The sequence below is a fragment of the Ceratotherium simum genome, chromosome 11, assembly GCF_057802395.1.
Source record: "Ceratotherium simum simum isolate JZ-2026a chromosome 11, ASM5780239v1, whole genome shotgun sequence".
Classification (NCBI taxonomy): domain Eukaryota; kingdom Metazoa; phylum Chordata; class Mammalia; order Perissodactyla; family Rhinocerotidae; genus Ceratotherium; species Ceratotherium simum.
Window position 1 is genome coordinate 2,229,718 of NC_141910.1, and position 71,274 is coordinate 2,300,991.

The 71,274-nt window shown below is 44.0% G+C and overlaps 3 protein-coding genes across 5 annotated transcripts in view; 1 reads left to right on the forward strand and 2 right to left on the reverse strand.

The window, feature by feature from the left end:
- The window catches only part of VAMP8 (vesicle associated membrane protein 8), a 3,965-nt gene extending 3,935 nt beyond the window's left edge, over positions 1-30 (reverse strand). Inside the window, 1 exon segment of the mRNA XM_004437215.3 lies at positions 1-30. This exon segment is cut by the window's left edge and continues 100 nt beyond it. The gene's annotated coding sequence lies outside the window, so the exon portion shown is untranslated.
- An 11,742-nt stretch (positions 31-11,772) lies between these two features.
- Positions 11,773-24,915, forward strand: GGCX (gamma-glutamyl carboxylase). Of its 3 annotated transcripts, none has more exons than XM_004437213.3 (15): positions 11,773-11,901; positions 12,301-12,471; positions 13,599-13,757; positions 14,081-14,246; positions 15,895-15,973; positions 16,438-16,544; positions 17,416-17,579; positions 17,927-18,192; positions 18,331-18,462; positions 18,839-18,990; positions 19,413-19,582; positions 19,800-19,930; positions 20,215-20,362; positions 20,522-20,717; positions 21,146-24,915. In XM_004437213.3, the coding sequence occupies exons 1-15, from the start codon at positions 11,859-11,861 to the stop codon at positions 21,330-21,332; spliced, it is 2,271 nt and encodes a 756-aa protein (XP_004437270.1). In that variant the 5' UTR covers positions 11,773-11,858; the 3' UTR covers positions 21,333-24,915. The 3 variants fall into 3 exon arrangements, with proteins under 3 accessions (XP_004437270.1, XP_087292607.1, XP_014648219.1); XM_087436481.1 differs by having other exon boundaries at positions 20,528-20,717; XM_014792733.2 differs by lacking the exon at positions 11,773-11,901 and adding an exon at positions 12,056-12,078.
- A 349-nt stretch (positions 24,916-25,264) lies between these two features.
- Positions 25,265-31,989, reverse strand: MAT2A (methionine adenosyltransferase 2A). The gene is made up of 9 exons (XM_004437212.3): positions 31,779-31,989; positions 29,511-29,588; positions 29,290-29,412; positions 28,911-29,023; positions 28,681-28,824; positions 28,266-28,484; positions 27,858-28,040; positions 27,576-27,709; positions 25,265-26,898 (listed from the first exon to the last, which is right to left on the reverse strand). The coding sequence occupies exons 1-9, from the start codon at positions 31,867-31,869 to the stop codon at positions 26,796-26,798; spliced, it is 1,188 nt and encodes a 395-aa protein (XP_004437269.1). The 5' UTR covers positions 31,870-31,989; the 3' UTR covers positions 25,265-26,795.
- Between the last annotated feature and the right edge of the window lie 39,285 nt (positions 31,990-71,274).

Consider the following 71,274-nt stretch of genomic DNA (forward strand, 5'->3'; position numbering starts at 1 on the left):
GCCCGCCCCCGTCCACCTCTCATCCTGAGCCTGCTCCAGCCACACCTCACACAGGTTCCCCTAGGTAGGCGGACACCCTCCACTGCCCTTCTAGTCTCCTCCCAAACCAGGGCTTAGGCTTAAAGCAACAGGGCTCCCCGGCAACAAAGGTCTTTTAACTCGTCAGGAACAAGAGAAATCAAGCAGCCCTCCTAGGTTTCCTGAGGCTGGGCCTCCTGATATAGAAAGGGCAGCCATCTCCTTTTTTTATGTCCTGAATATCTGAGTCCAATTCTTAGAGACGGAAATCAACCATAAGCACCCTGCCAGGCCTAGTTCACATGGAAACAGAATGCAGATATGAACATTTTTTGCTGGACAACCCTTGTTCCCATGTCCATGGGTGGACAGAAAGCACTAAAACCCCCAAATGGAATGCTGTGATCCTGGGCTCTGGCATCAGAAAGCTCTGGGTTACTAGCTGCGTGACCCCAGTGAATCTCTTCACCTCTCTGGGGTTTTGCAGGTGCTGATGCTGACCTCAGAGGGTGGTGATGAGCAGTAAAAGGATAGCACATGTAATGTGCCTAGCACAGTGCCTGGACCGAAGGACTGTCCACTGTGCAAATTGGGAAATAATGGCTCCTTTCCTTCCAGAATTCAACAATCCTGCATTTCCCTTCAGGGGCCACCATGGGAGTTGGTGAGCCCAGTCAGAAATGGTCAGAGGACTGCCCTATAAACCAGAGAGGAGGCCCAGGGCAAAGGATTTTTCCACCAACCGGGCTCCAGGCCAGAGAAAATCCACTCTTCCTGGATGGTGTTTATCAAGACAGAAGAACAGTAACAGAGACATGCAGAAGGGAACAAACATTCCTGTCCCATCCCAGTTCCAAGGGGAAGATGTCAGCTTCCCTCACAAATTAGACATTTTTTAAAAGGTCTAATAAAATTAGATGATCATATTTTGCAGACCTGAATTTTGGTGGACAGTACCAGCCTGCTTTCACAGAGAATGTGGCTGCCCCAATCCTCACCATCCTTAGAAAGGCTACAACATGGCCAAGTGGCGGTAGGTCTGAATCCTTGATCTATCCTTGCACCGTCCAATACAGCAGCCACTGACCACATGTGGCTGTTGAGCACTTGAAATGTGGCTAGTCTGAATTGAGATGTGACGTAAGAGTAAAATACACAACCGTATTTCAAAGATTTATTATGTAAAAAAGAATGTAAATATCCCATTCATAATTTTACATGACTTGGTGAAATAATGTTTTGGATATATTGGGTTAAATTTAAAAAGTTGATAAAATTAATTTCACCTGTTTCTTTTCTCTTTTAATTTGGGTAGTAGAAAAATTTAAATTACAAATGTGACTCAAATTATATTTCTTTTCTTTTCTTTTTTTTTTTTTTTGTTGAGGAAGACTGGCCCTGAGCTAACATCTGTTGCCAATCTTCCTCGTTTTGCTAAGGAAGATTGGCCCTGAGCTAACATCCACGCCTATCTTGCTCTTTTCGTATGTGAGACGCCGCCACAGCACAGCTTGATGTGTGGTGCGTCGGTCTGCACCCAGGACTCGAACCTGTGAACCCTGGGCCACTGAAGCGGAGCATGCCAACTTAACCCCTATGCCACCTCGCCAGCCCCTCAAATTATATTTCTATACTTCTTTAGACACGCTGATCTGCCTTAATATTTCTGTGACCTTGGATGGACTTACGTAACACTCTAAGCCTCAGTTACCTCCCTGTCTGTGCCTGGCACTTAAAACACCCTCAGTAAATGGTGGCTGTTGTGATTACTATTATTAAGAATTCCAGATGCTAAGTGAGGTGGTGGATAGGGGAACATGAGAGGTACCAAGAACAAAGGACCAGAGTAGGAGGACTGAGGGGAACAGGAAGAAATGGAAGAGGAACCCCAGGGTGGGAATCTGGTTGAGGAGTTACTATGGTCTGACATGCAACTGCCAGCCTTGGACATACATTGGTGTCCCTGAGGGAGCTGACCCTTGGCCTAGACCCAGCAACCATCAGGGAGATTCCCAAGTGCCCACAGTTGGGCCTGCGACTTCTTCACCTTCATCTTCACCATGCAGAATCCCTGCAGGCTTGGCCTCACCTGCGCAAACATTATAATGTTACCCTTTGTCAGAAGACCATCTTGCTAACACCCTCACAAGGTAAGACATTCAGTGAGACACCGAACAACATTTCTGCTATGAGCAGAAACAGTCCTGTGGGCAGAGTACAAGAAGAGAAATGAAAGTCATTGATTCCTCTACAGTCAACGAAGGCTCTATCTCAGGAGAAATGGAGTGTCAGTAGTTGTAACGAAAAGATGCTAGGTGGTAGGAGTTGCAGCCAAAGAAGCCACCATAGCGTGATGGAGAGTGTTCTCAGTCCCTGTGTGATCAGAAGATCTGCTTATCAGCTCTATTACTCCCTGGCTGTGTGGTCTTGGGCAAGCCACTTCCCTCTGGGAGCTTCAGTTTCCCCATCTGCAAAATGGGAATAAGAATGAAAGAGGAGCAGGGGCTGGCCCGGTGGCATAGCGGTTAAGTGCACATGCTCTGCTGCGGCGGCCCGGGGTTCGGATCCCGGGCGCGCACCGACGCACCGCTTGTCTAAGCCATGCTGTGGCAGTGTCCTATGTAAAGTGGAGGAAGATGGGCACAGATGTTAGCTCAGGGCCAGTCTTCCTCAGGAAAAAAGAGGAGGATTGGCAGATGTTAGCTCAGGGCTGATCTTCCTCACAAAAAAAAAAAAAAAAGAATGAAAGGGGCTGGTGGCGTAGTGGTTAAGTTTGTGCACTCCACTTTGGCGGCCCGGGGTTTGCAGGTTCGAATCCCAGACATGGACCGATGCACCACTCATCAGGCCACGCTGTGGTGGCGTCCCACATACAAAATAGAGGAAGACGGGCACAGATGTTAGCTCAGAGCCAATCTTCCTCACCAAAAAAAAAAAAGAATGAAAGATGCTTTGCAAGGTTATTATTAGGATTAAATGATATAGGTGTATATTTCTATATTTCTGCTAAATCACTTTACAGATGAAAAAGGAGACTAATAGAGAAAATGGAATGAGAAAATAAGGGAAGAAGAAAATTAACAGCCTGCAAAGCAACCAGGCAAACTTTGGGGTACAGTGGTATACATCCCAGTCTTCTTATTTATGGCCCAAGTGGGCAGTTTACTCCTGTACCTCTCAGGGAAAAGGCTATAGAACAAGGAAAAGGCACATTCAGGAGGCTCAACTGGAATTGCTTCCTGAAGAATCATAACGCTCTCACCACTGCCAAGGCCTCTTTTATCTCCAAATCCCTCTTTGTAGACTGTCACACAACTGGCCACCCCATCTGTGACACAGTCACCCCGCATCTCTCCCAATGCGTTCTCTTCCTTTCTGACTGTGTTCTTAGAACCCAAAGGTTCTGCCCTTGGCCATCTTCTCTGCTGACTCCATACTCTCTCCTAGAGCAACTGTTCTCTACCAGGTTGATTTTGCCCTCAAGGGAACATTTGACAACGTCTGGAGACATTTTTGGTTGTCACAACTAGAGGAGTGTGCTACTGGCATCTAGTGGGTAGATGCCAAGGATGCTAAACTTCCTACAATGCAAAGGACAGCCCTCTCCACAACAGAGAATTATATAGACCAAAATTTCAATAGTGCCGAGGTTGAGAAACTCTGTCTCCATAGGGAAGTGCAACGCCTTTATGTTTGTAACACCTTTTTACGGACAATCCCCCAATCTGTTATCTCCAACCCTAACCTCTCAATTGCCATTGCTTCCTTTCCAATGCCCTGCACAGTCCATAGACACCTCCAACAGTCATCTTACACACGCAATGGGACATCACTAAGTCTTGATTCCATCTTGGTCATGTCACTCATATTCACCCCCTCCTTTCTACACCAGCTCCTGCTTCCTAGGTAATGCCAGCAGGATCTCTTCTCTGGACAATTCCATCCACCTCCAAACTGACCTTTCTGTTCCCATCCATTCCTCCTGGGGCTGCTTATTATCTTCCCAAAACACAGATTTGCATATGCTCCACCTTGCCCCCAGGGTAAAGCCCAAATTCCTTACCTTGGCATTCCAAGACTGTTCTTAACCTGCTTTTCAAAGCTTACCTACCATGAGACTCGCCTCCCAGCCCCTCAATCATATCAAATTACATGCCCTTCCCCAAACACACTATCCCTTTTTATATCTTTGCTCAAGTGGACCTTTCTCATGATGAGCGAATATCCTGTTTCACTCATCACAGCCTATGGAAAGTCTATTTATATTTAAGACATTGCTTCCTTGAAGGCTTTCAGATTTCCCCACTGAAGTTAACTTCCTCTTCTGATCTCCCTCACGTTTTATCTTTTATAGAATTCATAATATGCTTTGTCATTAACTGCACGCACATGTGACTCCTCTGAGACTCTACGTTCTGTGAAGGCAGGGGCTGTGTCTTTACTTTGGTACTCCTCATAGGAAATAACATATACCCTGCCCACAGTAGGCACTCACTAAATGTTTGGAGTATTGAATTGAGAGATCTGAAAGAGGGCTTCTTACTCCACAGTGCAGACAGAAAGATAATTTTTATTAGAAAAGACTCATGAAGAAATTTCCTAAGTTTTGGGTATTTTATTAATATTTTATCCATATTAAATTTTATGGATAAATGAATGCTAAATGCCACGAGTCTTTGTATATTGGTCCTGAAAGGATAAACTGGAGATCAACCCTTTGAACAAAAACAAGTTAAAATTATGGGATGGAGAGGTGCTGAGTTAGCACAGCTCACATATTAGCTGCATTTCTCTTACCCAGAATGCTCTCAGTTCACCCAACTTTTAAGAACTTTTGATTTCCCTCTCTCCTCTCAAAATCGTACTCATCCTTCAAAGCCCAGCTCACGTTATCAAAAAAATTTCCTGATTTCTCCAGTCCTAATTTATTTCTTCCTCAGTGCTCCCATAGCATTTTTTTTTTTTTAAAGATTTTATTTATTTATTTTTTCCCCCCAAAGCCCCAGTAGATAGTTGTGTGTCACAGCTGCACATCCTTCTAGTTGCTGTATGTGGGACGCGGCCTCAGCATGGCCGGAGAAGCAGCGCGTCGGTGCGAGCCCGGGATCCGAACCCGGGTCGCCAGCAGTGGAGCACGCTCACTTAACCACTAAGCCACGGGGCCGGCCCTCCCATAGCATTTTGAACCTTATTTAATACTTATGACTTTCTACATTCTATTATTATTATTATATTATTTCTCTATTCTTTTATTATTATGTTTCCTTATCCTTAAACTCCTGTAAGACAGGGGCCACAACTTAATCATTTCTGTTTCCTCCTCTGTAACTTGTCCAGTTCTTGGCATATAACAGACCACAAATGCTGGACTTAATGGAACCATCTAATTTTGAGTGGTCCCTAGAAGAACTAGCCCAAACTTCCCAACCTACAATGAGTTCATTTGGACTGGGGTTTGACAGTGGATTAAGAGAGCCATCCTCTAAATGGATCTATGGCTTCCAAAGTGACTTGTCCTGCCTCACCTCTTAGGATGACCTAGAAGTGGGCCAGACCTTCAACAGCAGTAGCACTGTTAGCCCAGTGATTCTACCTGCCAAATACATCTGTCCCCAACAATCCCTACTTTTCCATCTACCCCTGCCATTCTTTTTTTTTTTTTTTTTTTTGTGAGGAGGACCAGCCCTGAGCTAACATCCAATGCCAATCCTCCCCTTTTTTGCTGAGGAAGACTGGCCCTGGGCTAACATCCATGCCCATCTTCCTCTACTTTATATGGGACGCCGCCACAGCATGGCTTAACAAGCGGTGCGTCAGTGCGCACCCAGGATCCGAACTGGCGAACCCTGGGCCGCCGCAGCGGAACGTGCGCGCTTAACTGCTTGCGCCACCCGGCTGGCCCCTACCCCTGCCATTCTTTTACTTTCAGGATAGTGGTTCACGGTCCATGAACTCCCGGAGTCTTCAAAGACAAAATTACTTCTATAATAATACTGAGATTTTTTGCCTTTTTAATTGTGTTGACATTTGCACTGATGATGCAAAAGCAATGGTAGGTAAATCTGCTGGCAACTTACCAGGAATGAGACAGTGGCACCAAATCGTAGTAGTCGTCATTGCATCCTGCCCTGCCGCACATTTGCAATTTTTTAAAAGGCCATTTTCAATTAAGAACACCCTTAAAGGGGGTGGCCCAGTGGCATAGTAGTTAAGTTTGCGAGCTCTGCTTCGGCGGCCCGGGGTTCGCAGGTTCGGAACCCCGGGCGTGGACCTACGCACTGCTCATCAAGCCATGCTGTGGTGGCATCTCACATACAAAATAGAGGAAGATGGGCACAGATGTTAACTCAGGGCTAATCTTCCTCAGCAAAAAGAGGAAGACTGGCAACAGATGTTAGCTCAGGGGCCAATCTTCTTCACCAAAAAAAGAAAAAAAAAGAACACCCTTAAAGAAGCAAAATAAACTTATTAATTTTATTAACACTGGAGTACAAATCTTTTTACTATTTTATGTGAAGAAATATGCACACAGCACTTCTGCATACCCAAGTACAATGGTTGTCTCACAGTTGTTCTAAGAAAAAGTACTGTGCAATTAAACTGTGAGCTGAACTAATCTTTGTTTTTAAATTAAGACTTTATTGGGCCGGCCCCGTGGCTTAGCGGTTAAGTGCGTGCGCTCTGCTGCTGGCGGCCCGGGTTCGGATCCCGGGCGCGCACTGACGCACCGCTTCTCCGGCCACACTGAGGCAGAGTCCCACATACAGCAACTAGAAGGATGTGCAGCTATGACATACAACTATCTACTGGGGCTTTGGGGGGGAAAAATAAATAAATAAAATCTTAAAAAAAAAAAATTAAAGACTTTATTTATTTATTTATTTATTTTCTTTTTGTGAGGAGATCAGCCCTGTGCTAACATCTGCCAATCCTCCTCTTTTTTTGCTGAGGAAGACTGGCCCTGGGCTAACATCCCTGCATCCTCCTCCACTTTATACAGGACGCCACCACAGCATGGCTTGCCAAGCGGTGCGTCGGTGCGCGCCCGGGGTTCCGAACCAGCGAACCACGGGCCGCCGTAGTAGAGCCCTTGCACCTAACCGCTTGCGCCACTGGGCCGGCCCCAAGACTTTATTTTTTTGAGTAGTACAGACAGTTCCCATACACCCCTTCACACTCTCCCAGTATTAACATTAATATCTCTCCTTTTATTATTATTATTATTTTTTGGTGAGGAAGATTGACCCTGAGCTATTGCCAATCTTCCTCTTTTTTGCTTGAGGAAGACTGTCCCTGAGCTAACATCCGTGCCAATCTTCCTCTATTTTGTATATGGGACACTGCCACAGCATGGCTTGATGAGCGGTGTATAGGTCCGTGCCCAGGATCCAAACCCATGAACCCCAAGCTGCCAAAGTGTGCCAACTTAACCACTACACCACTGGGCCCGCCCCTCTCCTACTATTGACATCTTGCATTAGTGTGGTATATTTGTTACAACTGATGAGCTAATATCTATTCATTATTATTAACAAAGTCCATAGTTCACATTAGGGTTCACTCTTTGTGTTGTACAGAGTTTTGACAAATGTATGACATGTATGCACCATGACACCATTACAGTATCATACAGAATAGTTTCACTTCTCTAAAAATCCTCTGTTCTCCTCATATTCAACCCTCCCTCCCCCCAATCTTCAGCAACTACTGATCTTTTTACTATCTCCACAGTTTTGCCTTTTCCAGGGTATCACATAGTTTGGATCGTACAGTATGTTGCCTTTTCAGATTGGTTTCTTTCACTTAGCAATACGCATTTAAGGTTCCTCCACGTCTTTCCATGGTTTGATAGCTCATTTCATTTAATCACGCAATACTGCATGTATGGATGTGCCCAATTTGTTTATCCATTCACCTACTAAAGGACATCTTGGTTGCTTCCAAGTTTGGGCAATTATAAATAATGCTGCTATACACTTGTGTGCAGGTTTTGTGAAGGCATAAGTTTTCAACTCATTTTGGTAAATACCAAGGAGCACAATCACTGCATCATATGGTAAGAGTATGTTTAGTTTTGTAAGAAACTGCCAAACTATCTTCCAAAGTGGCTGTACCATTTTGCATTCCCACCAGCAATGAAGGAGAGTTCCCGTTGCTCCACATCCTCGTCAGCACTTGTTGTCAGTGCCTTGGAATTCAACCATTCTAATAGGTATCCCATTGTTGTTTTAATTTGCAATTCTCTAATAAAATAAGATGTTGAGCATCTTTGTTTTTGTCTTTTGATTTAAACTAAGCACCATTTTACTTGAAAGGACATTGGACAAATTATGGATATTCAAACTGGCACATTTGGCAGATATTTTCTCAAAAATGAAAGAAGCGTGTTCCTTTAAGGAAAACAATACACAGTATTTGTTGCCAATGATAAAATTTGAGCTTCAAGTGAAAATTAGAATTTTGGAAAACTTGTATCTGCCACTGTAAGCTTGGCAGCTTCCCAACATTTAAGAGACTATGCAATTGGAAGAACTGCATAATTCAGCGAACGATTCTTTTCCAAATGATCATATGTATGATTTTACAAAATCATGCATGCATAAAAGGTCCATTCAAATTGCAAGATATACCAATGATTTTAATGTAATAGTGCATAAAGTTCATTAATATGGTTTCAGATTCCACATTCGACTAGCCTTTAAAAAACTACCACTTCTAAGTTTAGGTGTGGTATCAAAGAAAAATATCCCCAATTATCTAAAAAGGTTATTAAAATGCTTCTCCCTCTTCCAACTAAGTATCCGTGAGGCAAGATTTCCTTCATATCCTGCAATCAACACCACTTTACAACAGATTGAATGCAGAAGCAGATATGAGAATCCAACTGTTTTCAATTAAGCCAGACATTAAAGATATTTGCACATAAAACAATACTACTTTTCCCATGTAATTTTTTTTTGTGGAAAACATTTTTCTTCATAAAAATGTTTTTTATGCAAACATTTAATGGGTTTATTACTTTGTGTGAATCAATACATATGTTTTTTATTGATGCTTTAATAGTTTTTAACATTGTGAAATTTTGGGTTGTACATTTTTGTTTGTCCATCACCCTATGTATGTCTCCCATCACCCCTTGTGCCCACCCCCTACCCCCATTGCCCCTGGTAACCACAGTACAGTTTTCTCTGTCCATGTGTTGGTTTATATTCCACATATGAGTGAGATCATACAGTGTTTGTCTTTCTCTTTCTGGCTTACTTCACTTAACATAATACCCTCCAAGCCCATCCATGTTGTTGCAAATGGGACGATTTTGTCTTTTTTTTTTTTTTCCAAGCACTTCAATTATCCTTTTTATTTTGAGATAATTGTGGATTTACATACAGTTGTAGGAAATAATACAGACAGGTCACACATACCCTTCACCCAGTTTCCCCCAATGGGAATATTTAACTTTTTAGTTAAATATTCAGTTTCTTTAAAGGCTATATAATTATTCAGATTATTTTATCTGGGTTGAGGTTTGATGGTACGTGGTTATTGAAGAATTAGTTCATTTCTTCTAAGTTGTTGAATCCATGAGTCTAGATTTGTTGAGTGTTCCTTATTATACTTTCAATGGCTGTAGGATCTGTAATGATATTTCCTGTTTGATTCCTGATATTGATGATGTGTGCCTTCTCTCTTTTAATTTTTCCAAGTCTTACTAATGGTTTGTTAATTTTTTTTTATTGAGGTTTTAATGGTTTTTAACATTGTGAAATTTTGGGTTGTGCATTTTTGTTTGTCTATCACCATATATATGACTCCCTTCACCCCTTGTGCCCACCCCCCACCCCCACTCCCCCTGGTAACCACAGTACAGTTTTCTCTGTCCATGTGTTGGTTTATATTCCACATATGAGTGAGATCATACAGTGTTCGTCTTTCTCTTTCTGGCTTATTTCACTTAACATAATACGTTCCAGGCCCATCCATGTTGTCGCAAATGGGACGATTTTGTCTTTTTTTATGGCTGAGTCGTATTCCATTGTATATATATACCACATTTTCTTGATCCAGTCGTCAGTCGAGGGACACTTAGGTTGCTTCCACTTCTTGGCTATAGTGAATAATACTGCAATGAACATAGGGGTGCATAAGCCTCTTTGGATTGTTGATTTCAGGTTCGTTGGATAGATTCCCAGTAGTGGGATGGCTGGATCATAGGGCATCTCTATTTTTAATTCTTTGAGGAATCTCCATACCGTTTTCCATAGAGGCTGCACCAGTTTGCATTCCCACCAGCTGTGTATAGGGGTTCCTGTTTCTCCACAACCTCTCCAACATTTGTTGTTTTTTGTCTTGGTGATTATAGCCATTCTAACGGGCACGAGGTGATATCTTAGTGTTGTTTTGATTTGCATTTCCCTGATGATTAGTGATGTTGAACATATTTTCACGTGCCTATTGGCCATCTGTATATCTTCTTTGGAGGTGTCTGTTCATTTCCTCTACCCATTTTTTGATGGGGTTGTTTGTTTTTTGTTGTTCAGTTGTGTGAGTTCTTTAAATATTATGGAGATCAACCCCGTGTCAGATGTATGTTTTGCAAATATTCTCTCCCAGCTGGTGGGTTGTCTGTTCATCTTGATTCTGGTTTCATTTGTCTTGTAGAAGCTCTTTAATCTGATAAAGTCCCACTTGTTTATTTTTTCTTTAGTTTCCCTAGTCTGGGTAGGCATGTCATCTGAAAAGATTCCTTTATGACCGATGTCAAATAGTGTGTTGCCTATATTTTCTTCTATGAGTTTTATAGTTTCAGGTCTCACCTTCAGGTCTTTGATCCATTGAGTTAATTTTTGTGAATGGCAATAGCAGATGGTCCACTTTCATTCTTGCATGTGGCTGTCCAGTTTTCCCAACACCATTTAATCAATACATATTTTAAACATTTTTCAGTGTAAATTTCCAATATGGTAAATATGGAAAAATAAGTAAAAGCTCTTCAGGGTTCTCAATAATGTGTAGCAGTATAAAGGGGTCCTGAGGCCAAAACAGTGTGACAACCACTGCTCTAGGATGCCTTGCTCTTATCCTACTGGCCAATCCCAGTGCAGAGAATTACAGCGCTGTTCAAGACTCACCTCTAAGAATCTCCCCTGACCGACCACACTCTACTCACTGCCCCTACTCTGCATCCCCTCTGCAGTTATGTTGTTCTGGTTTCCCCTGCTGCTTTCAAACCTCACGTTCTTGGCAGGTACTGGAAGAAAGAATAAAAGAACTGCACACTCTCTCTAGGCTGGGGCAGCCCTTCCAGGTGCGTCCTCAACTCGGCAGTCACCCGCTCTAGGGAAGAGTGACATTTGCGCCCGCATCGCTCACGGCAGGGACACTACAACCTGGAGAGGCCTCCTGCCGGCAGGGAGGGACCACGGAAGTTGGGGAAACTCCCAGTCTTCTTAGGGTTGAAAGCGCGGAAGGGCCTCAGGGGCGAGACTGGTGTTGCGGCAGAAGAGAGTGAGGTCTGAGGAAATCCTCGCTCCCTCACCGTCACCGGGTAAGGGGGGGCCCACCCGCTCACACCCCTCCCTTCACCATCACCGGGTAAGGGGGGGCCCACCCGCTCACACCCCTCCCTTCCCGGCCACGCCGCCCCAAGGCTCCTCTCTCCGCCCTCTGCCGCCAAGCAGGGAGCCCGGCGCCGCCGCTGGGGCACTTCACGACAGTCCTGGCGCTTTCCGGCCGGCCGCATGGGTGGTGATGTGTAGGGGAGGCGGGGCTTAGAGGAGGGACTGCAGGCGACGCTGCCTGCTGCGACGCCGGTGTTCTGGCTGACCCACCTCTGCAGAGCCATGGCCGTGTCTGCGCCGTCCGCGCGGGCCCCGCCCGACTCAGGTAGGCTCAGAGCCCGACCCTGCGGCGGAGAGAGAGGGGCGCTGGTCCCAGAGGGGCGTGGACAGGAGGAATGCCCTGTGGGACCTGCGGCAGCGGGCCTCGGTTGGGAAGGGGCTTGTAAAGAGAGATTGCAGTCTGCGGCTTCGGGGTGATGATGACATTCGGGGGCGCTTTGCGGTGAGGGCGCTGTAGTCAGAGAGGTTCTGGGGCATTGGGGGATCCTGGAGGAGGGGCTGCACTGCAGGGATGTTTCTGTTGGTCAGAGATCAGTGGGAGAACCCAGGTAGGCAGAAGCCCCAGGGTTGTTGAGGCTGTGATTTCTGCGATTTGGGGAGGAGTCTGTTTTAAAACACCTCCACTCCTATGCGCGCTCACACTTTCTCCATTTATTGGTTGCAGATAAAGTACAGAAAGACAAGGCTGGACAGACTTCAGGGCCCAGTCAGGGCAGCCGAATGGGGAAACTCTTGGGTTTTGAGTGGACAGATGTGTCTAGCTGGGGGAGGCTGGTGGCCCTGCTGAATAGACCAACGGATCCTGCAAGCCTGGCTGTCTTCCGTTTTCTCTTTGGTAAGTCCAGTTTCTGGGAGGGGCCGGTGTGGTTGGGGGTGGGAGAATGACCAAGTCCCTTGTCCATTTCTTGGTTACTTAGTGGACTTACCCTTCTCCTCAGAGCTGAAGAGATTGATATTCTGGAAGAGGTCTTTGTGGAGTTTAGGATCAAACCCAGCTTTGTCTCCTTTGATTAGGGTTTGGAGGCCAGAGATGCTTTGATCTGAGGCTACAGGAAATACAGAGGCAGAGGAACAGGGACCCATATTTTGCTTCTGGCATGAAGTTGCCCAGGAACTATGCTAAGGACTAGACTTCAGAGAAACAGCAGGGGTGACAGGGCAGACATTTTGGCTGTGACTCCCTAATCCAGAGCTTTCTAACTCACAGGCCACAGCATGTGTGCTTGGAATGGGCTACAGATGTGCTGAGATATTAATCCCCTTAGCCCAGTGGTTCTCAACTGGGGGCAGTTTTGCTCCCCTGGGGACACTTGGCAATGTCTGTAGACATTTTTATTTGTCACAACCTTGGGGGAAGGGGAATAGTTGGTTACTGGCATTTACGTAGGAGCCAGGAATACTGCTAAATGACCTGTGATGCACAGATAGCCCCTACCAGCAAATAATTAACCAGCCCAAAATGGGAATAGTCCTGAGGTTGAGAAACCCTGCCTTAACTGGAGCTAGCTTCCTGACCTGTGTGGCCCCTTCTGTTTACTCCCGAGTGTTGGCCAAATACTGTTTTCTGTGTGTGCCAGGAAGTGAAAAGGTTGAGAAGCACCACCCTAGAGCACTTTCTGTAGCCCAGTAGGACAGACCTTTATAAATAACTATCAAAACATGAACAACTTTTATAGCATTTTGTAGACTTCTCTCATTTAATCTTTTCTGTAACCCTGTAAAGTATCATGAGCCCCCTTTCACAAATGAGGAGTTGCAGTGGCTGTCTGAAACCACACAACTGCCGTAATGCCTCGCACAGAGTAGACACTCAGTAATTATTGTTAAACGAATGAATAAATGGCAGAGCCAGGGTTAGGAGAGAAGTCTGACTCTGGAGCTGGGTGAGCTCGACTCTATTCCAGTGTATTCCACTGCTTCCTTTGCTGAGCCTAATGGCCCCCTCCCCCACTGCCTTCTCAGGGCTGATGATGCTGCTGGACATTCCCCAGGAGCGGGGGCTCAGCTCTCTGGACCGAAGATACCTGGATGGGCTGGACGTGTGCCGCTTCCCCCTGCTGGATGCCCTGCAGCCACTGCCACTTGACTGGATGTATCTTGTCTATACCATCATGTTTCTGGGTGAGGGAAACTGTGGGAGAGATGGGAGTATTGACTGGCCTACCTAAAACACAGAAATACAGAACATGCTGGTGAATGACCAAGGTCTTGGGTTCCTTATTGCACTTCTGCTCTCACTCATAGTTTCATCCTGCTGATCTGTGTCTGAATTGTGACCCCATAACTCTTTTTAAAATATTAAAATAACGTTTAATTTTCATTTAGTTTTACTGGATTATAGAATGTCTGATGACTTTTCTTAATCCCACCCCATAGCCTGTCCCAGAGGAGCTGGGCCTGTGGTGACCCTTTGACCTCTTAATCCTTTCCTCTACAAATCCCAGGGGCACTGGGCATGATGCTGGGGCTGTGCTACCGGATAAGCTGTGTGTTATTCCTGCTGCCATATTGGTATGTGTTTCTCCTGGACAAGACGTCGTGGAACAACCACTCCTATCTGTATGGTTTGTTGGCCTTTCAGCTGACATTCATGGATGCAAACCACTACTGGTATGAGTCTAGGGGAAAAGGGGTGAGGGAGGTTGGCTGGGTCAGGATGGTTACCAGAGACAGGGGCCCAGTAAGGTCCTAGAATTTGCCCCAGCAAGCATATTTTCAACCATGCTTTGCAAAGTGTGGGTATAAGGTCACACTTTGATTTGGATGGATTTGGGAGGGGGAAGGGTCAGCGAGGTTGGGGCACTTGGGATGACAAAAAGCAAAATGGCTCCATTCCTACCCCTTCACTCTTTCCATATCTCTCCAGGTGCCTTGCTCTCTCTACTTCCTGTAATCCTCTTAGAAGAAGAGAAGACTAAAGCCAGAGATAGCTGTTTTCAGATACTTCAAGGGTGGTCATGTGGAAGAGGGAGCAGACTTTCTCTGTGAGAGCCCAGAGGGGCAGAGTTAGAGCCAAGAGTAGAAGTTGCTGTGAGGCAGAGTCATCTCAGAAGGAGAGGGCCCTGCAGGGCTGCACAGCAGTGCTGTCCTGGGAGGAGGTAACCCTCCCCACCTCTGGTTTAGGTGACCATGTTTCAGGGGAGGTGGAGAAGGGAGTTGGAGACAGGGTGGCAGGGCAGATGACCTTTAAGGATTCTTCCCAGTATGAAGTGAAAAGCAAATATGAGATGTCAGTAAGATGGGTATAGGAAAAGAATCTCAAACATTGAATTTGTTAGTGATTTATCAGTCATTAATTAAGTTTTACTCACTAATACACACATACAGATACCCCTTGTGTAAACCTTTTGATTCATTCAGAATGGCCAGCTCTGATCGTATAGAATTAAAAGGCAGTTTTGACAGAATACCCCTGAAAAGTTTGATTTTTATGACTTTTTACACAATTTGAAAAAATACCTATCACTTACTGAAGGCTTTCCACGTGCCAGGCACTATACTAAACACTTTTCATTTTTCCTCATTACAACCCCATGAGGCCCATATTGCTGTTCCCATTTATAGATGAAGGAACTAAGGCTTAGAGAAGTAAAGGATTTGCCTAAGATCACATAGCAGGTAAGAGGCACGAGTGAGAATCCAGGTCTCCTTAACTGCACACTCCAGTGCTCTTGACCACAAGTGTAAGCTGCCCCTTTCCCAACTTCTCTGCTCATTCATTGTCTTCTTTGGAAACTTGCTTTGCCTCTGCCTTCCCAGAATACATCTAGCCTTGGTAGCTTGGGTTTATCAGTTCTCTCCCAAGGTAAGCTGTTAGCAGGTACCCTCTGGCACTAGATCCTGGCATCCAGGTCTATGAAATGTCCGTTTGTCTTGGATATTGAATTTTTTTTTAATGCACTGTATATATTTACATATACCTTTAAGCTTTTCAAACACTCCGTCAAATTCATTCTTTTTCAAATTCAGTCATATTCTAACATTGTAGTCTTTTTCCTCATTTGTTCCATTAGAACAAACTAATTTGCTAACTAACTAATGGTAAACACTGGACTTTTTGTTGTTATAACTCACTAGTTATATTTCTGTTATGACTTAAAATAATCACTGTTACAATTTGTTCATTTAATTCTAAAGGGTCTCAGAATAGCCCAGACAACCAGAGAGGATGTGGGAGATGTCTTTTACATTTTAAAAGAAAGGTGGAAATGTGGCTGGACTAAGAAGCCCTCCTCAACCCTTCCCTCTCTTGGTGTAGGTCTGTGGACGGCGTGCTGAATGCCCGTAAGCGGAATGCCCATGTGCCCCTTTGGAACTACACTGTGCTGCGTGGCCAGGTACAAGATTTTAGTGAAGAGGGAGGTGTTCTTCAACAGCCATCGTCAGCATGGCCATCCCACTGCCAGACTGCACTCTACTCTGCCTCCCTGGATCTTCTTTTTTCACTTTTGCTGGAAAGCGAGGCTGGCTTTTCTCTTGTTTCCAATCCTCTAATCTCTGGGTTCTCTCACCTTGTCATGGAAAGAATAGAGCTTTGTCTTTGCTAGATTAGAATCCTCATGAGAGAAAGAATAACGTCTATGCTTCATGACTTTCACTGGTGCCTAATACTGTGCCTAGCATTGGTAGGATGTCAATAAATACTTGCTGGATGGATATCTGAGATGAGTGAATAAAAGACTGGATCTAATCTTCCTTGGGCCCTGAACTGAGATCAGAACTTACTTTATTTTTAACCATCTGTAGAAAACAAGGTTCTTTTTTTTTGTTTGAACATTCGTTTTGCATTTTGTGTTTGCAGATCTTCATTGTGTACTTCATTGCGGGGGTGAAAAAACTGGATGCAGACTGGGTTGAAGGGTATTCAATGGAAAATCTGTCCCGGCACTGGCTCTTTAGTCCCTTCAAGTGAGTGGCAGTCAGGGCAGAGGCCTCATGGAGGCATGGGGTACAGAGTGGGTGACTCTCCTCCCTCAGGTCTGCAGTGATGGCTGCTGTTCCTATTTTGCCTGAATTTGCCACATGCTTTCCTCTGTCCACTCATTTTCCTATTCAGCAGAAGGCAGAGTCAATGATATCAAAAGATCTAGGCCTAGCTGTCCCTGGGAGACTTATGGTATGGGTGGGAATGAAGAGCAAAGAAATAAAAAAAGGAAAGGAAAGAGCCAGAAATAGGTGACTTGGTGAATGAGTCAGTGCTCCCAGCAGTTGTCGTGAGTGGTGCCTATGTCCTTAGGTTGCCCCCAGCCTCTTGCCAGGATTCCTCAACCACTGTACCAAGAAGATGGTCAGTTTCCCTGTCCTGAAGAACCATTGTCACCAACTCTGTACCAAACAGAGGTTCACCTTTCTGATTTCTCTCTTCCTCCCATTTCTTTTTTCTTCTTGTTTTGCTTTGTTCTTTTTCCTCTTCTCTGTTATTCCCCAGTTCCTAAAGTTTGACTTATTGTTACGTTAGTCATGCATTAACCTCTTAAAGTTTCTTCTCATTTGTAACCTCCGTGAAGAACCTGCCCCCAACAACACACACACTTCTCAATCACATTTTGCCCTAGAGATCTGCCCTTACTATATAGGGTATGTTGAAAAAAACTGGCCACCTAAAGTGTGTGGAAATGAAAGGGGTTGGAAAACTCTACCCTAGGGTGTCTTTGTGCAGAGTTCTACCCACCTGCTGTGGTAGATCCTTTGGCAAGGACAGGGTAGCAGAGGTACATTTGCTGTGAATGCTGGGTACCCTAATGGGCAGTTGCCTGACCTTTGTCCCTGGTGTCTGCAGACTAGTATTGTCCGAAGAGATGACTAGTCTAGTCGTGGTGCACTGGTGTGGGCTGCTGCTGGACCTCTCAGCTGGTTTCCTGCTCTTCTTTGATGCCTCAAGATCCATTGGCCTCTTCTTCGTATCCTACTTCCACTGCATGAACTCCCAGCTTTTCAGCATTGGTCAGTACCTATAGTCTGGTGGGAAACAGGAAACTACAGGTTTGCAGGGGGGGACTAGCCAGGGGCATTGTTTGGGAGTGTGAGAGGATGATGGGAACATGAGCTAAATTGAGCCAGATGCAGTCACTGTGACATGGAAATAAACAGGGAGGATTGGGGCTTCTGGGCTCAGCTAGTATGTTGTGTAGTAAGGAATCTCTGGGAAGTAAGTATCCTCTAGTTAAGAACTTGTTTTATCGTAAGTGGAATACCTGGGAGAGGCTTCCTGAGGGAAGGGGGTTGAGGGGACTACCCACGTTCCCCCCAGCCAACCTCCTAAAATGCTTATTTTCTTCCTGCTTTCCTAGGTATGTTCCCCTACGTCATGCTGGCCAGCAGCCCTCTCTTCTGCCACCCCGAGTGGCCTCGGAAGCTGGTATCTCGCTGCCCCAGAAGGTTGCAAGAACTGCTTCCCCTCAAGGCCACTCCTCAGCCCAGCGCTTCCTGCATGTATAAAAGGAGCCGGGCCAAAGGTGGCCAGAAGCCAGGGCTGCGCCATCAGCTAGGCGCTGCCTTCACCCTGCTCTACCTTCTGGAGCAGCTCTTTCTGCCCTATTCCCATTTCCTCACCCAGGTGTGTATGGGCTTGGGGTTAGCTTGGAAGGTGGCAGAGGTGACAACAGTAGGGAAAGATTGGGGCTGGTTTTGTAGCCCTTTCTCGGTAGAGGATGTGAGAACCATTGAGCTGATTCCCTCTGCCCTGCCTTCTCAGGGCTATAACAATTGGACAAATGGGCTGTACGGCTATTCCTGGGACATGATGGTACACTCCCGCTCCCACCAGCACGTGAAGATCACCTACCGTGATGGCCGCACTGGCGAGCTGGGCTACCTTAACCCTGGGGTGAGACATTTGATGCTGACAATTTACTGTTCTTCAGGGCCTTCTTGAGCTTTGGGGTCTGGTTTAGTCTTAAACATAATTATAAAATAAAACAAATTTGGGTCCACTCTGTCCTTTCTCAGGAGCCAGGTTGAACCTTCTTTTGCGTGGGTTGAAGTAGGGCAATGTCATTTACTTCCTTGAATTGAGATTAAATTTAGGAAAGGTAAGTACCACTAGCCCAGCATTGAAAAATTCTTCCCCAAAGACAAGTTCAGGGTTTTTTTCCTGGTCAAAATGGGCAGCAGGCAGGGATCTCTTTGTGCCAATGGCAGTGCATGACCTGTCTAGGAGGCTGATAATGAAGAAGTAGGACTAATGTGGGGGTTTGGGGCAGGTATTCACACAGAGCCGGCGATGGAAGGATCACGCAGACATGCTGAAGCAATATGCCACTTGCCTGAGCCACCTGCTTCCCAAGTACAATGTCACTGAGCCCCAGATCTACTTTGATATTTGGGTCTCCATCAATGACCGCTTCCAGCAGAGGTGGGCAAGGGGAGCAGAGATGGGGGAGAAATGAAGTCCAGCTCCTTTTGCCAAGATGAATAGCCCATACTCCCCAGTGTTGTCTTGCTTGAAAGGCTGTCTTTCTCTGGTTGTGGGCAAAGCTGATTGCTTCCAGCAGGGGGCACCGTCGTCCAGAAGGAAAGGTAACTGACTTGTTCTTTTAGACACTATTAACACAATTCTCCTCAGGTGCCCGCTAACCCTCATTCTTCCCAGTGCTCCAGAATCTCTTTTCCCTCCTCGCTTTGCCCCAGACTGGCAATAACACGCTGACATAGGCCATTTCTTCTATCAGGAAACCCCGTTCCCTCTATCTGGAAATGGTGATGAAAGGAACAGAACTGGAAGTTCTGGTGGGTGGGTGGCTGTGGCCTCCTTAGAACATGGTTTTCTTTCCTAAGGATTTTTGACCCTCGTGTGGACATTGTGCAGGCTGCCTGGTCCCCCTTCCAGCGTACACCTTGGCTACAGCCACTGTTGATGGATCTGTCTCCCTGGAGGACCAAGTTACAGGAAATCAAGAGCAGCCTGGACAACCACACCGAGGTGGTCTTCATTGCAGATTTCCCTGGTACGGAGCAAAGCAAGGAGATGCTTTGCTGTCTTTCCTCCTGGCTTCCTTGGCCAGGGACATGGCGTGTGGTAGAGGGAAGAGGGGCACTCCTGGTGGGAGGAATGTTTTTGAAACCTGAGGGGTGGTAGTGGTGAAGGTGTGACGTCTCTGTTCTAGCTGGGAGTGAGTTCACTCTACCATGGGGTGCGATGGGGAACTTTGTTGCTCCTGGTAGGGCTGCACCTGGAGAATTTTGTGAGTGAAGACCTGGGCAACACTAGCATCCAGCTGCTGCAGGGGGAGGTGACTGTGGAGCTGGTGGCAGAAAAGAAGAACCAGACTCTTCAGGAGGGAGAAAAAATGCAGGTATTAAAAAAATTGCTGTCATTAACAATGACAGAAAAGTTTCGAGGAGTGGAGTTAATTTATTATAGACTCAAAATACTTTACCACAGCAGTGATGCAGTGGGGGCTCAAAAAGCAGGGGCCCTGGGGCTGTGAATAGCCTCGTCCAGGATTCTAGAGGTCAGTTCTTTTGGACTCCAAAACACAATGAGAAGATGCCTGGGTAGGGGCTAGTGTAGGGAGCCCACAGGCTGGCTAGGGAAAGGTTAGAGAGTGAAATCCATCCATTTCCTCCCCCATGTCAGTTGCCTGCTGGTGAGTACCATAAGGTGTACACAATATCGCCCAGTCCTTCCTGCTACATGTACATCTACGTCAACACTACCGAGCTTGCACTGGAGCAAGACCTGGCATATCTGCAAGAATTAAAGGAGAAAGTGGAGAATGGAAGTGGTGAGTATATGAAGATTGGGGCTGACAGGAAGTCAGGGTTGTGAATGAGGTCTAGCCATTAAAGAATGAACTCGAAGCCTCTAGCTGATGAAAGGGGAGTTCCAAGAAAGAGAATCATCTCTCTCTCAGTGATTCCTCTTTTTGTCATCTTCTGGGCAGAAACAGGGCCTCTACCTCCAGAGCTGCAACCTCTGCTGGAAGGGGAAGTAAAAGGGGGCCCTGAGCCAACACCTCTGGTTCAGACCTTTCTTAGACGGCAGCAAAGGCTCCAGGAGATTGAACGCCGGCGAAATACCCCTTTCCATGAGCGACTCTTCCGCTTCTTGCTGCGAAAGCTCTATATCTTTCGCCGCAGGTAAGTTTTCCCCACGACAGTGCTTGTCATTGCCATCAGATGTTTGCAGGCTGGGTGACTTTTCTCTGGTGGGGGTAATAGTAGGGACTCTCCCACGAAAGGACATTCTAGCACTAAATCTTTTTCACTCTTTATTCTGTTCTCCTTGATTTAATGGAAGAGTAAATGATTTGTGTCTGATGACCTGCTGTCTTGTTCTGCCTCACCGTATCTCCAATCTCCCTGTAGGTTATTCCTACCCCACCCTGGAATCCTGGGGTGCCCTTCCAGCTGGGATGTAGGGGTCACTGGGAGGAGATTCTCATTTATGCCTGGGTGAGAGGAGGTAGGACCAGGTGCCCCCTAAGAGCTTAGGCAGGAATTCTTAGGCAGGAATTCCAGTGTTGAAACAGAAGTTCGGACTGGGTGGCCTTTTCCCTCTTTTTCAGCTTCCTGATGACTTGTATCTCACTTCGAAATCTGGTATTAGGCCGCCCTTCCCTGGAGCAGCTGGCCCAAGAGGTGACTTACGCAAACTTGCGACCCTTTGAGCCAGTTGGAGAGTCGACTCCTTCAAACACAGATTCTTCAAATCCTCCTGAGCCAAATTCTGACCCTGTCCACTCAGAGCTCTGAGGGGGGCCAGACATTGGGTACAGATATGGGAGCAGCCAGTCACAAGACCATTACCTACACAGTGGAAATTTATTTGAAAATGTTATTTCAGATATTTTTTACATTTTTCTTCCTTGTCCACAGCTATTTTAAATTCAGAAATGATAGCTTAGAGGAGCCAAGGAAGTAAAGCAAAGATGATAATTTATCAAAGGTTGAGGGGCTAAGAAGGGGTTAAGAAGAATGTGAAAATGTCCTTCTAGGATAAAAGGGTTAAGAGTCAGGTTTCAAGTGACTGGCTTCTTGGGGAAAGAGATTCAATGTACCATGAAGAAAATAACAGCTGACTGTTCTCAAGTGCTTGCTGTGAGCTAGGCACTGTGTGAAGCACTGTGCCTACATTAGTACATGTAGTCCTTAATAGTCATTGGCCCCATTTTACAGTTGGAGAAACTGAGGCTGAGAGGTAATATAATTTGTTCAAAGACATACACCTAGTAAGGGATGGATTGATGGTTTGAACCTCAAGTCCATTTGACTTAAGGTCTTGTACCCTGCCTCATGTAATTGTCAGAATCACTTAGAATAATTTTGAAGTAATGTAGTTCAAACTTGTCTTCTTAATTATAAGTACGATTAGGATGGTGATCAGGTTTTAAATGCACACAGAGTAATTGTCTCACTACAGTTCTGGTTCCTTCTTTGTTCCTATTATCTATATAGCCAGTAAGTTTTTCACTTGCAGTTATGAGAGTAGTTAGAATAGCACAAAGTTAAATAAGGAAATTTAGATGATTGGTAATAGGATTTCGTTAAAAAATAAGCTTAGTATATTTAGCATTATCATAGCCTTTAGTGAGCAGAAGGTGATGTAAAGTAAGAGTTGACCAAACTTGGTAAGGGTTTAGGGAATGTTTATAGTCACTTTGTAGGTTTGGATATACAGGAGTGATTCAGGAAACTTCTTAATTCCATTAAAATTCAAAGGCCTGGCACTGAGCTAGGAAGTGAAAAGGCATAGAGTAATAAAATAATTTTTTAAAAAACGGCCCCTGCTCTGGGAACTCATGGTCTTGTAGTAAAGACTGGGAGTAAATTGGCAGTGCCAGTAACTTTGATAAAAGATTGCATCTCTATTTTCAGGCTTCTCTTTCCATGCCCCACCCCATCAGTGGTCGCAGGATTCTTTCCAAGGGAGCTGCCTTTTCACTGTACACACTTGGGACGATTATGTCCACTCTGTGGTTTTCAGTGACACTGTTCCTTAGATTTCTTTTCTGTGCTCTAGACCTATATCAGCCAGCCCTGGTGGTCCAATGGTTAAGATTCAGGGCCCTCACTGCCACAGCCCAGGGTTCATTTCCTGGTCAGGGAACCACACCACCTATCTGTTGGTTGTCATACTGTGGTGGCTGAGTATTGCTATGATGCTGAAAGGTATGCCACCAATATTTCAAGTACTAGGAGGGTCACCCATGGTAGACAGATTTCAGTGGAGCTTCCAGACTAAGACTAGGAAGAAGGACCTGGCTGGCCATCCACTTCCACAAAAATTTGCCATGAAAACCCTATGAATAGAGAACATTGATATAGCACTGTAAGGTGAGAGGATGGCGCAAAAAGACCAGGCAAGGTTCCGCTCTGCTGTACAGAGTTGCTAGGAGTTGGGATCGACTTGACAGCAATAACAAGACCGATATACCTAACTAGTCCCACCTGGATATCCCAGAGCTTTTAAACTGTCCTAAGTAATTTATATTCATCCCCAACTCCGACCTGCCTCTCCTTAATTAGTGAATGCAACTGTATTTTTTTGACTAAGCCATGTGTGAGTCATCAGCTATCTCTACTACCTGTGTTTTTTCAGCCTTTATATTGGAATCTAGTTAGGGATAGACCAGAGTAGGGCTACCATGTGGTAATGCAGGCTGAATCTGAAGAAGGGCTCTGCACTGAGGCCAAGTGGGGTGTGGCAGTAAGTCCCTCTAATTCATACAAGGCATTGTGTGAGTGAAACACTGCTTTTCAGTCCCTTTGCAGATCTGAGTGACACAATATACCTAGGCACAATGTCCTTTGCTGGTAAATTCAGCTATCTTCTTCTGTTCCCCTAATCCCCCTTCCTCCCTAATAAAGACAAGGATGCTGGCTCTCCCCCAACTTTAGTGTACCTACCACTTCTCTGACTCATTTTCCCAGTGAAAATATTGAGGTAGGGTGGAGAGTAAAGGTGGTCATCTTAATACTGTTAAGAAAAGCTGTTCAATGGAGATCTGGGTCATTCAGGTTTCAAGAGGAATCACGACCTGTGCAACTGCAGCTGTTCTGGGAATGCGTTATCAGTGTCTTTTTAGTATTCCTTCTAACGCCAGCTTTTGGATCTTTTGTACGACTGATGTTGTCAGATGACTGATGTCATCTCCTTTGAAACTTTGTAGGAAGGCAAGTTTAGTACAAATTTCTTTTCAACCTAAACATAAAATAGTTATGACATTCCTCTCGATAACACACTTCATGCTGTGATCCTCAACTATTGGTAATGACCCTCACCCCGTTTCATGCCTTTGCTTCTACTTTTCTCCCTGGGCTGGTTAATGCTGCTCCACCTTCATTATCTTTAGGATTCTCTTCTCCCAAGTTGGGCAGAGAACTAGTGCCTTTAAGGTCACTGTACTTTGCAAGTTCTGAGGGCAGTGACCTTCCTAGTGAACACTGAACCTAAACTTTTTTGTGAGGAAGACCAGCCCTGAGCTAACATCCATGCCAATCCTCCTCTTTTTGCTGAGGAAGACTGGCCCTGAACTAACATCCGTGCCCATCTTCCTCCACTTTATGTGGGGCACTGCCACAGCATGGCCTGACAAGTGGTGCGTGCCCAGGATCTGAACCCTGGCCGCCAGCAGCGGAGGGCGCGCACGTAACCACCATGCCACGGGGCCGGCCCCATGAACCCAACCTTAAGGCAGTTACTTCTTTGGTGCTACCCCACTAGCTTACAGGCACCCACTCATCCTCACTCCCCTTATTTGGCCAACATGGTTGTCTTGAGATAGCAATGCTTTGGCTTCTAAAAAGCTTTTTTGAAACTTATTTGCCAAGTTGAGGTACTCAAGTTTCTGAACAAGTTACATACTCCAGAATAAGCTTTAACCTTACCATCCCAACATTTCTAAATTTTTAGGCCTCCAGGCAAACAGGTATAAGCATTTCTTGGGTCTCACATTTGCAACAGGCCGGTAAGAGTTGAACCACCACTTGATTTCACACGTTGGTAAAAACACGTGCCAAGTGGCTCCTGCCTATACTTGAGCTTCTAGGCTCAAGGACAGTTCCAAGTTGTGTTTGATGAATTTTCTACACAAACTTCCACAAATTTTGAGTAAGCCTTTGGGAAGCCTGTATCTTCGCTGTAATTTTATGGTTCACTTTAGTTCATTTATTCTATCTTTTAATTAGATTGGAAGCTGGTCCCTTACCACTGTTTAAAAACTTTTCAAACTGTAATGTGTACTAAACATGTAACTTGTAGCCTTTAAAATGTTTTATATATATATAAAGGGATTAATACTTAAGGTATATTAAATAAACTCAGCTTTTCACATTAGTCAAAAAGATGAAAAGTTAATGTGTTTAAATTTAATACTGAACTCCCTCCATGTTACACTGTTAGTGGGTTTAAGAGTGTTAAGAGTGACTGCTGCAATAAGGAGACACATGAATTTTGGCCATTGCATTGGAGAAAACCGGCAATGCTGGACAAACAGATCAAATTATGAACTTTCTTCGTAGTGCTAGGGATAATTGGATTTACAGACCTATTAAATGCCTGCAGTCAGGGTCAAAGGATTGAGGTCATTTCCCTGAACCAGGCACAGGACCATTTTTCAAGGTTGAAGAGTATGTTGTCAGGTCATATGCATAACCAAGACACTTTTGAAGAATAATGGACGCAGTTAAGGTAGAACCTAGCATTTTATTTTAGATCTTCATTAAACTGTTGGAATTGAGAACCAGACATACGTAATAAACCTCCAAAAATAGATCCTGAAAGGCACTTTCTGCTTAGGGCAAGCAGTCATGGAATAAGCATGTAAACAAGCTGGCTTCTCTGTACCACACCAGCCAAGTCAGCTTTCTCCATGGCCAGCCGCACCAGCTCTGCCCTCCCTTCTGTTAACACCAGCCAGACCCCCTGTAGGTCTAACCCAAGGTTTTTCTGTAGGACACCTTGGCCTACCTGGGAATGCTGGAAACATGTTGTTAAAGGAATCATGGTGTTGAAGAAAAAAAAAAAAAAAAAAATCTTTTAAAAGCTGCCATCTGAGGTGATGGCTTCTCTGTACTTACGCCATACCCCAGAATACAATAAATAAGCAATTAGAAAATGTTCAAGTATGAAGGGATTTCCTCCTCCCCGCCAAAAGCACTGCTCTCTGAAGGAAGCTGGTTTCTCTGTAGCTACACCAGCTGTTCAGAAAGCTCATTGGACCTGGTTTTGAAAATAAAACAAAGTTAAAACCCTGGGAGGAGTTATTGTGCAGTGTGGAATACTCAGCCTTTCTTATAAAGAAAAAAAAAAAGTTATCTGGTACCAAAGTGTGCAACCCACAGACCCTCAGGTACTGCCCTGTGACTTCTCTGTATGACATCACAAGGGTGCCAAGCGCCTGTTTATCTAGAGCTAGGAGTTGGTGGTTTGGCTAGTGCTGAACCCATGCATAGAATTGGTTTACTAAGTAAAAACCTTATTACGTACGTCCTCCAAAAGACAGCTGAAAAGTGGAGAGATTTTGATTTGGTGCTGTTTAAGAGATGTCAATTAAGAGCATAAGCACCAGGGAGATGGTTTAATGGTAACTGCCTTTTTTTTTTTTTTTTTAATGTCAGGCTAGAGCTCCAACTGGAACTTGCGTTACATGCAAGAATGATTGGATAGGGAACGCTCCCTGACAAAGAGCTACATAATTAGAAATGGATCAAGTTATAGGGAGGATAAGGGAAGGCTTCACATTCATAATAGAGCTCAAGACATTACAAATTCATGCTGACAGGTCTGTGGCATTGCCAGACAGAGGCTATAATGGAACTACAAGTACTTTACGTGCACATTACAAGGACATTTTCAGCATCTGGTGGGAAGTCAATGCAATTAGGATTTTAGAGGGTTGGGTGATAGGGCACAAAGGTTCAATTTCAAAGCATTATTTACTACAGTGTTGTTGGTTTGTTTCTAGGCAGTTACATGGATCACCTATGCTCACTAAATTCATTATAATGGTGAACAAAACACCTAGGGACAGAATAGCAAGCCCAACTTACAGTCCCCCACACAAGCTAAAATTCATGTCATTGACTAGAGTGACTGCAACTGATTGGGAGCTGAAAGAGGACAGGAAAATTTAGGAAGAAAGGCCCTTTCCCTCAGAGCTTGAAGGCTTCTCTGTAGCCTACGCCAACAAGTCTGGGGAAAAAAGGCTAACACTTTCAATATTTAAGCTTTTTGGGCACTTCCCATGGGAAGCTGTCCCTACCAAAGTGGCCATAGGCTGCAGTCCTCTGATAAATTGGCTTCTTCAGATCCAGATCCCTGGAATATACAAGTCCGTAACTTAATATGTAGCATTCAATTAAAATAAAGCAAAACAATCAGCAAGACTCATTTTCAAGAGTTCTGGCAAATGAGTTCAGTTCTCTGAGGTATGCTAGGAAAAAAGTTTGTGGCAAAAATGTTTGTTACTTCCCTGGTGTCCAAACTCCTTGCACAGTCCTCATTAGTAACTATAGTTCTTGTTTTTCCATCCCTGGCTCAACAAATATGAAAACTTGTCATTATTCTGAGAAATTTCAAGTGTCAAAAGCTCATCTGAGATCAAGGCATACTTACCAAGGTCCCATGCCCACATCCCACCATGGTTATTTTCTTTGTAACAGCCTTGAACATCCCATTTATCTGTACTAATTTCTTTAAAATAAACATCCTTAGGTAAGGGGAGCACAAAGCCCAATATCAAATGTGGAGGACTTTCTAAAGTGGTTAGTGTAAGCCATGGAGCACTATAATTTTAGATTTTTCTTAATAATTTAAGCCTTTACTGCAGGCAATTTAAAGATAACATCAACACATTCTAGGAACTAAAATGTTTCCCCACTGGAGGCATCTTTCTTCACACTTTTACCTTCTCAGATTTCAATATATCTCAAATGTATATACACATACCCACACCCTCATTATTTTTCACTAGCAACAGGCTTTACCATCTTTACCTGACAATGACCCCAGGGCGGAGGTCAAAGTTCTTCTTCACAATCTCTAATAGCTCTCTCTCACTCTTCTGAGAGGTACCATAATGGAAAATGGAGATAGACAATGGATGAGAAACTCCAATAGCATAAGAGACCTAAAAGGATTCAAATGTCATAAGAGTCAGTGATCCAAAGACCCACACACTTATATAATACACTGGTATATAAAAAAAAGTAGGTAACTACTAAATGCCCTCCCACTTACATGCCTTTTAATCACTCCAGTTATATAAAAGTATATACCTGCACAAGAACCCTTCTGCACAGACCTCCTTTAACAAGGGATTTTGCCACCCAACGAGCAGCATAAGCAGCTGAACGGTCCACCTTGGTATAATCCTTTCCTGAAAAAGCACCTCCTCCATGAGCTCCCCAACCGCCATAAGTATCCACAATGATTTTCCGGCCAGTCAAACCAGCATCGCCCTGAAATTACAGGATTTAAGTCACTTTATGCCTAATCTTTTCAAATAAGTGGTTCTAGATCAGGTTTGTTAAATGCCTATTCCGTATTCACTCAGCAAATATCCTCAGAAGATTCACATGTAGGCTTCAAAAAACCTAGAAAAAAGGTAAGAGTAGCCAAATTTTTCCAAGTAACCATCACAGAAGATCCAAAAAATAAAATAAATTGACATTCTAAGGCCTTACCTGAGGCCCCCCAATAACAAATCTCCCACTTGGCTGTAGGTGATAGATTGTATCCTCATCGAGATATTTTGCAGGTACGACAGCTTTGATGACTTTCTCCTTTAGGGCATCCCTCATCTCATCAAGACAAACTTCTTCATCATGCTGAACAGATATAACAATCGTGTGGACTCTGATGGGAAGTACAGCACCGCGATCCTGCATATACTGCACAGTCACCTTGAAGGCAACACAGGTCCATCAGTACAGTTAGTCTACTAAACAATAGCTCTGTTCTTGGTTCTTTACCCTAAGTTACAATACAACACAAGACAAATGCTATTCATTCATTTTTTAGTTAGCTTTAATTAAACAACTTTACTGATGTTCTGTGCCAATGTAATACGTATAATCTAGCTTTATGATCATCACTTACTTGAGTTTTAGAATCCGGGCGTAACCAAGGCAAAGTGCCATTGCGGCGTAGTTCAGCCAGTTTGGCATTGAGCTTATGTGCTAAGACAATGGTTAAAGGCATACATTCCTCTGTTTCATCAGTGGCATAACCAAACATCAAACCCTAAAAAAGGGAAAGTCACCAAAGTGATCGACCAAAGCTTCAGAATTTAGTATTAGAAGAGATGCAAATAGCATCTACCAAGATACCTGGTCTCCTGCACCAATGTCTTCCTCATTACGGTCAAGATGAACACCTTGAGCAATATCTGGTGACTGTTGCTCCAAGGCTACTAGCACATTACAAGTCTTGTAGTCAAACCCTATAAACAAAACAACGCGCCTTGTTAAAAAAGGGCCATAGCAATACCTTCTATTTACAACAATTATCTAAATACCGCTAAAGAAATAAAATACACCTTAAACTTTGTACTTCTAGAGAATGGAATAGGGGTGGAACAAAAGGATAGTAAAACTATACAACTGGATTTAAAGATTAGCAGGAACAGTCTAGAAGATAGAGCTAGAGAGGGTTGAAGAAAATATGTGAAAAAATGAGCTTAGAAAAATCCAACTCATTAAAACACACCTTTGGAAGAATCATCATATCCAATATGTTTAATGGTTTCACGAACCACTTTCTGGTAGTCAACAACAGCTCTGGACGTAATTTCCCCAGCAAGAAGGATCATTCCAGTTTTAGCAACAGTTTCTAATAAGAAAGAGGTTTAAACTCAAATGTCACTTTTATCAAGTAATTTTCATGTTACCTTTTCATCAGTTGATAAGCAAGCAGCATTCTGAACCTACCACAAGCCACTTTGGCATCAGGGTCCTGTTGAAGGTGGGCATCAAGGACAGCATCACTGATCTGGTCACAAATCTTATCTGGAAAAAAAAAATTCCTGGCTCAACTTCTTTAACTTACTGTTACTGTAAGTATGTCATACCCCTTTCCTTATAACTACAGCTGTATAAAGATCTTTGGGAGAGCTTTCTGTTTAAAACTGGTAAAACCTACATAACATAAAATTTACCAATTTAACCATTTTCAAGTGTACAATTCAGTGGCATTCCAAGTATGGAGATCTTAACTGCTGTCTCATTAAAGCACTGCTTTACCAGAAGCCACTGCCTGTAGAATAAATGCTGGATATAGTGCTGCATGTTATTGAAAACTTGACACCATGGTCTTCATATAGCTGTACCACAAAACTCACCAAAATGCAGATAAGCTAGAATACCCCGCATGTCTAATACATTTTAACTCATTATGATATACGCACTTTACATCTTACAAGGACTTCAGTCCCATCTCTGAAGTTCCAGACATTCTGAAAAATTAAGTTACCAGGCAAAACAATTTCCATTGTTTAACAGTACAGCCACATGACTGAGATTAATTCAGTGAAAAGTAGAAATAAAGGTGTTTATCTCCAAATCCAGAAGCCAAGCTAGGAAACATTTAGCTTTACAGTATTTTCGAAGACAGTAAACACATTTATCCCCAAAATTTCAAGTGTGCATGATAAATCTAACAATCAGAAAGGCGAACTGTTTGTCTTGTTATCAGCTTCTCCCTGATCCCAAGGAACACCAATTAGGGCAACCAGAAATAATATCAATTAAAGAGTTAAACAATGAAAGCAAAGACACTATTAACAAAAGGAATAAAACAGCAATCATTTGATTTTGTTATAAGAGTAGCCCAGGAACAAGAGCTAAATAAACATACTGGGATATCTCCAAAATGTATTCTAAATCCTTGATTTTTTCCATCACTCTGGGAGAGGAACAGAAATAACCCCCCAAATATCACTTCCCTGAATTTTCTACAACCATCCAAAACGAAGCAAAACGTACTGCAGTCAAGTCAGAGGCTCAAGACTTAATCCACAAACTGTTATAAAAGCTTGTGACTTAAATTATTAAATTAATAAAAGGTGAGTCAAATACATGTCATGTTCTCAACACTGGGGGAAAAAAACCAAACCAAACAAAAAACCCCATACTTGATCAGAACACCTCATCTTCACTCATCAGGATCTTGGGGTTTGTCCTCTCCTATACGTCAGATGGCTTGTGGGATTTCATCATAGGCACACTAGACTTACTAGAGAGAAGAGCATGCTTCACCCATCACACTAGATAACTATGTCATGGTGGTCATCATAAGAAGGGGCAGAAGCAATCTGGCAAAATGATGATCTTTACTAGGTGACGTTCGCAGGCTGAGATTCAAAGTTCCATGAAATCGCTTTTCTCGTTCACGTGTAAATCGATCCCCATAATGGCGGACCACTGGACAAAGCCCGGAGAAGGAATCGCCAAGTAAAACCTTGCCTAACGGTAAGCCCCAGCCTTTAAAAGGAAAGCCAACGCAATGGCAGCTTACACTTAATTCATACTTCCTAGCCTTCTCACACATGGCCCAAATAAGGAAGGCCGTCTCCGACGCGCGCTATATATAGTTGGAGACTGTCACCTTGAAGACAAGGCCATATACCGCCTAAGGGCACGTCCGTATTCCTCAGCGTGTAGTCCCGACCCACGCCGAGGAACTGATGGAAACCGAGGCCGGCCCGAGGCGCGGGCCCCAGCTCCGCAACCCCGGCGCTCCGGGGCCCGCCGGCTCCCCCTCGCCCCGATGCCACATGCGGCCAACACGTGGTTGCGGCTGCAATGCGGGGCGCGCGCTCCCGAGGGCCGGCCGCGAGCACGCGGGGCGGGTCGCCCACTCGAGGGTTTTCAGCCGGCAGGGCGGAGAGAAGGAAATAGTGCCCTCCCCGGGTAGAACACTGGCTGCCGCAACACCCGCCCTTCTCGTTTTCTGGAATCTTCCGCATGCCGAGGCGCGCGGCCGGATGGGAGGGGTGGGGGGTAGAAGAAAAAGGGGGGCGGCGGCCACGCGCTCAGCACCGGCGGCGCCACGAGGAAGGCGCGCAGACGCCGCTCTTCCCACCGCACGGCGGCCGAGAGCAACCAGCGTGGGTACCGCCGCCCGCGAGTCCCCGCCGGCCAGGCCCGGCCCAGCCCCACGCCCCGCCCCTCGCTTCGCTCCAGGCCCCGTCACCTCACCTGGGTGGCCTTCTCCTACGGACTCTGAGGTGAAGAGGAACGTGCCCTCCTCGATGAACCCCTCGTGGAAGCCGTTGAGCTGCCCGTTCATGTTGGTGTTGGTGACAATGGCGGTGAGCGAAAGTGGCGCTGAGGAGAAAAAGAGCGGCGAGGCGACGACAGTGAAATGCGCAAGCAGAAGACAGCGTCCTACTGTTCTCACGCAGGCGGCGCGGAGCGAATGAGGCGGCGGGCGGTGCGGCCCTGCTCTTTATATAGAGTGCCAGCGCGCGCCCGGCTCGGGCCCCGCCCCTCGGCGCCGCGCGCCAATGCGCCACTCGCGCGGGGGGAGAGGGGGCGATGCGCGGAGGGGAGCTCGGGCTGAACCACTCTGCCAGGCAGGGGGAGGGAGCGGAGGTAACGCGCCCCTCCTTCGAATATGTAGCTATCTCAAGCAGTTAGAACAAGGGGTAAGTGGAAACGCGAGTATACTGGGTCGTTGTACCCCTCCGTGTTCGAGGTGAGAGGGAAAGCGACAAGGGCTTTATGGGTCTGCCCCCCTGTGCTTTGACATGGCACCTCCTTTCGACCGTTGGCCGGGCTATCTGCCGCGAGGTCGCGTCCCCCAGCGGTGGTGGCGGGAATCGGCGCGGGTTTTTGTCCTCCGGCTCTTCTCGAGGGTCTTTCCGGCCGCCCCGCCTTTAGATGCTCGGGTGACAGGGAGCCAGTGGCCTTCAGCCATGTGAAAGTGGCCATCTTGGCTGGTCAGCGTCCGATTCTTCGCACGGCCGTATTCCTCCCCGCCCTGCGAGCTGCTGGGGTCTGGAAATCCTGAGGGGGCCGCCTAGTTGCTAGTTAATTTCTTGGTTCATGCCTCTGTGGTGAAAATGGCCGCAAAGCAGGATAATGAGAGTTCTGTCATCGATTTAAACGATTGCTGTCCTCCTCTCACCCCCAACGCTAACGTTTCTGAGAGAGGCCCTTATCCTTTGTTGACCCCACCGTGGAGGCCGCGCTCCGGCTCCTTCAGCTCCGGCCATTTCTCCGTCCAAGAAAGGAGGCCGCTCGCAAGGCTGACCTTGCACTTGCTGACTTTCCTATGTCTTTTGAGGAAAAAAAATCGTTGTTTAGAGTGTCATTTCCATCTTATGTTCAAGAGACTTGAATATTTTTCTTGGGGGGAAAAGCCCTATTTAGCCCTTGTATGTGATTAAGCAGATCTCTTGACAAGATGAAATGGTTTGTTTCACGAAGCTTTCACTTTAAAATGTCCACTTGCGTTTGTCTCAGTTTTGCCCATTAAAGGAATTATAGCGAGAGAAGAAAAAAGAACAAAACTTGAGCCAACACGGAGAGTCAGGGACCGATTTCATGGAGTCGCCGCGAGGAAGGAGCCCACACGTGGAAAGGAGGGCGGGGGTCACTTTCCCTCCTACGGGGGCTGCGACTCGGTACACGTCTGGCGGGGACTGCTGCCTCGGTGGCCCCGAGCGCATTAACGTCGGGTTTGATGTTGTTAGGGAACGGCCTGCCCTTAGGATAGGATGCACGGTACCCTGGGGAGATGAATGAGAGCCCTGTAGCAGCCTTCAGCTGCCTCTCGCTCATAGAATTAGGTCAAGTCTGAAGAACAGTCTTCTCCGCCGTATGCGGGAGGAAAGGTGGGAGTTTGCCAATTGGGAAGCAATGGAAGCACGAGCTGTGCTAGGGGCTTTGACAAAGAAGGTAAAGATAGGGCCCGTGACTTCATGACCACATCCATGGTCGCTCCAAACAGGCAGCAAGAAAACGTTAAATCACAAAAGAGACAGTATATGTGTTATTTTTATTTGTAGGTGTTTATATTTCAAACTAACTTAATGGAAAGATAACTGTATAAGACTTGCATGATTTTTGTGTTTTAGTGTATTTCACCTTTTTTTTCCTAAGTAGAATGCCAATTTATTAACTGACAATGAGTAATAAAATTGCCAACTTAAACAAATTGCATGTGTAGGCTGCTCAATGCATTATCTCCCAGCAGAAAAATCTATATGGAAAGCCAGAATATAATTAGAAGGTCATTTGATTAATATGGAGTCAGAACAAGGGGATTAGTTAAATTCAATGATTAGCTCCTTAAACCCTGATACCCCTATGCTACCAACTCCACAGTGAGGCTGTTCCTGCCAAGGAGATTAGAATCAGCTGTTCATACTTGCTTACCTACTTCTCTTTCTTGCCCATAGCATGTGTAATATAGTAGTTAAGAGCAGGGGTTTTGGAGTCAAGCTTCTGCGCTTATTAACAGTGTTGAGCAAACAACTTAACCTCACTACACTTCAGTGTCTTCAGTCTGTAAAATTGGGATAATAATAGTACTATGACAAGATTGCTTCAAGGATTAAATGAAATCATGCAAGTAAAGTCTTTAGCACAGTATCTAGCACATAATAGGTATTTTATTAAATGTTAGCTATAACAAATAACCCTTCAGTGGCTTCCAATTGTAGTTAGGATAAAGACTAACATCCCTACATACCCATAAAGGCCTGAGTGTGATTTGGCTGTTACTTCTTCAACCTCATCTTGTGCTATTTTCTCCTTTCTGTCTTCTACTTTAAATTTCTTTTAATTAGTAACAGTTAAATTTATTAATTGATTAGTATTGAAACAAAGCAGGACACATTTTCATTGATTTTGTATTTTTCTCATTGTCCCTTCTTCCCACAAACATTTATGAGTACCTCTGTCAGGCAGACCCAGGGACTGGTGCTATGACAGTCCTAGTTTCTGCCCACCTGGAGCTCTAAATGGGGGAGATGCCTAGCTAACTCCTCCTCATCCCTCCCACCCCAGCTCAGCTGCCACTTCCTGGATAAAGCCTCCACCTACACATATTTCTCACAGGGTCCTGTGTTTTCCTATGTGGGACGAAGTACTGTTTGAAATTACAGATATGGTGATCATTTAATGCATGTCTCCACTCCCAATTAGGTTTGTAAGCTCCATGACAATGAGAAGATGGTCTGTTTTGCTCAGGCTTTGTTGCTGAGTGCCTGACACACAGAAGGTCCTTAACAATGTTTGAGGAGAGGGAGAAAGAAAAGAGGGAGAAAGAGGAGTCAAAAGGAAAAAGTGAATAAATACAAGGGATGGCAGATGGAAGTGGGAAAATGAGACACCCTGGGGATCATGTAAGATCAATGAAAAGAGCTACTGCTTTGTTTTAGTCACAAGCATAATTAATAAATTTGAGAGCTCTTTACTAACAGGAAAGCTTATTGCCATCCTGTTTGAGAGGAATGAGATTTCTGATTCCACACATTAGTGCCCTAAGGGTAAAATAAACCAGAAGTTACTGGTTTATTTCATATTTAACATTAATGAGATTTGTTGAATGTGAAATGCTGTAAAGCACATAGAAAAAATCTAATCACTGCCTAAAGACTCCAGATTTCTCAACCCACAGAACATTAATGTGGCAGTAGTCCTATGAAAGAGCCAAGGTTGGGATTGGATAAACTGGGTTTGTGACTCAAACAACAAATATAACAAATCCAGGTCTTATCAGTCTGCCAGTCAAGGAGAGAGTTCCAGTAAGTAAGAAAAAGTATTTGCAGTGCAAGAAGCTGTTGATTTGGCAAGAGAAAAGAGAAAGATGACACTAGGTATTATCAAAGAGCAATAGGGAAGGTACGGAGATGTTGAGAAGAAAGCTCCTAGGCTGTGAGTCTTAAGAGTACCTTCTATGTGATGACAGGCCAAGAAGAAAGAAATCTAGACCAGATGTCTCCAAAATTGTGCCAGTCCTTTAGGGCCAAAGCTCAGAGGTCTCAGATGGCCTCAGAAGCAAGCTAGCTCTAGTGGGATCTGAAACAAGTAGTATGTGAATCCCCCCATTTTTAGACTTCTTGTAACTTGTTTTTGTTTCCCTGTGTTTTCCTCCTGATACTTAAATCTTTTGACCATCTCAATAAAGTAGTGAGGGATGGAAGAATACACAGGGTACAACGAAGAAGACACTAAAGGAGACAGTAATATAATGATGACAATATGATATATTGTGACAGGCACTGTTCTAATATCTACCCCTCACAATAATTGTAATGAGGCGGGTACTATTTCTCTTCCTGTTTTACAAATGAAGAAACTAACATGTAATTCACCTAGGTCACTCAGTTAAATCAGTAGTGGAGCTGGGACTTGAGCCTGGATCTGATCTCTGAATTCATGCTCTTTGTTACAAGTCAAACAACAAATACTTCACACTCCCTGAGGTAATTAATGATAAGATTTGGTTTGTATCCTTCTATACCTTTTTCTGTGAATGTGCCTGCACACACACACACACACACACACACACACACATTTTACCTGAAACATGGATTTTTCTGTTAATTTTCATGGTCTTTTCTCCAGCATACAATGTAGACACATAAATCATTCTATTTTCTTCTCCTTTTTTTATTGTGATAAAAGAAACATAATAAAATTTACCATTTTTTAAGTGTACAGTTCTGTGGAGTTAAGTACATTCACATTGTTCTGCAAAATCATTCCTTTTAATAACAGTAAAATATACTGCAGTATGACTCTGCCATACAATTCACTCAGCTGTTGCCTTACTGGTTGACGTTCAAGTTGTTTCTCATTTTTGCCCTACACACAATGCTGATGAACCTAACATTTTTGTACATATACTTTTGTGAACCAATGTTTTTATTTCTGTGAAAAGATGTCACAAAGTGGGATTGCTGAGACAAAGGTAATGTGCACTTTTACATATTAGTAGTTATAGCCAGATTACTTTCCAAATGGCTGTCAAAATTCACGTTCCTACCAGCAGGGTATGAGAATATCATTTCCCAACTCTCTCACCAATGCTGTGTTATCATTCTTTAATTTTCTTCAGTATGACAAATGAAAAGTTCAGAAGCCACCAAGGAAGAGATTGATAGACTTAACTACATAAAATTGAAAAATTACTATATAAGTAAAATCCAAAGCAAACAAACAAGGAGAAAACATTTGCAACACATATGACAAAGGGTTCGTACCAATTGAAAAGAAAATAACAGACAGCCCAATGAAAACCAGGAAAGAGAGTGTTAGTGAGTAATTCGCCAAGGAGCAAAAGCAAATTGTCAATAAACATATGAAAAGATGCCCAACCTCATTGATAGGGAAATGAACTAATTCATTTGTATGATAAGTTTTGGAAAAACAAGGTGCATGGAGGAGAGGTGGGTAGAAGGAGGAAGCTAAATAATAGGGTGTTCCATCTCTAGCTCCCCCCTTAGTTTGGCTTCTGATGGAGCTTTCATGATTCTGATGATGCTTTCCAAAATTTCTAATGGTGCCATTCATGAGGGTGCACAGGGTCCAAGCACTAGGGTTCAAATCTCTCTCCCACCCAAGTATGGATGGAGTTCTCAGGATTGAGCCAAGTCTACCTGTGTCCAAAGGCTACAATCAGCAATCAAGGACTCCTGTAAGGATTTCCTCTCGCCGTTTCTGTTGCTGCTTAGTCCAGCCACCTGGCTATTGTCTAGAGCCATGGCTCTATTCCCTTGAATCATCAGTGTCTTTGTTGGGACAGGTTGAAATTGTTTTTGCTATCACGCAGACTTAACACATGCCATCCTCAGCTTTCATCTGAAGGCTGGTGCCAGTCCCTATAGATAACGTATCATTTGGAGACTTACCTCTTTAGACCTCACCCTAACACTTCAGGCAGGCACGTACCAGCCTCTTGAGACTGGTCGTGGTTTAGGTTTGCCCTGAACTCAGGGCTAAATCTGCCCTGGATGATTGCCAGCTTTGTCCTACTAGTACACCTGCTTGCTTTTGCTTCCATCTCCAACTTTGTTTGCTTGGTACCTGGGCCTCCTTTCGTCTCTGACTCTTTTCTCCCTTTCTTTTTGCTCAGTGTGTTTGCACTAACCTCCACTAATTGATATCTGATTTGGCCTCAGGATCCTTCCATTGTAAACTGTCTCCACAGGCAGCCAAAGGAAGATCCTGCCCCATGCCCCCAGGTAAATGAGGATGTTGGAGTAGATGTAGGAAGGAACTCCTGTATCCTTTGTCTTGCCCAACTCTGTTCTGTGAGAGGACACAGCTGCCCCCAAGTTGGAGAATGCTGATTCAGCGGGGCAATTGGGAGCACGCAGCCCTTTACTCAATGGCGTTGCCTTTACAATTCTCAAAGACCTTACACGCTTGCCAAGGATTTTGCCATACGTTGAGAACTTTTCAGTCCTCCAGGCTACCCAATTCTCCAGGAAGCCTGAGTAGTTGGTGTTCTTATAATACCATTTAACTGAAAAAGGCAATTCATGAAGGAGAAATGTAAGAGATTTTGTTTTCACTGCACTCTGTGATTGAAGGCCTGGCCGAGGAAGAGTACAAACCAGGCCACAGTCAGGATCCACTGAGGTTGAGATCTTCTCAGCTGCTGGGGAGCAGAGTTCTAGTTTTTGTCCCCTAACTTGGTCTGGAGTGATGTTACTTTTTATATGCAGTCCCAGAGGGTTTGTGGCACCTATCACAGGGAAGGTGGTCTAGCAGAGTGATCACCCCATATGTCCTGCTGGAATGATCCTTTCCTCTCTACAGGTTCCTACATTGGTACTTTCTTTCCAGGCTTCCAGCTGGGTTGGAGGCATCAACCCAACTCTCGTGGATTAGGTTATGTGCAGATTAGAACTGGCAGGATCTGTTTCTGGAGTCCCTTGACAACTGCAACAGCTAGAATTCAGAGTATTGGGCAACCTTTCTCAAGTATGTAATTCAGAGGAAGAGTGTTGTAGTTTCAGCTCTGCTGCACGTTAGAATCAACTGGAGCACTTTAAATCAACTGATGCCTGGACATCACCCTAGGCTTATTAAAGCAGAATCTCTGGGTTTGGAATAGGGCATAGGTATGTTTTAAAAGTAACCCAGGGGATTCTAATGAACAACCAGGGTTGAACACTATTGGGCTAGCCGATTGTTGGTTGAATCAATGATAATAACCTTACACCTTCAAGAGGCCTGCAAGATCTATATTATATATAAGAGAAAAGTATCATCCTTCAAGACCATGGACACCTTTGCCAGAATCAGTGGGTTCTCAAAGTTTAATGTACATACGAATCACCTGGGGATCTCATTAAAATATGCATTTTAGCAAGATCCCACAATTCTAATCAGGTGGTGCTGATCCTGCTGGACTATGGACCACGCTTTGAGGAGCAAGGATCTAGACCAGCAGTCTGCAAACTGGCATAGGGTACCCTTGGGACTACATGAAGCTTTCCAAGGTCTGTCCAGACATTGCTAGTTTTAATTAAATCAATTTCCAGGTCCCTAACTTCCATATGAACTATTTTCTAAAGCTGATCTGCCTGAGAATGGACCTGAGATGGAAGAGTAGGTTCTCATCTCCCATTCTCCTTTCACCGTGGCTCTTCTCTTAAGTGTATTAGAGAAAGGAAGACCTCTCACTCAGCTGAATCTCACTCTAGGGTGCTAAACAAAGGAACACACTGAAGTATTGGTGTAGGTATTGAGAAAATGAATAATTCTGATGACTAACAAATCTTTTTGCAAGTTAAATCTTGTCTAATCCTTTGTTTTCTACACAAGTGGATGACTTAATGACATTGTTAGCTGATAGATTACTAAACATAATTTTAGATGATAGATCACTATGAGGTTTTCTTGTTTGTTTGTTGTTGGGTTTTTGTTTGGGCATTTAACTTAGAAGGAAATAAAAACATTTAGTAAAATTGCTCTAACAAAACTTCTATAACAATCTACTTATTTATATGAACAAGGTTACTCAGTGCTTACACTTATAAAAATGAAAAACAGGATTAAAATCAATAATGATCTCTCTTTGTAGCGATAAGTAATATTCTTCCATGGACTTTTAAACTAATTGGGGAAAAAATCCACTTCATAACACACACACACACACACACACACACACGCTTATATATTTGTCCTTTTTTGATTGATAATTATAAAAAATTATATTTGTTATTTTGATAAATTGTGTACTGATTATTATATTGATAAGTCAAGCCAAAGAAAATTTTGCTAACTCTTAGAGACTTATAATAAACATTTTAAAATATATTTCAACTTATATGCATATTTTGGTACTGAGTAGGTGATAGGGTGATCAATAAAAGGCTTTCAAGATAAAATGTAAAATACATTAGTATAAAATTTTATTGGGGAAGTAAATTGGAGTTCACAGAGAAAAAAGAATAATACAGGTTTTCTATTAAAGAAGAATTTGTTCCTATGTTTTTAATTTTACTTAGTTTTTTGTTCTTGTATTTTTTAAATGATGGTGGATATTAAATCTCTATGGTATTTAGATGCCATTAGATATATTTAAGAACAATGGTTTATTATATTTTAAATCGCAATATTTACAATATGCTGAAAATTACAACTTTTTTTGTGTGTGTGAGAAAGATCAGCCCTGAGCTAACATCTGATGCCAATCCTTCTCTTTTTGCCAAGGAAGATTGGCCCTGGGCTAATATCTGTGCCCATCTTCCTCCACTTTATATGGGAGGCCACCATAGCATGGCTTGACAAGTGGTGTGTCGGTGTGCGCCCGGGATCCGAACCTGCGAACCCTGGGCCGCCAAAGCAGAGCGCACGCACTTAACAGCTAGGCCACGGGGCCGACCCTACAACCTTTTCAACTATACTATTTGTGATGAAAAACTTTAGATGTCCATTTTAAAATGTGCTGGTAGCATATAATTTTTTAAAGTTATTTTTGGAGCAAAAAGCCACAAAAATTTGAAGACCACTCACCTAGACCCATTGAGAAGAGAAGGTACTCCAAGAATTTGACCTCAGATTGTTTAGAAATGGATTTCTTTGAGTTTATGTAAAAGTGATTGTAAAAATGACAACCCAGGATAGTCCAGGCAGAAACCTCATGTGAGCCAGGTCTAGGTAGCATGTGGGAATATTATCAAAAATATGATCACTCTCTGGTCCAAAATAGTTTGTGGATACTATTAATCAGATATTTTGCAGGGTTTCTCCAACCTGGCAGTATTGACATTTTATACTGGATAATTCTTTGTTGTGGGGAGCTGTTCTGTGCGTTCTAGGATGTGTAGCAGTGTCGCTGGCCTCTACTCATGAGATGCCAGTAGCATCCTGCCCCCACCCCTGCAAGTTGTGACAACTGTAAATGTGCTCCCCTGTTGAGAACTACTGAGCTATTGGAAACATTGCAGGGTTATTGTTAATGCTGAAGTTCCTAAGTCAGTGTCCAAATTACCTGTACCCTGTCTGGAAGGCAGCCTTGCTCTCCTTCCGTTTGAGGATTGGAATGAGGTTGTAAGCCCCTAAAAGTCTTGCATGATGAAGCCCACGGCCCTGCAGAGTATAAGGCCCCTGTCTGTGGTCTACTACAGACTTGAGTCTGGCTCTGACAGGGAATAGTCCCACTTGGCTAGGCTTATTGATGCTGGGTGTGGGAGCTGGGAGGGGTGGTGAGCAAATCTGAGGCTAGACACTGTCCTCATTGCCAGGAGACAAAGCTATAGACAGTGTGGAGATGGCCTCCCAACCCGAGAATCAAGAACACCAGCTGAGCACACATATCTGATCTAATTGAGCCTAAGCACCATCCAGGAGCACAAGAAATATGTGTGGCCGTGATTGTGTGTCTGTGTGGCCCCTCACCTTTACTCTAGGGACAAGACATACTGGTGAATGCTACTATCTGCTCTCCTTGCAGGTGGTCCTGGACCTGGACAGGAAGTGGCCCTTGCTGGACAAGTACCTGCTGGATAAAATTGCTCAAGACCTGCAAATTCACTACCTGTGGTCCAGAGCCGTGGTCCAGAGCTGCAGGGAAATGCCAGCTCCCTGTGGCTCAGTGTGTGTAACCTTTTTTTAGATCTGAAGAAAGCTACGGATCTCTCCCTAGAAACATGTACCACACACACGTTTCTATATATAATTTCTGAAGCTCAACCATATACTACAAATTAAGAATCCTTTCTAGAATCTCTCATAAATTTAAATTCACATTCCCTAGTATCCTGCAATCCCACCTCTAGCAATCTGTTCTAAAAAAATAGTAGCATTCAGTGTATAAATATGTTGTGTGTGTTTATATCTGCATTATTTGTAATAGCAAAAATATAGAAACAGCCTAATGAATACTAATAGGGAAACTGAAAAATTATAGTACTTAATTCACAATGGCACACTATGTAGCTATTAAAGAGAATGAGGTAGAACTATAGGTACAGATTGAACAGAGGTCTGTGATATTCTGCTGTATAAAAAACATGTTGCAACAATATAGAGTATCATCTTGTTTTTGTAAAAATTGTTACACATGTGTAAGTACAAATATATATAATATTTTTGGATTCATAAAATAAATTTTGGGAGCCTAAACACCAAACTTTACAGTGGCTACCTCTGTGGAGTGGGATTAACACTTTTCCTGTATTCACTCGTGTGTTATTTGAAATTGTAAAAATTTGCAAGAATTATTGCTGTAAGTTCAAAAACCAAAAAAGATTAACAGCAACAACAAACGTGAGTTATCTCTAGGGTGTGGAGTGTGGTGGATGAACAGGCTTTAGCCTAGTCAGCTCCCCCAGGTAGAGTAGGCATTTTCTATGGCACATCTCCCATGGGAAGCTCCCAAATAGTGGTGCCTTTGAGGTGCCAGCACCACTGCAGAGCCCTCTGTGAAAAGAACCCCCTCATGCTCCATTGTGTTGATTCTTTTTTTTTGTGAGGAGATCAGCCCTGAGCTAACATCTGCCAGTCCTCCTCTTTTTTTGCTGAGGAAGACTGGCCCTGGCCTAACATCTGTGCCCATCTTGCTCCACTTTATATGGGACGCCGCCACAGCATGGCCTGACAAGCAGTGCATCGGTGCGCGCCCGGGATCCGAACTGGCGAACCCTGGGCCACCGCAGTGGAGCGCACGCGCTGAACCGCTTGCACTACTGGGCCGGCCCTATTGTGTTGATTCTTTTTTTTTTTTTTTTTTTAGATTTTATTTATTCATTTTTTTCCCCCCAAAGCCCCAGTAGACAGTTGCATGTCATAGGTTCACATCCCTCTAGTTGCTGTACGTGGGACTCGCCTCGCGTTGGACGGAGAAGTGGTGCCTCGGGGCGCGCCCGGGAGCCGAACCCGGGCCGCCAGCATCAGAGCGCGCGCACTCAACCGCTAAGCCACGGAGCCGGCCCAGTGTGTTGATTCTTAATGAAATCATTTGTCCCCAGGGAGACCACTGAATTTTAATTTTTTTAAATATACAAACTTTACAAGATAGACTATATAAAATAGACCTCTCTCTCTCTCTCTCTCTCTCACACACACACACACACACACACACACACACACACACATGCACGCATCATACACTCTGGATACTGCCCACAGTCCCAGCCTAAGTTACAGTGTTCTGAGATACTCTATTCCAGAGTATTTATCTATTCCAGAGCGTACTGCCATAGGCATTCCTTTGGACTGAGAATTTTACTTGGAGATTGGACTACAATCATGGTGTCTGGACTCTGGCTCGGCCTTGAGAACCATCTCTTACAAACTACCTTGTGGGTAGCCCCTGCAGGTGTGGCCAGGTATGTACAGACTCTGCCCTCTCCTTGGACTCCTGCCCTTGCTAGGCCCACTGCTAATACCAGTGATGCTGCCAGGCTCTGACCCTCTCCCCTTGGCCTCCTGCCATGCTTCCATCCTGAAGTTCCCTCAAACACACTTGGGAGCACAGGAAGTGGGGGGAGTGGGTAATAACACTAGTAAGAGTCTAGTAATAACACTCAGTTTTTGCTCTTATTCTAAGCAACCAAATCACCAAAGACAATTTTTAATAGTAAGTGTATCCCATGTCGGTTTTCCTCTTGGGAACTAAATGAATGAATACAGATATCCCTTCCTCTTCACAGTTATTTCTTTAAGATTATTTTATATATATATAAAAGTAATAAAGCGGGGCTGGCTGGGTGGCGTAACAGTTAAGTTTGTACGTTCCACTTCAGCGGCCTCGGGTTTGCTGGTTCATATTCTGGGTGCGGACCTACTCACTGCTCATCAAGCCATGCCGAGGCGGCATCCCATATAGAAGAGCTACAACTCTACAACTATGATACACAACTATGTACTGGGGCTTTGGGGAGAAAAAAGAAAAATAAGAAGATTGGCAACAGATGTTAGCATAGAGCCAATCTTCCTAAAAAAAAAAAAGTAATAAAGCACATTAAAGAAAGTTTGAAGGAATAGAATTTGGAGTCCAGAAATAAACCCACACATCTATGGTCAATAGATTTTTGACAGAGGTGCCAAGACCATTCAATGGCGGAAAGAATAATCTTTTCAACAAATGGTGCTGGGATAGCCACATGCAAAAGAATGAATAAACCCTTGCCTCACACCATACACAAAAATTAACTCAAAATGGATCAAAGATCTCGATGTAAGAGCTAAAACTACACAACTCCTAGAAGAAAACGTAGAAGTAAATTTTCATGATCTTGGACTAGACGATAGTTTCTTTTTTTTTTTCTTTTGTGAGGAAGATCAGCCCTGAGCTAACATCCATGCCAATGCTCCTCTTTTTGCTGAGGAAGACTCAGCCCAGGCTAACCTGGGCTGGCCCTGGGCTAACCTCTGTGCCTATCTTCCTCCACTTTATATGGGACACCGCCACAGCATGACTTGACAAGTGGTGCCTCAGTGCGTGCCCGGGAACCGAACCCGGGCCACCGGCAGCGGAGCACATGCACTTAACTACTATGCCACAGGGCCGGCCCCAGACGATAGTCTCTTAGATATGACACCCAAAGCACAAGCAACTGAAGTAAAAAGAGATAAATTGGATCTCATCAAAATTAAAAACTTCTGCATTAAAGGAAACTATCAACAAAGTGAAAAAGAAACCCACAGAATGGGATAAAATATTTATAAATCATATATCTGACAAGGGTTTATCATACAGTATATATAGGGATACAGTACATATAAAAAGAATTATATATATGTATAAAAAGACAAGAAATCTAATTTTAAAATGGGCAAAGAATTTGAATAGACATTTCTCCAAAGAAGATATACAAATGTCCAGTAAGTACATGAAAAGATGCTCAACATCATTAGACATTAGAGAAAAGCAAATCAAAACCATAATGAGTTACCACTTCATACCCACTAGGATGGCTATAATCAAACAGATGGAGGGTGCTGGCCCTGTGGCACAGCGGTTAAGTGCATGCTCCCCACTTTGGTGGCCCGGGGGTCACAGGTTCGGATCCCAGGTGCGCACTGACACACTGCTTGTCAAGCCATGCTGTGGCGGCGTCCCATATAAAGTAGAGGAAGATGGGCACAGATGTTAGCCCAGGGCCAATCTTCCTCAGCAAAAAAGAGGAGGATTGGCATCGGATGTTAGCTCAGGGCTGATCTTCCTCACACACACACACACACAAAAAACAGATGGACAATAACAAGTGTTGGCAAGGATGTGGAGAAATTGGAATCCTCATGCACTGCTGGTAGGAATGTAAAATAGTGCAGCTGCTGTGGAAAACAGTTCGGTAATTTCTCAAAAAGTTAAACATAGAGTTACCATAGGACCCAGCAATTCCACTCCTAGGTATATACCCAAGAGAGTTGAAACATACGTTCACACAGAAAGTTGACCACAAATGTTCATAGCATTTTTTCCATAATAGCCAAAACGTAGAAACAAACCAAATATCTATCAACAGATGAATGGATATCAAACAATATGTGGCATATCTATACAATGGAATATCCTTTGGCCATAAAAAGGAATGAAGTACTGATATGTACAAGATGGACAAACCTTGAAAACATGCTAAGTGAAAGAAGTCAGTTGCAAAACACTCCATGTTATGTGATTCCATTTATATGAAATGTCCAGAATAGGCAAATCTATAGAGACAGAAAGTAGATTAGTGGTGGCCAGGGGCTGAAAGCAGAAGGGAATGAAGAGTGATTGCTAATGGATATGGGGTTTCTTTTTAGGGTGACAGTTGCACAAGGAGTAGGGAGTGGTCAGCTGGATGGGTGAAGCACCAGTGGACAGAAAGCTCCAAGAGTAGGCCCTTATTTGAACTTTCAGGAGCCACTCAATCCTCTTTGATTGACTGAGGCTCATACTTGGACAAAGGTGAAATTCATGGAGTTCTATCAATCTATTAACTTCCCTGGGAGACTAGACAATAGTTCAAACACCCAGACTCATAAATTAACACCGTAGAGGCAGAGGATATGAGCAGTCTACAAGAAACACAAATGGCTAATAGACATGTGAAAGGTATTCAACCTCACTCATAAAGAAACGCTTCACAAAACAGTAAGATTCCATTTGTCATCTATCAGATTGGCAAACAAATAAAAGTTTGGTAATTCCCAGTGTTCACAAGGTTATGGGGAAATAGGTACCCTCATACACTGTTCCTGGGAGTGTAAACAGATTCAACTCTTCTGCAGGGCAATTTAGCAGCGTCTGTCAACATTTTGAATGCTTGTTCTTGTTGACTCAGCAATTCTACTGCCAGGAATTTGCCCTAGGGAGAGACTGGCAAAATTTTGCCAAGATCATGTACAAGGATGTTCACTCCAACATTGTAATAATGACAAACTGAAGAAGCATTTAGACATCCATCAGCAGGGGACCAGTTAAATGCATTCATGTAATAGAAAAGTATGCAGTCATTAAAACATGAGGTAGACTGTATATGCTGACATGGAAAGATCTTCCAAAATTGTTTTGTTTAAAAACAAAAACAATGTGCACAGCAATATGATCTCATTTGTGTTAAATTTAAAAAACAGATATATGGGTATATGCAGACTTTTTTTTTCAGGAAGGATACATAAGCAGTGATGGTAACTTTTGGAGAGTGACACCGGGGGGTGGAGGGAGGAAAAGATAACTTGTGCTTTTTATTTGATGCTTTTCTATAATATTTGAATTTTTTTAATACCATGTGAATGTAAGACTTTTCTTAAAATAAAAATTTTAAAAGCAGGCAAGGAACGTAGAGGGATAAAGAAGAGAGAGGTGAAGGATCCCTTAGATGGAAGATTATGGTTTGTCTTGACACAGGGCAACCTTGTTTTAGCTGCATTAATAAAAGGATTGTGACCGGATCATTTGGATTTAGGGAGACCATCAGGGCAGCAGCCTGGAGGATGGAGGGGAGATGTGAGACTAGAGTCACACGGACTGGTCAGAAGGTTTTTGCAACAGAGCATGTCTCAAATTTAGGAGGAGATGATGGGGGTGGAGGGACAGCCCCAAATAGGAGAGTTATTAATAAGGGAAATTGACAGCCTTGGTGCCTGATTGGATAGGAGAATGGGGAGGCTCAGGGGTTTGCCTTGGGCTGCTGAGTGGATGGCGATGCTGCTTAAGGAAACAGTTGGAAGGAGAGGGTTAGAGACCAGAAGAGGGTGGGGAAGAAAATAGTAAGTTCAGTTTTGAACATGTTGAGTTGAAGAATATGTTGAATTTGATGGTTTTGAGGAGGAAAACAGGAGGAAGTGGGTCACTGACAACTGTTCTCTGCTCCTGGATGGACACTGTGGCTGATTTTTTAAGCTACTCCCTCACTAGTGCCAATTCTGTTGCTTTTGTCACGTCTGCCCAGTAAAATCCCAACCCTGGATTTTCTGTTTATGCTCCTGAAAAAGGCCACCCAACCAATGAGAATGGCCCCACTCCAAATTCATGGTTTATACCTCTGCTGGGCTTTCTCCACACCATGCATCAATTTATTTTTACTTTCTTGGTTGGCTCTGGCTCTCATCTCCGAGTTTTCTACGTTATCACCATGTCCACTTCTCACATCTCACTTCCACTCTCGTCTTTGTGGCCTATTTTGTCTTCTTACTTCAGGGAACAAATGAGGTCCTCAGGGATGAGCACCTTTAACATCTCAGCCCTCTCTCTACAAATGTATCGAAAATGATATTTACCTTCTTTTCCAAGTATTCAGACTCCAAGGATGAGGCTCAGCCCCTGTTTAGCTCTAGAGTCCCTCTGGGAGGCCTCGCTGACCCTGCTCCATCTCTGAGCTCTGTCTTATGTCTGTATCGCAGTAACACACATTATATATTTCTTTATTATGGCATTTACCAGGCTGAACTGAAGTTATTTCACTATCTCCTTCAATTAACTTGATCCTATGCATGATATTTTTTCTCCTTAACTTCTTATTGATACATAACATCCAAGCATAAAAATGCATGTATTGGGGCCAGCCCTGTGGCTTAGCGGTTAAGTGTGTGCGCTACGCTACTGGCAGGCCCGGGCTCAGATCCCGGGCGCGCGCCGACACACTGATTGTCCGGCCATGCTGAGGCGGTGACCCACATACAGCAACTAGAAGGTTGTGCAACTATGACATACAACTATCTACTTGGGCTTTGGGGAAAAAAAAAGGAGGAGGATTGGCAATAAATGTTAGCTCAGAGCTGGTCTTTCTCAGCAAAAAGAGGAGGATTGGCATGGATGTTAGCTCAGGGCTGATCTTCCTCACACACACACACACAAAAATACACGTATTGTAAATATATAGCTCACAGAATTTTCACAAACTGAACATACTCATTCAGTCAGCACGCAGATGAAGAAACCAAAGATTACAGCACCCTAGAACCTTCCTTGTGCTCTCTTACACTCTCTATCTCGCTCCCCAGGGGAACCACTACCCAGTCTTTCAACAACATAGATTAGTTTTGGCTGTTTTTGTAAAATAAAAAAATAGACCAACAATACTGTGTACTCTTTTGTGTCTGCCTTTTTGGATCAACATCATGTTTGTGAGAGTCATCTGTATTGTTGCCTGCAGTCGTAGATAGTTCATCTCCATCACCATATAATATTCCATTGTGTGAATAGGCCACAATTTATTGATCCATACAAGTATGATGATAAGTAGCCGCATTTGGGGCTATTGCAAATAGCAGGCACTGTGTTTTATTCATCTTCGTATCTCCAGCATTTCACACATGACTAGCATAATGCTTCATGTATAAACAAGTGAGAGAGCTCAAGGAGTACTTTTCCACAGTATTCTTGGATGGTCAGATGATACCTGAAATAGTAGATGTTTAATGTTTAAAAAGAGCCATTGATAACTTGAGTTGTCTATAAAGGGCAACCATGGTGGTATGTCTGGAAGCCGTGCAGTATCAGGTGTGGTGGAAGGCACTGAAGACGTTTGTTATGAAAGTGAAACAAAGGGGATCAGATATGAACCAGGTTGCTTTTGAAGACAGCACTTGGCCAATGGCTAAATACTTGGGGGAGGCAGCTTTCTGCCCAATAATAATCATGATACTGGCTCATATTTAGAGATCACTTACCATACACCAGGCCCTGGCATGGGCTCAGGGCTTGGTATCCATTAGTTTAGTATGAGAATGACTTCTTTAATGACGAGACTTGAACAGAAGCTGCTAGTGAAATTGTGATCACTTCATGGCGGCAGATACTGGTGATCGTGAGCCCTGGGAAGTTACATTTATAGACTCGTGGTTTGTCTGAAAAACCCTCCTCTGACTTGGCTCCCTGCCCTGCTCCCCTCCTAAAAGAACTGTCTTCCTTTCCTGAGAGCAGCCTCCTGCAGCACCTCCCTGGGTCCCATCACAGCAAGCAAATTATAAAGTGTTTCTGTCAGGAGCTTCCTTCCATTCCGGGCTCGCCTGTCCTGGCCAGGCCCCTCTCCTCTTCACCCCGGGATGTCTGCCCAGCATTGCTCTCTCCTTCCAGTGACTCAAAACTTTCACCTGCATGGATGATAACTTTGGCTAGGGTGGTGGCCACAGCAGGCCTGACCCTTCAGGTAGCCAAGGGTTATCCTAAAGTTTGTTTGAGACAAAAAGAGTGAGGTAGGAGCAATGAAATTTAGAAAGTACCTGGGAAAAAAAAAAAAAAAAAGCTGGAGAAATCCTCCTTTAGATGTATCTATCCAATTCTGGCCTCAGAAAGAAAAGCCCAGACAAATAAATCTGGGTTGCTGAATGCAAAAGGCATTTGTTAGGAGAAGCAAACTGTTGTCATCCTCACAGGATATGCTGTGCTGCTGGCCCCAGGACAAGATGTTTTATCTCGCCATTGGCGCCTGAGGCCAAGGCCTGGCGGCTGCAGAATCACCAAAAAGACAGTGGCCTGAGTTAGCAGGCATTGGGGGGTGCTGGCGGCTGGATCCCCATCCATCTCTGCCCTCCCTCTCACTTTCTCTGCTCCATTCCCTGCCCCAGAATCCTGCTCTCTCCTCACTCCTCTTTCTTCTGAGTCCTTTATTATTATTACTATTTTTTTTTTGTGGAAAGGGGCTAGAGAGAGTCTAACATTTAGGGAGCTGGACAACATGTGGGCAGATCCCAGAAACCACGCTCTCCCCCACTCCAGTGGTTATAATCCATGTCTTCTATTTCTTCTCTTCTGCTGGACAAAGCCAAACGCAGACTAACAGTGTTAACACGATAAATATCAGCAGTCCTGACCTTTCTCTCTGGGTTCTGGAGTCGCCCTGACTCCCAAGCTCCGACTTGCTGGTGCTTAAAGTGGATTAGCACTTCCCGGAGGCTGCGGGGCCCTGCGCTCAGGCTGGACGGGAATCAAAATAGAGATTACCTTATTTGACTTAAAAAAAATTTCCACTTGAAAGATAGAATCCCCCAGAGAAGTACACTGGGGCTTACACATATACAACTTTAAATTGGATTTTAAAAATAGTTTGCCAGCTGTTCGCTAGGTCGTGCTTTAGGTTCTCGTCCTTGATCGATGTTGGATCCATTTGGGAAAGGAGGCCAAGAGGGCACAGAGGGACTGCCAAGGCAGCAGGATCCTGGATGCCTGGGGACTTTCCCAGGAGTCCTGGCAGTTGTTGCCATGGGCTTTAGAAACTCTCCGAGCCCTGGCACCAAGGTTTGCGTCTCTCCCAGAGAAATGACAAAGCTCAGACCACCTCCCCCAGGCCTCACCTCATCCCTTCATTGCCTCTTCTAGGCCAAGATCTGCAAAAAAAGAAAATAGAGGAGGACTCTTCTCATCTGGAGGGGTCTTTCACACTTTTTTGTGACTAAATATTTGTTTTACTTCTTTATATCATCATCAAATGATACATACATGAGCCCCCTGCCCAGAACTCTCATCCCCCTCCTGTATTCCTGCCTGACTGCTCTTCATCTCTCAGGTCTCAGCCAGACTGTCACTTTCTCTGTGCCTCAGTTTCCTCATCTGTAAAGTGGGGATAATGAGAGCACCTATCTCATTAGGGTTGTTGTGAGGATTCAGTGAGTTAATACATGGTGTACAGAATATGTAAAGTGCTCAGAACACGGCCGGGCACACAATAAGCGTCTGCTCTTACTCTCTAAAGTACGTCTCCCAAACTCAGTTGCCTGGGGCTGCCCCGTGCTCCTTTTTCCTCTCGTACTTCTGTGTGGCACCTGTCCTCCTTTATCTTCACTGCTCCATCATCTGTCTTCTCCACGAGGGCACACCTTCTTGCTCTCCACTGTCCAATCCTCACAACCTAAACTGTGTCCAGCTCGTGAGATACTCAAGAAATGTTTGTTGACTACAATAGTAACGGAAATGTGAAAAAGAAGAAATGCTAAAAGACAGACGCGATCCAGAAAACGGAGAAACTCGGGGCTCTTGGGTCATTTTTCTCCATCTATATTTGCTCTGTATATATACTTGGCCTTTTCATTTTGTTTGTCTGACTGTTAAACAAAGAGAGAGTTGATGAGTTTCGAGTTCCGGGCTTATGAGGATAAGGCTTTGTAATCACGTCCTGTGCAGGAGACTTCCGCCCCTATCTAGTTTTTCAAAATCTAATTAAATATCAAATGCATACAAAAGATCATATGAGCAAAATATAAAAAATAAGCACCAAACTACCTACAATCCCCCTTAAGGTATAGGTTACAACCGACACCATTGAAGCCCCCTTGTGCACCTCTCCCCATCCCAGCCCCCTCCTACATTTTTGTTGATTGTTCTCTTGCTTTTCTTCATAATTTTACCCTAAAATACCCATCCCTGAACAATATACTGGTTTTGCATGCTTTTGACCTTTGTATAAAATAAATCATACAGTGTGTATTCTTCTATTTGCTTTTCTCACCACTCACCATGTTGTTTGTGACATTTGTCTATGCTGTGGCATGTGGCTGTATAATATTCTACTATGTGATTGCTCTGCCGTCTTCTCTTCCATTCTCCTCTCAGTGGACATTTGGGTTGTTTGCAGTTTTTTGGTATTGCTGGCAGTGCTGCTATGAACGTTCTTTTTTTTTTAAGATTTTATTTATTTTATTTTTTCCCCCCGAAGCCCCAGTGGGTAGTTGTATGTTGTAGCTGCACATCCTTCTAGCTGCTGTATGTGGGACTCGGCCTCAGGATGAACGGAGAAGTGGTGCCTCGATGCGCACCCGGGATCCGAACCCGGGCCACCAGCATCGCAGCGCGCGCACTTAACCACCAAGCCACAGGGCCGGCCCTCTATGAACGTTCTTGCATGTGGCTACTGGGGCCCATGTTTCTCTGGGGTTATTTCTGGGTCCTAAGATTTACACATTTTCAACTTGTCTAGATAATGCCAAATTGATTTTCCAAAGGGGTTCCCAGCTTCCCATCAGGTCCCAAGCCTCAGTCCCTGCTACATTCATCTTCAGGTTCTATCAGACCTGTTGGAAAGGGGCTTTGAGGCAGGGCCAGAGAGAAACCTGTCAGCTCACACTGCTGACAGGGCACAAGAGGTGACAGCCTGGCCTGAGCAACTTAGAAAATCTCCTCTGTGGCTTGGGTGCATTCTCTGTGGCTCACAAGCGCCACTCAGAGCCCCACAGACAGGAGCAAACTCTGTTGACCCAAAGCCAAAAAGCCCAGTGAAAACCAAACAGTTATCTGAAAACAACATTCTGACTAACTCATTTCTTTTCTTTTCAAGATAATAAAGGTTTTAATGTTTCTTCAACTAAGTGAAAGTGGTATTCAAAAACATTAATTTCCTTGCGATAGCTTGCCTTTGAACTCATTGTTTTAAAATCCCAAAGCATCTTGATTCTAGCAGGCTTTCAACAAATATCAACTTTTATTTTGGGGCATTTGCTGCCTTCATCAGTAGGGTATTCAGGGATCTGTCTGCCAAAGCCAAAAGTGGAAATCCTTTCTCCTGTTTTCTCCACTCTTTTCAATGGTTTCATGTTGCCCTTATAATAATAATTTAAACGAGAGGTGTAATTGTGAAACCTGATGAATCCCTAAGGCCGGTTGTGACTTTCTCTTGAAACCCTTACATGTTTGGCCACTGGCCACTCAATAGGGTGTCCTGGCCCAGCTTCCCTGTCTAGGAAGGAGCTCAAAATTCACCGGTCACTCATATACCCTTTTGAGAAGGCACACTGATCCTTAAAGAAAATGATCCTCTGGAAAGTGTAATTGAGGCAGTTTGTAAGCAAAATCTGTTGCTAAAAGCAATGTTATAGAAATAAACCAGCATTGTGCATGAACCTAGTTACACGTAGCCTGGGCTGAGGCCTCAGTCACTTTGATTCTGTGATTCATTCTTTTTCTCCCATCACATGCAGTCACAAACTCTTGCCAATTTGTCTTTTATAATGTTTCTGCTGCCCATTCCATCATTGTATTTGGGCCTTTTTCACCTCATGCTTGAACCACAAGGGACTGAAATTATCTCCCTGCTTGAGCTCTTCCTCACTCTAACCCACCACTGCTGGATTAATCTTTAAAAAATAAAAACCAGGGTTGGCCCCACGGTGTAGTGGTTAAGTTCGGTGCACTCCGCTTCGGCAGCCTGGGTTTGTGGGTTTGGATCTCGGCTGTGGACCTACACCATTTGTCAGCCATGCTGAGGTGGCAACCCACATACAAAATAGAGGAAGATTGGCAACAGATGTTAGCTCAGGGTGAATCTTTCTCACCAAAAATAAATAAACAAATAATAAAAACCAAACGGCAGCAACGACAAAAACCCACACACAATAACTAGTTTCCCCATGAGACCCCTCTTTTCCAAGCCCAAATCATTGGCTTCCACAGAATAAAATCCAGAACCTTCAGTCAAGGCACGCAAAGCTCTCCCCAAACTCCTTTGACCTCTATGGCCATCTCTGCAGAAGCCTGTACAAATACACCCATTTTCAGCACAGTTTCAGGGCTCAAGACCCCTGAAGCCAGCCACAGACTGGGGGGGTTTCCAAGCCCCTGCTCTGCGATACAGCCCTGCATTATAATCTACCTTCCCCATCACACACCTCTCCTCCAGCACACTCCACACGCCTAGTTCTTCAGACACAGCCGGCCTGTGCTGGCCGCAGCTTGGCTTGGGGCGACTTCCTCATTCTAACCCACCACTCAGCTTTGGTCTCTCAGGTCCCATCCATCCTTCAGGGCCCCACCTCCTTTAAACCTTCTCTGACTCCCTTAGCCTTTGACCATCGCCCCTTCTAGACTTCTGTCCCGACCAAGAATATATAGATATTCCATACAGGCCACCCAACTTGATTGTAAGCCACCAGAGGGCAGGAATCATGACATTTATGTAGGTCAGTGCCTTCCATAGATTCTGTGCTAATATATGTTGCATTTCATGACATGATGGTGAATATGATAATGTGAGGGAAAAATAAAAAATAAAAAACAAGTAAAAGGATAATTCCCTCTTTCTCTGTTTCAGATTAGGCCCTCCTTCCCCTTTCTCCCAAAAGATCTGCTAAAAAACTACCCAGCCTACCTCCTTTATCTGTCATGTATAAAATAAGGAAGCAAAACTCCAGGGAATAGAGAAGTTGAAAAAGCTAACTAATACATTTCTTTTAATGACTCAAATAGCCTAGAAAAGATAAATAAACACCTTGGACCTGAGACAAAAGGTCGTTGGCTGCTGAGGGAGGCAATCCAGGTGCTTCTGAGTCTGAGCCCAGCCAAAACCTGGGCGGGTCAGCCAGAAAGCCTTCTGTTGCTGAACCAAGTCTGCAGGGTGAGCTGATAATAAAGGAAAGCTGATTACAAAACAAAACAAAACAAAACAAATCAAAAGGTGCCAAATTGAACCTCAGGGGTCATCTCTAAAACACCAATGGGTTAATATTGCATAAGCTCAGATGTTTTTTAAAAAATGCACACATGTGCGCACACACAAGTTTGGTAATGGTGGGAAATTCGTGGTTGTAAATCCTCAGGGCCTTGAGCAGAGACCCTGTCTGATTTGGGACCTGCAGGGCCTTGACAGTCAACTCACAGTAGTATGAGCATCTTGTTTTGAGGGGTAAATAAACTTCACATTTAAAGAGAAAACAAATATCCTGGGAAGGACTTGTCGTTGACAGGAAGTAGAACCACCTATCCTAATTTCCTGGGTTATATTGCAAATATTTAGGTTACTTTAAAAGAGTGAAAAAAAATCCGTCTTTTCTCTCCCGTCTCTCCATCACTTCATCCTGCCCATCTGTTCAAAACCCATCTTCCTAAAAATTTGCAAAATTTTTAGGTAAGGAAGTCACCTCAAAAATATTTGGTAGTTTTCTGTTTCCTAATGCATGGAATGTAAATGTTATCAAGCCTGGCTCTAAGGCCCAGCAATCTGGCCCATTCCTATCTTCCTAAAGTTGTTTCCCCCTCCCCACAGCCAGCCTTCTCCCTGCTGGGTGCCCGGATGCCCATGCCCCATCCCTGCCCCCGGGGCTCCACTGGAGGCCCAGCTTTTCTTTGCAGCCTGACACAGATATTCCAGTGCACAGTGAGCTGGGAGCTTCCTGTCAACCACACAACTTGGCGATTATAACCCCCTCTTGAACGATTTTCTGTGGGTTACACTTAGCTACCTGGCTAAATGGTAAAGTCCTCGAGGGCAGGGACTGGTCTTATTCACCACTGAACTCACTTCTGTGTCTGGACTGCAGCCAGCCTAGGGTGGCTAAAATCTCTTCAATGCTAGGTTAGTCAGGACATCTGGGCCTCCTTCTGCCTTGTCCCCTCACCGTCTTCCCCCAAGACGGATGCCATCCCCTTTTGAGTCTCAAATCAGAGCAGCCCTCAGTGCCCCCACTTATCTTGATCAGATGAGAATAATCAGGGATGATGTATTTAAAGAAGCCTTGGGGGAGCAATTACAAATAGCCCAATTTCCTTTACAAGGGACTTTCACTGTTATCTTCTATGTAAGGGAGCAACTATCACTCCCATTTTACAGATCTGATAAAAACATTAGAGGGATTAAATGCTTTGTTTAAGGTCACACATACAGGATGTGTCAGAACCAGCACTTAAAGTCAAGACCTATCTTTTAAGTCTGACAATATCTATCCTTTTTCCTACACCAGGTTTTGGTGGCCACTGGTAATGACAAAGCTATTTTTATTTATCTAAAATGAAAACTATGTTAAATTTATGTTTAGTTTTTTTCTAGTAAAATGCTAATCATTACTGCCCTGGTGGGTGCAAAATATTGAAAATGTTTTTGTCTTATCTGCCTTATCTCTCTGAATTTGGGATAGATTTTTGGATTAAAGTATTATTGGTCACCTCATGTGTTTATGTTTATCACAGAGAAATCTGGTTAGCCTTTTGGGGATTCAACAAAAACTCATGTGCATTTTGGAAAAACTACTCAAAGTGCCTGCGTATTGGTGGCAGCATCTTGACATATAAAAGATAGCACATTATTTTTAGGCATTCCTGGAATTGTGACACTTAGAAAGCATAGTTACTTTAAAAACATATTTGTTTATACTTTGTATCTGTTATAATCCTTATGAAAACTCTGTGGAAGAAGTGCATAAGAATTGGCATTTTTATCTCCATTTTAAAGATGATGAAACCAAGCCCACCATGCCTAAGTTGACCAGGGTAACTCAGCACATTAGTGGCTGCACCAGTCAGAGTCATGACAGGAAACAGAGGACACTGGGTAATTTCAGCAGAATTCAATAAAGGAACTCTTTGCAAAAGTGAGGGCAGGGTGGAGGGAAACCACAAGGGTCAGTGTGGTGGTGTAGGGAGCTACATGAGCCTGTGAGGGAGAGAGGAGGGCACAGCTACCAGAACCTAGAGGGAGAGACCCTCAGTGGGAGGATACAGCGGCCAGCAGAGACCTAGGAAGAGGTCAGGGGAACTAACACCCAACCTCTCTCTCCTGCTGGGAGATCCTCATTGGCCTCATTGAAGCCAGAGAGCAAAGGAGCCTGTTGAGATCCATACAGGTCAGCCTCCTGTGGCACAGAGCAGGACAGAGAAGAGTAGGGGGTGGCTCTGGGGTGGGTTAAGCAAACGGAAGATATCTAGCACAGAGGTGAACCATGGTTAACCCTCACACTTCCTGTCTCCCCTTTCTTTCTCTGCTCTTTCCATAACACTGTGGCTTAGACACACTGGGTCTTAGCAGAAAATTCCAGAGAAGTTCCTTCCGGAGACTACCCTTAGGCCCACAGCATCCCTCAGCATTAAACTTTAAGATAGTTTCCTAAAAACATTACTGTGAGTATTAGCCTCTACACAAGCACAGACTAGCAATCCCATGGGAGCTGCAAATCAGACTGAGTCAGGTAGCTGGTGTGTAGGCCAGGCCAAAATGGAGGGACTGGCAGGTTGAGAAAGCTCACTCTGAAGTTATCGCTGGCTCTTGGCCATCACTTCTTGACAGAGATGCCCTAGAGCCTTTAATGCAGCTACAGTGGGCATCAGCCACAAAGCTGCAAGGTTCCAACAAGAAAAGAAGCTACTGTCTTTTGCATCTGGCAATTAAAGTATCTTGAAAGAAAGACTCCATCTCACAGCATTGTCTATAATGATATAATTTGCATTTGGGTATTATGGCTTTATTTTTAGGTAATGCCCTTGGCATGAAACTCCAGGTTTTATGAAAAGGAATCATCTCTGGGCGTTGGAGCATTCTACCTTGGATGAGCTCTTTTTCTTTTTTTTTGGTGAGGAAGATTGGCCCTGAGCTAACATCCATTGCTAATCTTTCTCTTTTTGCTGAGGAAAATTAGCCCTGAGCTAACATCTGTGCCCATCTTCCTCTATTTTGTATGTGGGATGCTGTCACAGCATGGCTTGATGAGCAGTGCGGAGGTCCATGCCTGGGATTCAAACCTGTGAACCCCAGGCCACCAAAGCACATCACGCAAACTTAACCACTACACCACCAGGCCAGCCCTGGATGAGTTCTTTATTCACCTTTATCCTTGGTTTGATGGGGGCAAAAATCATAAAAGAGTTTAATGACAGTGACCTCTTCCAAACCCAGGAGCTATGAGAGCAGAGTAATGAGAAATACAAAACCCAGGGTTCTCATAGAACACAAACTCACCCAGAAGTCATGGAGAAAGAATTCTCATTTCCTGTCCTAGCTCAATTGTTTCCAGAGAAAAGAGAGTATGGTCACATGCAACTCTTATAGTCTGAGAGTCCACAATACATAAGTTATGTCCCCAAAAGAAGCATAACTGCTAGAGTCTACAGTGACTGCTACAAGTTTAACAAAGCCAAATCACTCCTCCCACACCCCGCCCAAATAGGGCCCTATGCACTGTGCATTTCCCCCCAGGGCTAAGGAAGGTTTTTCTCAGCTCTGATCTGAAGCAGTTTCCCTAGTACCATTGGAATTGACGGAAGAGGCACAGAGGTAAACCGAGGGATTCTCACGGCAATGGCTCTGGCACAGTGGTCTCCTTGCTGTTTCTGCTTCAGGGCTGTTGCACTTGCTGATTCCTCTGTTTGGACCACTCTTACCCCAAATCTCTGTATGGGGTAAGCATGTACTCAGAAGTGGAATTGCTGGATCAAGTGATAATTCTATGTTTAATTTTTTGAGGAATCCCCGTATTATTTTCAGCTGTACAATTTTACATTCTCACCAGCACATCTAACCTACTTTTACTTATATATCTTGTGTAGTGTCTGTCCCCACTCTTACTTGAATGTAAGCTCCACGAGGGGAGAGATTTGCTTCCCAAGTGCCTAGAACCTTGCTTAGCGCATGGTAGGTGGTGATCAGTAAGTATTCATTAAATGAATGCAACTAATTCAGTGCCTCTGATCTCATTTGTATCATCCTGAATCCCTTTAAGGCCCAAATTAACACCAAGGGAACCTTCTTTGACCCACCTCATCAGAGGGCTCATTTCTTCCTTGTGTATGTCTCTTGCAACCCTTTCTCCTTTCTGCTTTGTATTCTGGCCATCCATGACCTTGCCCCATCTCTCTGAATCTTAAGCTCCTTAACGTTAGTGAGCATGGTTTGTTTATTGTTAGCTTTTTGCCATCTTTCTGGCCCAGGGAATATATGCTCAACACACACTTATCAGAGGGATGTTCTAAATACCCACGCTAAGTAGCAACACTGGAGGGTCTAGGCTTGGGCACACCAGAGCTCTCTAAAACCAGTCCCTGAAGAATCCCTGGCTGCATGACCGTGGCACAAACCTCATTCTCTGAGCCTGGTCCTCTAGTGTCTGGTGAGTGGGTTGGACCAACGACTTCTCACGTTCCTCGTAGATGTTAGGTGTGTTGTGGGGCCAACCCTTTGGCAGGAAGAGTATGGCTCTCATCTTTGAAAGCCCACAGTCTGATATGGACAAAATAAACATGTAAAAAAGGTTAAGGACTCAAAGGAAGCCTGTGCCCAGAGCAGTCCTTGCCTGAACGGACGGGTGTACCCGGCCTCTCCCTCTCCTAGGCCCACTCCCAGTGCTGGAGCTTCAGAGCACAAAACAGCAGGAAACTGAAGGAGAATGCATACACTTCCCATTCTTGTTGAGAGAAAAAAAAAATCCTTACAGCTTACATGATTTCATTTGGTTATTTTAAACTGTTTATTTTTCTGTCCCATCCCCAGGGAATTAATATTTGCAGGCAAAAATTGGACTTTGGTTTTTTCCTCCTTTGCTAAACTATTTGTGTATAAATATGACTTGAGATAAGTCTCTAAAGGACTGCCAATCCTGCCCACCCTATTCCCATTCCCTCTTACTTCCTAAGAAAGACTTAATGAGTTTAGACCCAAGAGTGGAATGTTTCAATGACACTTAAAGCCTTTCATGTATTTTTTAAAAATCTTTTCAGGGCCGGCCCTGTGGCTTGGTGGTTGAGTGCGCGCGCTGTGGTGCTGGTGGCCCGGGTTCGGATCCCGGGTGCGCATCGAGGCACCACTTCTCCGTTCATCCTGGGGCCGAGTCCCACGTACAGCAACTAGAAGGATGTGCAGCTACGACATACAACTATCCACTGGGGCTTTGGGGGGAAAAATAAAATAAATAAAATCTTTAAAAAAAAAAAAAAAATCTTTTCAAATGTATAAACAATGCACTAACAATTTCACAAATTATTTAAACAAATCACTCACAATCTCACAACACGAACACAACTCTTTATATTCACCAGTTGCCTTTCAGTTTTACCCATGCGGATACATAGTTTACATTGAGATAATCAGACCATTATACACCATTGTATTCTACATTTTTCTGTTAATATCCATAAACAGATACACATTTCCCCAAATGTATTTTTCTTAAATATCTCAATTTGGTAAATCCAAGTCAAATCGATCACGGATTGCCCAGTGAGTAGGTACTGGGCTATATAGGATACAGAAAGATGAAAGTTGTCCCTGCCCTGAAGGAGTTTACTGTCTCATGGAGAGATAAGACATACATACACGAAACAACCTCAGACAGGCAATAATTACATGGAAAGATGTGTGGTACAAATGATGATGCACTCACAGTAAGCAGACATTCTAGGAAGTGGAGAGTTTATCAGGGGTTGGGCCGCTGGGAGAAGGCTGCCTCCTCTGAAAGATGAGAGAGGTGATTTAGCTGTGATGAGCAGCTTTGAAGAGGCAGAGGGAAGGGAGGGGAGAGATAGTTTAGGTAGGGAAAACTGGATGAAGACATGAAGGTGCTGAATACGGGGGACATACGACTAAACTGGATGAAGACATGAAGGTGCTGGATACGGGGGACATATGACTAGTTTGGGGGCCACTGAGGCAGTTAGCCCAACAGGTACAGAAGGTGAATTTGTTGGGGAATGGTAGGACCAAAGATAGGAAGGCGGTGAGAATGAGGAAGAGATTCAGAGTTTCCTGAAAGCTGGACAGAATTACAAAGTTGATGTTACCAGGCAGAAGGGGGATATGGTTGAATGAGTGCTATAGTCTCATGGGTCTACCAGTGGGGGGCAGGTTGTTGTTGTTGTTCTTTCGTTTTTGAAATGAAAGGGATTTCTCCTTCTAGATGTAGCCAGTAGGTCAACGGAGATTTAGGGTGCTGGAGAGCAGGAGGTCCAAGGCCCCAGGCCTTGGGAAGGGCTGGCACACCAGGATTCACAAGGAAACCTACAGGTCAAGTCAAGGCCTTGCCCCTCTGGTTCGCTGTTCTGTTCTCACCTAGAACGGTGCCTGGCACAGAGGGAGTCATTATAAATATTTGATGAATGCGAGCTGAATCAAATCTAGTTTTCCAAAATTTCTAACAGTTCAGCACATCTCTATTCCGTCTCCAGGTCTCAGTGTCACCTCCCTAAGATGGAGTTATTTCTTCAAGTGTGCCTACTGGTCATTTAGAACCAGGTCAGGCCAGGAGGCCTCGTGAGTCTCAATAGCTAATGATCCTGAGCCTCACTGCGGCGTGTAAGGATTGGCACTTGGGGGCGATGACTTGAGATCCCACTTAGTCATCCTGGCAGCTGCTTCCTGCCTGCATTCCCTAATTTGCCTTCTGTTTGGGCCTCTCTGGGATAGTAAGAGGATATTGCCTGGACTCATCAATTATTACCACAGGAAGGCAGCTTACGCAGCAGCATGTGTGCCCTCGTCATTAGACAGATGAACTGAGTCGGGCCCAGAAGGGAGCGGGGCTGACCCAAACCACGTGGCTGCCTGGTATCAGCTCACAGTCCAGACTCATTCATGCAAGAATTTAACAAATAGTACTGAGCACATGGTATGTGTCAGGCACTGCTACAGTGCTGGAGATATAGCAGTGAGCGAACAGACAAAACTGCCGAGGTGGGAGACCAACCATCAATGGGATAAGAAGATAGAGGGTGAGAGGTGACGAGGAAAAAGCAGGGGGGTGGTGGATGAGGAGTGATGGGGGCTTGCAATTGTGGAGATAGTGGTCAAGGAGGTCTTGGTGAGAAATGACGTTAGAGCAAAGCGCTGCACAGGAGGCAGGAGGGAGCCTGGGGCTATCTGGTGAAGAGTGGTACAAAGGCCCTGCAGCAGGAGTGGGCCTGGCATGTTCCAGGAACAGTGAAGAGTGATGCGAGAGGAGAGTAAGAGGAAATGAAGCCTGAGGGATAATGGGGGCAGTTGGTGTGTGGTCTCAGTGTCCATTGTGAGGTCTTTGGCTTTTATTCTTCCTAATTGCTGCCCATAGGCTGATTTATGACCCTGCCTATTCCTGTCGATTCTCCAGGGCACTGGGATCCCGTGGGCAGAGGGGAGAATGGGGCAGCCAAAAGGGCTCTCGAAAGCACATAGCAGTGCTGTGGGCAGCTGCCTGGGCCACTTGCTCCAGAAATCTTTCAGGCTGGCTGGACATAGTGGCCTCCCATTTCAGGAGAAGGAGAAAGAGCACAGATGCAAAGCAAAGCCAAATCGATTGAGTACATAGAACCTGCAAAATATCACAGGGGAGCAAGTTCAGCTGAAGCCAGTGCAAAGCGCTGAGTCAGAGGCCAGCAGCGCCCATGCCTTGACGAAGTGAAGAGTAGAGCCAGATACCTTTATGCAGAAGTACCTGGCAAACAGTGATGCCCTAGCAGCAATCCATTTTGTTAGCTCAGGCTTCTAGTTTCTAGTGTCCCATGCTTCCTGCCAGCACTCCATGCCCACATAAATGAGGCCTCTGCTGCAACTGGTTTGCCAGGGACCAGTGTGGATGCCAGGCCCTGGGTGGGCAGCTGAGGCAGTTGGTTGATTAGCACCGTAGTTTTAGAGCAAGTTCCTGCCTGCCAGGGCTCCCATCCCCCAAAAGAAGCTGTTATATGCCCTGGGGCAGAGCCGGGTGGGCAGATCCATTTCTCTGGGCATCTCAGCCTCTCCTGGTGACCAGGCACTTCTGTTCTGTGGGTGGCCTGAGAAGGGTAGAGTCGGAATCGAGAGCCAGACCGTTGTCAGAGTTCAGTCAAGCTGGTCTTGAACTCTGGCTCTGGCAGTGATCCTCATCTATGCGCCCCTCGCTCCCTCCCCCAAGACAATCCAGCTCAGGAGCCAAGATCAACTCAATTCCACAATAACTTTTTATTTTCTAGCTGCCAGGCACTTTATCTGTTACAGGGAATACTAAGATAAGGCATGAACCTTCTCTTCAAGGATATTGAATCTATTGTACGTGAGTGTATGTGTGGAGTGCACATGCGTGTGTATGTGCACATTAACTCACACGTGCTTGTGGGATGCAGCCTGGAATGTTAGTAGGAAGAATCCTAAACTAGAGTGAGATGGTCTCGTCCCAAGTCCTTGTGGGCCTTTGAGTCTACCACTTGTCTTCTTGAAATCTTGGCTTCCATTGCTGTTCAACAGGGATAATGAAGCTTGCCCTATCTGCATTAGAGGGCTTGTTGGGAGGATCAGATGGGGCCATGTCAATAAGGGGTAAAGCACTCAACACACACAAGCGATTATACACTCACGAATGTTCACACCATGTATGTGAACACAGAAATGCACAGTTGTCAGCATGAGCCAAAAAGAACAGGCTAAAATCAAAGCAGGGGCACCAATGCGAGCAGAAGAAACCCATAAAAAGGATACAAGATGTCATTCAAAATGCATCTCCATGTATGGGTGTATTGGTTGATGAAGGACTGTGCATTGCCCAGACTCCTGATGTTCTAGCCTTCCAGAGTCCCCCTAGCTCTCCAGCAGAGCAGGAATGTCCTTCCCAATTCTCTGGAGGCTGGCTCCTCTCCAGGTCAAGGCCAACATTGTCGTCAGATACAGACATTATTGAGCACATACTAGGGTGATGCATTGGGGTTACAAGGTGAGCTAACAGTTATAAAGTACCCGGTACCATATACAAAACACCACGCAAACGTATTACAGTCATTATCTCACTTTATTGTTGACCATAACTCTGCAAGATAGGTATTGTTATCTTCATTTTATAGAATAATAATAAATAATACTTATTAAATGCTTACAAGTGTTTAACATGTATTAATGCATTTAATCCTCACAATAACACTCTGAGGTAAGTACCATTATTATTATATCTTTTTCTTTATTGTGAAATTTTTGTTGTACATTATTGTTTGTCAGTCACCATATAAATGCATCCCTTCACCCCTTGTGCCCTCCCCCCACCCGCCTTGCCCCTGGTAACCACCAAACAGTTCTATCCGTCCATGTGTTGGTTTGTCTTCCATGTATGAGTGAAATCATGCAGTGTTTGTCTTTCTCTTTCTGGCTTATTTTGCTTAACATAATACCCTCCAGGTCCATCCATGTTGTTGCAAATGGGATGATTTTGTCTTTTTTATGGCTGAGTAGTATTCCATTGTAAATATATACAGCATATCTTCTTTGCTATTATTATTATTATTATTTATTTTTTTTTGCTGAGGAAGATTTGCCCTGAGCTAACATCTGTTGCCAATCGTCCTCTTTTTGCTTGAGGAAGATTTACCATGAGCTAACATCTGTGCCAATCTTCTTCTATTTTGTATGTGGGTTGCTGCCACAGAATGTCTGCTGACGAGTGGTGTAGGACCGGGCCCAGGAACTGAACCCAGGCTGCCGAAGCGGAGCATGCCAAACTTAACCACCAGGCCATGGAGCTGGCCCCAGTACCATTATTTATCTCTACTTTTTGGAGGAGGAAACTGAGATTAAGTAACTTTCCCAAGGTCACACAACTGGTATGTGGTTGTGGCCAACTGCCTGTTTCTGCTCAGATTAATTCCGTGCCTTTCCTAACCTCTGTGCTATATCACAGAGGCCTACATTGCCCAGGCTCCCTTGCTTTCTGGCTTTCAGGTTGATTTAGCCAATGGGAAGCACCAGTGGAAAGCTGGGAGAGAGGGAGGAGGAGAGAAGCCAGAGTATTTCTCCCCATCTCTCTCTCTGCTTCCTGTAATGTCTCTGGCAACAGCCATGTCTCCTATGTGGCTCCCGCATCTGCTCTGCAGGCCCCGGCTCTGTGGTCCCGGCTCCTGTCAGGCAGCCTCCCTGGGGTTCTAGATCCCACCACATGGTCCCCTGGCAGGCTTTAGCAACATCACCTCCTCCTCCTCTTGCACCTCCAGGAGAGTAGCTTCCTGTTCTCGCGTTAGGCTTCCCAGTCCTTCCATCTCATGTCACCAATTCCCTGTATTGAATCCCCTCTGCTTGAAAGACATAGAAGACTTTGTTTTCCTGAGTGGACCTTACTGATATCCAGACAAAACAACTGTAGAGCCCACAGTCTTAATCTTTTCAGATGAGAAAACAGACTCAGACTTATTCTAGGCTGTAAAACTAAGAGAAACTAAGAAAGTATAAAAAAGAGCCAAGAAAAATTGGGAAAACAAAAAAAATGAGATGTCCTTTTAGATATCAAAACATAACTTGAAGCTATAGTAATAAAAACAATGTGGTGCAGACACAGAACCAGTGGAACAAATTAATGGAACAGAATACAATCCAGAGACAGCCACTGAAATAAGAGAATATTTTACTTGTTCAAGGGGGCATTTCAAATAAATAGGGAAATGCTACTAGAAGGATTAATTGACCCATCAATTTGGGAAAAGGCCCCCAAATAAATTCCAGATGGGTTGAGGAGCTAAACCATATGAAAATACTAGAAATAAATACAGGAGAACTTTTTTTAACCTTGGGACTAGGAAAGCTCTTTCCAAACAAGACTGAAAATACAAAAACCATAAAAGGACAAAGCTGACAGGTTTACAATTTATGTAACAATTTAAAATTTAAAATTTCGGTGTGGAAAAGAACTCAAAGCTCTAAATAATTTCTTGCCTCACTGGTTTGTTTGGGATCTCCACAGTGCTCTGAAAATAGGGAGGGAAGCTAGGACTTGATTTCTTGGGTGCTTTTCTCGTTCCTCAGATGGGAGAAGTTGTACATTACTAGCCCTTCACCCAGCTCAAGGCACAAGGAGCCCCCTCACAAAGGTGGGGATCCTGCCTGCTCCCTCATGGGTGGTGTTTGTTGAGTCCTTAAACTGCAAAAATGAGATAAGCTCAAGCCAAAGGTGTTTGGAAAGTGGAAATGAAGAGGGTGGGAATTCTGCACCCTTTTTAAAGAAAATTATCCACTTAGCCTACTTATTTGCTTATGAATGCTTGGCAAAGGGCAAGGAGGATAGAACAGAGAAGGTTCCGGATAACTGAGAAGTGGGTGTTTAAAGCAGCATGAGATGAGAGATCACCCAGAGCAAGCAGCCCAACAGAGCACTTAGTTCTTAATTAGCTTCTATTAATAAGTGTGAGGGTTTTTCCTCTTATAGAAAAGTTTAGCACAGGATGGCTTTACTTATTTTCCTCCCATGGTATAGACTGGGTCTGTAAACTGTTTAAATTGGGTTTTTTTTAATTAATTAATTAATTTATTTAGTGTGTTTGTGTGTGTCTGAGGAAGGACAGCCCTGAGCTAACACCAATGCCAATCCTCCTGTTTTTTTTGCTGAGGAAGACTGGACCTGAGCTAACATCCATGCCCATCTTCCTCCACTTTATATGGGAAGCCGCCACAGCATGACCTGACAAGCGGTGTGTCGGTGCGCGACCGGGATCCAAACCCAGGCCGCCAGCAGCGAGTGCGTGCACCTAACTACTATGCCACAGGGCCGGCCCCTCTAAACTGTTTAAATTGTTTTGATTATAATTTGAATATCTTTTTCCACATTAATTTTTTTTGCGAATTAGAGTTTTTCTTTATTTGCTTATTTATTTACTTTTGGTGAGGAAGATTGGCCCTGAGCTAACATTTGTTGCCAATCTTCCTCTTTTTTGCTTGAGAAAGATTGTCCCTGAGCTAACATCCGTGCCAGTCTTCCTCCATTTTGTATGTGGGATGCCACCACAGCATGGCTTGATGAGCAATGTGTGGGTCTGTGCCTGGGATCTGAACCCATGAACCCCAGGCCACCAGAGTGGAGTGCACTGAACTTAACCACTACGCCACCAGGCCAGTCCCTCTTTAATTTATTTAAATACATACAGTAAAAAAGTAAAATAAGTTCAAATACTAGAGGTTTCTGGTCCAATTACTAATTGGAGATTTTGCCCTGACTCAGAACATTGGGCTTTTTGTCCAAAAGTGCTTTGTCTTGAGGTTTGTTAGCCTTGTGGACTTATTTAATGAAATCATTCAAATAAGTTAGACTTGTTTTTGTTGGAAAAAATTGAAAAAGAATGTAGTAGGTCTATCCAAGGACTATCCATGATGATTTTACTCACTCCCCCACCCCTAAAAGGAAGTTCCAGGACATATGTATAATATAGTATCTTTGTAAAAAATAGAAAAAAAGAAACTTATACGTGACACATGTATATATGTGTATGAAAGGGTCTGGAAGGACACCTGACAAGCTGTCCACAGTAGTTACCCCCTGGGGAGTGAGGAATGAAAAGACTTGCTCTTTACCTTATGTATTTCTGTATTCTTTTTTCTTCAAGAAGCATATGCTACTTTGTAATTTTTTATTCCAATGGAAAAATGTAAGCAAGGCTAGGGAGGCTTTGAGGAGCGGTGTGTAGGTCCAGATTTGAATCCAAACTGCCTCTTCATCCCAGGCACACACACCTTCAGAGAAGTGCCACAGCTCAAGGTCCCTGAGTGAGGACTGTGTGAGAACAGTGTCTCAGGAGTCTGGTGGTGGGAATGACCACTGAGTGGCGGGGCAAGTGGAAAAGGAGGATGAGGACTTTCCAGGTAAGGGGAGCATGAGGAGAGAGAACAACAAAGGACTCGAGGCAGCACGGGATTAGCCCACAGAGTATTAGAGACAACCACTGGGCAAGAGGGCTCAGGCAGGCAAGTCCTAGGGGGTGAGTGGGAAGTGAAGAGGAAGCAGATGTGGAAGGGCAAGGGACTGAGACTTGATCTTGAGGGATTGGGGAGCCAGTGCGTTGAGGAGAATGATCTAGACAGCAATTCCCAAAGTGTGGTTCAGGGACCACATGGGTCCTTAAGACCCTTGCAGGGAGTCTGTGGGTTCAAAACTATTTTCATAATAATACTAAGATATTATTTGCCTTCTGTACTCTCATGCTTTCATGAGTGTGCAGTGGAGTTTTCCAGAGGCTACATGACATGTGATGGCATCATCACTCTGACGTTAACATGTAATTTTTGTTTTTTTTTTGTGAGGAAGATCAGCCCTGAGCTAACATCCATGCCAATCTTCCTCTTTTTGCTGAGGAAGACTGGCCCTGGGCTAACATCTGTGCTCATCTTCCTCCACTTTATATGGGATGCCACCACAGCATGGCCTGACAAGCGGTGCGTTGGTCGGCGCCCAGAATCCAAACCCTGGCCGCCAGCAGCGGAGCGCATGCACTTAACTGCTACGCCATGGGGCCGGCCCCCAACATGTAATATTTTTAATGAATTAAAAAATATTTTTAAAATTTCCCAGCTTTAATTTCTAATATAGTAACTATTGATAGATATAACCCACATAAATAAAACCCTTTGGGGTCCTCAACAATTTTTAAGAGTATAAAGAGGTCCTGGCTCCCAAAACTTTGAGAACTGCTCATCTAGAGAGAGTAGTGGCAGGGGATGAAGAGAAAGGGACCATGGTAGGCAGCCTCTAGGTACAGAGATTTCCAAGCAAAATGTTTAATTAACATGATGCCTGTTTTCTTCTTGCTGCTTATAGTAAAATACAAGAGGAGAGCGATAAATTAAGGAGAGGAATGTTAAACAAAAAGGAACTAGGACTTGACAGTTTCACAAATTCTAAGCCTCTCCAGAGGCAAAAGATGCTAAAACTAAGAAACAGCTTCCGAGAAAAATTTATATCCAAGGTGCCTTCCAACAGTGGTCTAGAAACAGAGCAAATAGTGTGACCATAAGTCTTTTGTTAAGATCTCAGTAAGATCAAGGGTAGTGCCTCAGAGTACCATTCAGGCACACAAAGGGCCTTTAAAAAACATGTATGCTTCACAGATTCTCTCAAACAACAGGGCCTTTAGGGAGCTTAAGGACATCATTTTTCCTTTGCTGTCTCAGCAGGAGGCCAAGAAGGGCTTATCTCACAGAGTTTTGTAGGTGCAGCTTTTGTCTAACAGCGTGGACTCCAATGAGAATCACAGGAGACCCACAAAGTTTTTGTGAGAATGATATCAGGAAAAACACTGCCAATTTAGACTGAAAGAGGCAGTACAAACTGAAAAAAGGCCATCAGACTTCCAAAATTCTACAGGCAGGAAAAAAACTGAGAAAACTTCTCAGCTGCAAACACATGTGCTACCTTTCATGAAAAAGAAAGGCTCAGAGGGCAGAACCAAGAACCCAGAGGGCATAGCCAAGAACCATGGAGAATTGTTCCTAGTCCTTGAAACCTAATTAAGTAACTCCCAACACTTGCCTGGCTGGATTTTGGAATTGCTGTGAACATTTGTGAGACTCCTTTGTGGCTTCCATTTTCCCCATTTTTGAAAAGGGATGTCTACAGTGTTTATCCTATGCCTGTTCTACTAGTGTGTATATTTGGGGGTGGGGCAGATAACATGTCTAGTTTCACAGGTCCACAGACTGAGAGGAAGTATATTCGAGGAACTGTACCTAGAGGCCTGATCCACACTTTGTCCTGATTTAAATGATGTAATTCTGGATTTTGAACTGATGCTGAAAGGGGATGTGACTTTTGAGGAACTTGTGAGGGAGCAAATGTATTTTGCACGTGAGAGGGGATGTGACTTATTGAGGCTCAGAGGGCAAACTGTGGTAGGCAGCTTCTAAGATGGCTCCCAAAGGCTCCACCTTCTGGTTTGCATGCTCCGTATAATCCCTCCCCTTGAGTGAACCTAGTGGCTTGATTCTAATGAATAGAATATTGGGATATCACTGTGAGATAATAAATGTGTTTTTTTATTGTGGTACAATATACATAACATAAAATTTACCACGTTAACCATTTTAAGTGTACAGTTCATCAGCAGTAAGTATGTTCACATTGTTGTGCAACCATCAGTACCATTCATCACCAGAACTTTTTTCATCTTCCCAAACTGAAACTCCATACCCATTAAATAATAACTCCCTGCTCTCCCATCCAGTCCCTGTCAACCACTACTCTACTTTCTGTCTCTATGAATTTGACTACTCTGGGTATCTCATATAAGTGGAATCATACAATATTTGTCCTTTTATGACTGGCTTATTTCACTTAGCATATTGTCTTCAAGGTTCATCCATGTTATAGCATGTGTCAGAATTTCTTTCCTTTTAAGGCTGAATAATATTCCATTGTATGTATACACCACATCTTGTTTATCCATTCATCCATTGATGGACACTCGGGTTGCTTTTACTTTTTGTCTATTATGAATAATGCTGCTATGAGCATGGGTGTACAAATATCTCATTAAGTCTTTGCTTTCAATTCTTTTGGGTATATAACCAATAATGTTTGTTTTTACGAGTCACTAAATTTTGGGGTAATTTGTTACATAGCAAAAGATAACTAACAGAGGAGCAGATCTGAGAGATATCACAAACAGAAACTTCTTTTTTCTCCAACAATTTATTATGAAAATTTATTTACTATGAAAATTTCCCAATGTACAGAAAAGTTGAAAGAATTTTTCAATGAGCATCCATGTACCACCACCTAGATTAAACTATTAATAGGTTACCATATTTCTTGTATAAGTTATGTTAAATCAAATGCAATTACTATTTTTATAGGTTAAAAATGATATAATATTGGCAAATGTCATATGGTTCAATCTTATATCTTTCTATATTTTTTCTGAACCATTTGAAAATATGTTTCAGACTCAATGATATTTCACCTCTAAAAACATAAGCATCTCCTAAAAATCAAGATATTCTCCTCCATAAATAAATATCATTACCTTGTCTAAGAAAATTAACCTAATATCACCTAAGAAAATTCTGTAATGAAATCTAATATATATATATTCCATATTCAAATTTCTCTGGCAGTCCCTAAAATGTATTCTGTAGCTGGATTTCTTTTTTTTTTTTTTTTTTAACTTTGTTTATTTATTTTCCCCCAAAGCCCCAGCAGATAGTTGTAGGTCATAGCTGCACATCCTTCTAGTTGCTGTATGTGGGACGTGGCCTCAGCATGGCTGGAGAAGTGGTGCTTCGGTGCGCGCCCAGGATCAAACCCGGGCTGCCAGCAGCGGAGCACACCCACTTAACCGCTAAGCCACGGGGCCGGCACTGTAGCTGGATTTCTGAACTAGAAAATATGGTTCACACATTGTATTTGGTTATTATGTTCCTTTGGTCTC

What these genes read in the sequence shown, in the direction of transcription:
- MAT2A (XM_004437212.3), bottom strand. Translation starts at nt 31,869, where the DNA reads ATGAACGGGCAGCTCAACGGCTTCCACGAGGGGTTCATCGAGGAGGGC. An exon ending in GCCCGGATTCTAAAACTCAA is followed by an intron (nt 28,485 to 28,680) that starts GTAAGTGATGAT and finishes GTTGCCTTCAAG; the next exon opens with GTGACTGTGCAGTATATGCA. An exon ending in CGCCCTGGGGTCATTGTCAG is followed by an intron (nt 26,899 to 27,575) that starts GTAAAGATGGTA and finishes TGTATATTCCAG; the next exon opens with GGATCTGGATCTGAAGAAGC.
- GGCX (XM_004437213.3), top strand. Translation starts at nt 11,859, where the DNA reads ATGGCCGTGTCTGCGCCGTCCGCGCGGGCCCCGCCCGACTCAG. An exon ending in CTATACCATCATGTTTCTGG is followed by an intron (nt 13,758 to 14,080) that starts GTGAGGGAAACT and finishes TACAAATCCCAG; the next exon opens with GGGCACTGGGCATGATGCTG. An exon ending in TGGGCTACCTTAACCCTGGG is followed by an intron (nt 18,463 to 18,838) that starts GTGAGACATTTG and finishes GGTTTGGGGCAG; the next exon opens with GTATTCACACAGAGCCGGCG.